Source organism: Zootoca vivipara, chromosome 12 (assembly GCF_963506605.1).
Source record: "Zootoca vivipara chromosome 12, rZooViv1.1, whole genome shotgun sequence".
Lineage (NCBI taxonomy): Eukaryota > Metazoa > Chordata > Lepidosauria > Squamata > Lacertidae > Zootoca > Zootoca vivipara.
In genome coordinates this window covers 58,189,418-58,260,992 of record NC_083287.1, presented here as the reverse complement: position 1 = coordinate 58,260,992, position 71,575 = coordinate 58,189,418, and the positions used below count along the sequence as shown (strand labels likewise).

At 47.2% G+C, this 71,575-nt stretch overlaps 1 protein-coding gene and 1 pseudogene across 1 annotated transcript; both read right to left on the bottom strand.

The window, feature by feature from the left end:
* Positions 1-1,884: 1,884 nt before the first annotated feature.
* On the bottom strand, positions 1,885-12,645 carry LOC118092326 (zinc finger protein 883-like). The gene is made up of 3 exons (XM_060280506.1): positions 12,589-12,645; positions 7,282-7,455; positions 1,885-4,720 (listed from the first exon to the last, which is right to left on the bottom strand). Exons 2-3 carry the CDS (start codon positions 7,412-7,414, stop codon positions 3,060-3,062), a joined length of 1,794 nt encoding a protein of 597 aa, XP_060136489.1. The 5' UTR covers positions 7,415-7,455; positions 12,589-12,645; the 3' UTR covers positions 1,885-3,059.
* Positions 12,646-21,162: 8,517 nt separating this feature from the next.
* On the bottom strand, positions 21,163-69,318 carry LOC132591163 (zinc finger protein 721-like; annotated as a pseudogene).
* Positions 69,319-71,575: the final 2,257 nt, after the last annotated feature.

The following is a 71,575-nucleotide window of genomic DNA, read 5'->3' as shown; positions in this document are numbered from 1 at the left end:
ACAGACACCCCAAAGAAGGGGGGCCCTTTGGAGAACGGTTTCTCTTGACAATCGGAGCTGTTTCTGTCTCACAACCTGAGTTGCTGGAGACACTACAGATGTGACAAAGCAGACGTTGGACACGACAAGCGATAATATTCCCTCAGAGGCTCCTTTCCTTGCTAGTGTTACAACTAAGCAGAAGTCGATCGTTTCCCTTGAAAGAGGGACAGATTTACAGTTGAGAGGTGACAAGCAGAAATAGCAGGTGATAGTTGAAGTTGCTTCAGGAATATGATAGAACACACCTCTGTGGGAGAAATGGCTAATTTGAATGATCAGGTAATGTATGTAACACGCATAGCTGCCAAGTCTCCCGTTTCTTGCGGGAAACCCTCATTTTTTAAAGCTGTTTCCCGCTCTTCTCACATATGGTGAAATATCCTGTAAATCCCCCGGATTTCTTACCAGCCAGGGAAGGCTCCTGACATGCGCAGAACCAATTTCAGGTGCCGCTCTGCCCATGTCTGGGCACCGGAAATCGGGCAGCGGCAGCACCGGAAGTTGCTTCTAGGCATGTCCGGACATGCGTAGAAGCGACTTCCGGTGCCGGCGCTGCTGATCCCGTATTTTTCTAATGGGAGACTTGGCAGCTATGAATACGTGGGAGTACATATCAAGGAGCAAAAGGGGAACCCTGTAAAGTGCAATTTCTTAACCAATAGGAATTGGAGGAGGGATATTTGGACGGTTTTAGGTTATAAATTATCTGTGATGTGAACTCCATTTCCAGTATGAGCTGGGGGGGGGTGGTCTTTGACCGTGCACTACTGTGGCTCCTTTCACAGATATATTTGAATCCCTCTGGGAAAGATCCCTTGGACAGTTTTTGTCTAACAGCCCCCACCCCCGTAAAAGCCCCATAGGCAGGAAATGGAAAGTCCGGGGGGGTGCATGTTGCTCAGGGCAGCCCCTCCCTTTGTGACTCTTCCCATTTCAAAGCAAGAGTGACCCCTGCCATCCTTTCCCTGCATTTCCAGCCAGAAAACCAGTTTATACTGGGATCCTAGAACCACCTGACCCCATTTCCCATCCCAGAACAGAGCTAGACCAATCAGAAGCTTCTCTATTGCACACCTGGCCAATCCGCTTTCATAGAATCATAGAGTTGGAAGAGACCACAAGGGCCATCCAGTCCACCCCCTGCCAAGCCGGAAACACCATCAAAGCATTCTTGACATATGGCTGTCAAGCCTCTGCTTAAAGACCTCCAAAGAAGGAGACTCCACCACACTCCTTGGTAGCAAATTCCACTGTCGAACAGCTCTTACTGTCAGGAAGTTCTTCCTAATGTTTAGGTGGAATCTTCTTTCTTGTAGTTTGGATCCATTGCTCCGTGTCCGCTTCTCTGGAGCAGGAGAAAACAACCTTTCACCCTCCTCTATATGACATCCTTTTATATATTTGAACATGGCTATCATATCACCCCTTAAACTTCTCTTCTCCAGGCTAAACATACCCAGATCCCTAAGCCGTTCCTCATAAGGCATTGTATCCAGGCCTTTGACCATTTGGGTTGCCCTCCTCTGGATACGTTCCAGCTTGTCAGTATCCTCCTTGAACTGTGGTGCCCAGAACTGTACACAGTTCTGGGCACCACAGAACTGTTAATTCAAGAGGGTTCTGGACGCATCTCTGTGTGAATGTTTCAGTGTATCTGAAGAATGTAAATGTTTCAGATTCCCCTTGGTGTTGTCCTCTCCTTGGCCCAACTTTCCTGAGGGAGTTTTCCTCCTGAGTTTCCCTCTTGGCTGCTCCCCCTCCCAGCTTCTCCTTCATTTTTCCTTTCTTCTCTTCCTCCCCCCCCCATTGTTTTGGGGCAGCTGGATTCCCCCTCCCCCCATGTCCAGACAGGCCCAGGAGGAGCCCAGTGAGACGACAGGGCCAGGAGATGGCATTTCCCACCCTTTTCCAAAACAGGGAGGAATGCCATGTTGTTTCTTCTGGAAGCCCCAGCTGCTCTCAGAGACGCCATGGCTCTCCTGTGGCCTCGTGGGTCCCACGCTCTCAGGGTTTCCCAAATGTGGGAATGCAGACATTCCTAAATTTCATAAGGATCCCGTGAAAAAGATGGGCTCTGAACTTCACGGTATGAAAAAAATCTGTTTTAAAATTTATCGCTGATTCGTTTTTTAAAAAAATTGGTTTTCTAATCCTTTTATTTTGATTTGAATGCCAGCTAAGGCAGTATCTACCACCATGTGTTCCGGCAATACATTCCATAAATTAAGGACATGCTGTGCAGATAAATTGCTTCTTTGGACATTGAGCAAATGTCAGCCTTTTTTTGTGCATGACTTAAAACAGGCGAACCTGCCTTGTACTGGTTTTGGGTTTTTTTTAAGTCTTTTGTTTACCTTCTTGAGAACTTTGTGAACTGGATCAACATTGTTCTCACTTTTTTAATTTTTTAATTATTTTATTTTATTTTCACACAAAATACAAAAAAAGAAAGCCAAGCATTGATTGCTTCTGTCAACTGGTGTCTTTTGTACATGTACTGTAACGAGCTGGGATTACAGGTAAGACCTCTCCCTTACAGCAGGTGCTTCTAATCTCAGCTTGTTACATACAGTGAAGATACCAGGTAGCCTGACATCTGGCTGGTTGATAAGGGATCAAATACTTATCTCACTCATCATAATGGACATCAATCTCTGACTTTTGTCTTCTGGCTTTCTGAGGGTTTCCAGGTTGTTATTCTATCTCTCACAGCTACAATAAACCTACCATTAAAATTATGGAGTGATCATTTTTCATCAGAGGGCAAACGGGCAAATATAGCAGGGGATCAAATACTCCCCCCCTCACTGTAGGTCCTTACCACTTTTGTCCTTTATTATGGTAATCTTTGCACAAAATAATCCTTTCATATCTCCAATTTTCTTGAACAGATCTCTGGTGTTTCCCATTCTATTGTTATAAGATACAGATGTGATAAAGGGTATTTTTAGTTATTCTCCTCGGCCCCTTTCTCTTTCACATACAACTGTGTTTTCTACGGGTTGCTTAATTTGGCTTTATTGCTTTTCTTTTTTGGTCTTCCCTGTGTATGAATTCTTAGGGTTCTCCCCTGTATGAATTCGTTGATGGCAAGTGAGATTGCTGGAGTTACTGAAGCTCTTTCCACATTCCAAGCACTGATAGGGTTTCCTTCCTGTATGAATTCTTTGATGCGATGTGAGACTGTGACTGATACGAAAGCTCTTCCCACATTCTAGGCACTGATAGGGTTTCTCCCCTGTATGGACACTTCTATGCAAATCGAGATTACCTTTCTGACGAAAGCTCTTTCCACATTCCAAGCACTGATAGGGTTTCTCACCTGTATGAATTCTTTGATGAGAAGTGAGACTGTGCCTGTGACTGAAGCTCTTTCCACATTCCAAGCACTGATAGGGTTTCTGACCTGTATGAGTTCTTTGATGGGAAGTGAGATTACCCTTCTGATTGAAGCTCTTTCCACATTCCAAGCACTGATAGGGTTTATTCCCGGTATGCATTCTTTGATGGGTAGTGAGAGTGACTCTGTGACGAAAGCTCTTTTCACACTCATGGCATTGAAAAGGTTTCTCCCCTGTATGAATTCTTTGATGGGAAGAGAGCTTAGTCCGATCCCGGAAGCTCTTTCCACATTCTAAGCAATGATAGGGTTTCTCCCCGGTATGAATTCTGTGATGGGTATTGAGACTCTGCCTGAGACTGAAGCTCTTTCCACATTCTAGGCATTTATAGGGTTTCTCCCCTGTATGAATTCTTTGATGGGCAGTGAGATGTGCGCTTTGACTAAAGCTCTTTCCACATTCTAAGCACTGATAGGGTTTCTCCCCTGTATGAATTCTTTGATGGAATGTGAGACTCAGCCGGTGACGAAAGCTCTTCCCACACTCAAGGCATTGAAAAGGTTTCTCCCCTTTATGAATTATTTGATGGCTCATGAGCTTAATCTCCTTCCGGAAGCTCTTTCCACATTCCAAACACTGGTATGTTTTCTCCCCTGTATGAGTTCTTTGATGGGACATGAGATTACCCTTCTGATTGAAGCTCTTTCCACATTCCAGGCATTGATATGGTTTCTCCCCGGTATGAATTCTTTGATGAGAACTGAGATAGGACCCCTCGCTGAAGCTCTTTCCACATTCGAAGCACTGATAGGGTTTCTCCCCTGTATGAATTCTTTGATGGGAAGAGAGCTTAGTCCGTTCCCGGAAGCTCTTTCCACATTCGAAGCACTGATAGGGTTTCTCCTTTGTATGAATTCTTTGATGGGAAGTGAGATGATCCTTTCGACTGAAGCTCTTTCCACACTCCATGCACTGATAGGGTTTCTCCCCTGTATGGCTTCTTTGATGGGAAGAGAGACCACTGCTGTGACGGAAGCTTTTTCCACATTCAAAGCACTGATAGGGTTTTTCCCCTGTATGAATTCTTTGATGGGAAGTGAGACTATACTTCCGATTGAAGCTCTTTCCACATTCTCTGCACTCATACAATTTCTCTCTACTGTGAGTTCTTTTGTGTGAAGTGAGGCTATCCCTCCGAACGAAGCTCTTTCGTTGACGGGAGATGGACTGGGAGCTCTGATGGATGTTCTCTCCACACTCTGAATATTCATATGGCTTCTCCACTATGTGGATTCTGTTCTGGTCCCCCTTGTTCTTCCCTTCCAATTCATCACCATCTGCAATGAAGAGAGAAGCTAATTAGAGCCGCAGGAAGAAATGGAGCTCCAGGTTATTGAACAATGTTAATGAATTCTTGTGATAGAGGAAGAACTGAAGAAAGTTAGATGTGAGGCCTTACTATAGTTTTCACTGCCTTTGTTGACTGGTATTAACTGACATTCTAAAGGAAACCTATTCATTCTGAAGGAAATCAGTCCTGAGTGCTCACTGGAAGGACAGATCCTGAAGCTGAGGCTCCAATACTTTGGCCACCTCATGAGAAGAGAAGACTCCCTGGAAAAGACCCTGATGTTGGGAAAGATTGAGGCCACTAGGAGAAGGGGACGACAAAGGATGAGATGGTGGGACAGTGTTCTCGAAGCTACCAACATGAGTCTGACCAAACTGCGGGAGGCAGTGGAAGACAGGAGTGCCTGGCGTGCTCTGGTCCAGGGGGTCACGAAGAGTCGGACACGACTAAACGACTAAACAACAACAATTAACTGACCTATTGCTTGGCTTTTATCTGGGATAGATTTTGTTTGGCTCAATCACGGAATCCACTCCATCTCAAAGGTCAGTCATCTCTTTGGTCAACCAAATGCAGGCAGAAGCAAAAGCAACAAACCTGACAAAAGTTACATCAACTTCCCTAAAAAGTCTGAAGCCGACATTTAAGAAGGCCGTAGCGGTTCAGACCAGCCTGGCCATTGTGTAAAAAGGCATGAATAGACAAAGAACATTCACAAAGAAGACTACTGATATCCCTCCATTGAGGGATCACGGTGGGGGTGTGAGAATCCCAGACGCTCTTGGTCTCCATCCATATGTGGGATGTAATCCACTGGGAGCAGTCAAGTACAACATTCCTTGTTTTGCTAGAGTGAACATGCAAGGGAATGTTTGGTCCAGCCAGTTAAAACTTCCTGTTCCTCCTGGCCTGGAGCATCCTTCCTTGCATGGGACTAGTGGGTGGGCGTGACCTTTCCAGACCTGGTAAATGGCCAGGTCAGTGGAGTTTCAGGCAGGCAGGTGCAGGCAGGCAGGCAGGTGGAGGAGCCCGAAAAGGTGCTCTCCATCTCCATCCGCCTGCCTTTTTTTTTTTAAAAAAAATATTTTATTGATTTTGCAGACAAGGACAACATACATGACAAATTCACTCCTTCCCTCCACCCACCCCCTACGGGCCCTCTCCTGCCACTAGAGACACCCATGCGCGGTGAATCGACGGAAGCAGTCCATTTTATAATTAGGTTTATCCCCTCCCCCCTCTCCACCCCTCAGAGCCCTCCCCTGCCACCAGAGAGCCCCAAGAACCTGGAGAGGAAAAAGGAGGGTGTCCACCCAACTATTTTCCATACCTGTCCTATAAAAAGAAAAAGAAAAAAAGAAAGAAAAAAGAGAACAAAGAAAAAGAAAAAGAAAAAACACATTATCAAATCTATATCCATAAACATTGTTTTAAGGGCTTCCCCTACCTCCCCGCTTCCCCGGTCCTCATTTTAATTCTCCTTTACCAGTTTTCTAATCATTATCTCCTTTCTCATCATCACATTTTTTTGTAGCCTTAATTTTACTATACTAATTTTTTTAAAATTCCTCTTAAACCTTCTATCCTTACTAATCATCTCGTAACATATCTTAATTTCACCTATTCCAATTCTAATTTCCTCCCACGCCTAATTTTCCCCTCCAAAAACCTCCATAACTTTTAAACCAATTTTCATACTAAATTTCAATTTAATCAATAACTATCTTCAATACGCCTTCCCTTCCCCTTTTCCCAGCTATCCCCCTCCGTCACAGCAAGTTTCATAGTCTTCAATCCAGTTTTCAATCCTGTTATTCAGTCCTATTAATCAAATGTCCATTTCTCCTTCAACCCACCCCCCTTTTCCAATGTTTTACAGTCCAGCCGTTCTTATACCCCCCCCCCCCGGGGTTTTCCTCTTCTTTGATTGTCCTTTTCCTTGTGGTTGTTCTGCAAATCCACCAAGTCCTGTCTTTTCCCCCACAAAAGGGGGATATTCCTCCAACTGTCTTCCAATACAGAGTCCTCTTTTCCTTCGTGTTGGGCTTTCTTTTCATTTATACTGTTTAAACTGTCACAGTCACTATCACAATCATTGTCCTTCGGTTCAATTTCCAAAATGCCTCCAACAGAAAAGTCGCTGTTTCTGTCCTCCATCTGCGGTTGCTGTATTGTCTCCTGTAATTGTATTTCTTCATGATGCATTCCAATAGTCAATTCCCACAAGATTCTCAAAACATTTTGTTGGAACCCAGCTGAGTACTCTTTTGTTGACATTTTTCAGTTCTTTCAAGGTCAAAATCCGTTTTAGGGGGCGGGAAATGATCGCTGCTTATTTTCCCAACCCCATTTTAACAAACTGGCTGCAATATCACCTCAAATTTCAAACAAATATTTTAAATATAAGTTCCAAAGAGTTCAAAATATTAATATACTTGCTGATCTGTCATCCATCCGCCTGCCTTCCTCCCCCACCCCCAAGCTGAGCAAGCCCCAATACCTCTCCGGCTCCATCCACGTCCCCATCTCCACTCCCCTGGAACTCACCAGATCTCTTGGAGGTCCCTGGGAGGGAACGCTCAGAGGTTGTGAGGAGGGATGCAGGAGACAACCTCACCAGGTCAACCGTCCATCTTCCCCCTTCCATCCTCGCTAGCTTGGCAGGATCCGTCTCTTTCATCCTTCCTGAGGAGTCAAGGAGCCAAAACAAGCTGCAGGGTCCTGGGAGAGAGGAAGAAGCAAAGGGAGCCTCAGGGGCCCTGCAGGGATTCTCCTGCCCTAGATGTTCTCCTGCCCCTGGAGAAGCACAAATGGGGCAGCCCCTTCCCAACAGAAGCCCCATTTCTAAACCTCTCCAGTGGTTTAGGTGGTGACCTGAGAGTAGATCCCATTGACAGAACTTGGTGCCAAAACCAGTCACCATCCTGTCCCTAAGCCTGAAAACTGCAACCCCAGAGCATGGGCAGAAAACAGACTAGTAGCTATTACATGTAGGTTCCTCCATGCTATGTGCTTTGTATGGAGAGCCCTGTTGACGCTCTTTGAGCTCTCTCATGGCAAGCCAGGCAGGTGTTGTGGCCATATTTGCCTCGGTCAGGGGTTGTATGGGGACCAAATTTGTATATGGAAGCAGGAGCTGGTGATGCCACATCTCTGAAGTATCATGAGACGAATACCCCACTCAGGGGCATCGCAATAGGGGGGTGGGGCGCCCTGGGCTCCACTCTGCAGGGGGCAGCGCTGCAGCCCCTCGCCACCTCCACCGATGGCCACCGCATGCGCCTGCCCCCCGCCTCACCAGAGCATACAGGGCAGCTTGATTGGCTTGCGCTTTGATACTTTCTGCTCGGGCAAGGAGAGGGGCAGACAGCTGACGCCCTCTCTGGCCTGCCCCTCGCCTCCCCCGAGCAGAAAGAAAGCGTGAGCCGAGCAAGCTGCGGCGCGGAGCGAGTCTTACAGGGCGGCCCGCCACTGCCGCTCGTGGCAGCCGCTGAGGAGCTCACAGCGTCCCCTCCACAGGCGGGAGGGAGCTGAACTCTCCTTTTGGCTCGCGCTCCTCCCGCCTATGGAGGGAAGCAAGGGGCGCATGCACACGACAGACACCGCGCCCCCGGCGGGGTGCCTTCTGGTTTGCCGGCTCCGGGCAGCCAGAAGGCTAGCGACGCCCCTGACACCACTCCTCCTTAGATACTGTCTGTGTTTATACACCATCTTTGCAAGTCTCCAGTCTCAAAATGTGGCCCCCAGCCTGGCATGGAAGCCGTCAAATTATAGATCTTCCACATGTCCTAAATCTGTCGTGTTCTTAAGAACACCAGGCATGCAGACCCTTTAAATCTCCAGAGGTGAGCTTTGTGCTCCTCTTGTGACAATATTCCCAAAGGCTTAGGGTTGCTTGATAGAACTAGCCTCTTTTGAGATTGCACCAATTTCCATTTGTTTATCAAAACCCACAGACTCTCTGCTAGATTTCTTCTAGAAGGTTTTACAAGTACCTATCAGGATGGTAAGGATTTTATTACAGTCAGCCAAAAAGGATTTTATACTTTCCATGTCCTCTGTTATTAGTACGAGCCACCCAATGACTGATAATCCCTCCTCATTTGTCCCAGAAGGTTGGGAGGAGTCTTTTATCCTTGCTTTAGCATTTCCTGAGGATAGATCTGAAATTTGCTTTCACATTACTTTGTTTACTTGCTTAGCCTGAATAGGGGAGAGACATGTGTTGTTTCATCTGGGACAGAGGAAGTGGTCCGGTTGTGCTGCTGCAGATGCAAAAGGGCTTTTCTTCACCCTGTGGTCCCCCAAGTACAAATTTTCCATCTGGCTACAGCCTGTTAACTAATGTGACTTATTCCTAAATCTGAAGGGGGTCTCTTTGCATGCCCAGTTTTTCTTGACCCAAAGCCCCCTCCCCAAAAAGGAAGGCAGCATCTGGATCCCAAGGAAGAAGAGAGCTGCAGACCTCCTGTGAACTCATCCCCTCCCTGGCTTGGCAGAGAGGACAAGGGGGGACCCTCTGCTCCCTGACTTGGGGGTCTTCCCCACCAGGCATGATCTGAACAGGGACCCCCCCCCTAGCACCACCTGGCAGTGGTGTGGCAGGTCAGGTGGTACCCGGAATGGAAAATTTCCTGTCACCTCCCCCAACATTGATTTTTGTTTTTTTGCTTGCAAAAATATTTTGACTATTTCATATTTTCTTACAAAGGAATGTGGATTCTGGTCCTCTGATAACAAGTAGGCCACTGGGGCCAGATACATAAATATACAGGATGGGTTGTGTTTTGGCTTGTGTTGTTTTATTTATATTGAAGGAAGATGTAACCCAATTCTGATTATAAGGGTTCATACAAAAGTAACCCAATATATGGTCTGTAACCCAATATATAGTTGTATATTTCTGATCACTTCTGATCAGTCAATCCTGCTTGCGCAGCTCTGTATAGCTGGCCCTTAACTGGGCCTCCTGAATTCTATAAATACCTTTCCTCTTCTCCCTTCTCCTAATAGAAACCATTAAGTGCTTCTTAGTGCCCTCTCCCCCAGAGCAGGTTATCTCTAGGTTATCAGCAGCAGAGAAGAACCAGGCAAGGCTAGTTTTATCAGAAGGAAGCAAAGATAGACTAACGGCCTTGTCAAGAGGGGAAGCCTTAACGGCTTATCAGGGGGTGCTACAATACCACTCTGACGCACTCAATCATGCCAGGCAGGAATTAAGACTCCGCTCTCGAGGCTATAGGAGCATGGCACCGAGTCACCCAGACCCTTCTATGGAGCTTTTACATTGTCAACATATATGAGAAAGATGCTGAACAGAACCTGTATATGTAACCCTTGACCCTTTACATGCACCCACTTAGAGAGGTAGATTCCTAGGGAGGGGGAAGAGCCCTCATTCAAAGTGCCTGTCTTTTGTACTTGCTTATGACTCGATTCACAGCAGTGCCTTCTGCTAGCAGAAAATAAACTTCTTTCTCAGAGAGCAAACCTCGGTGTCCGATTGACTCCTTTCTCCCTCTCACGGGAGCAACGCAGATGAACCCCAGCTAAAGAGCGGAAAAGGCTACAATATTATTGTTTATTTATTTAATAAAATTTATTTTTAAAAAATCTGCCAAACAAAAAATTAAAACAGTTGAAAATTATTTCAACTTTGTAAGCATCTGGGTATGCTTGCCTAAACAAGAATGCTTTTAGCAGGTGCCTGAAAAGAGTCTAGCAAAGGCACGTGCTTTATTGCAAGAGGCTGGGAGTTCCAAAGTGCAGGTGCTGCCACACTAAACAATGCAGTACAGATATTATGTGGAATCTGTAGTAGTGCTTGAAACTACTGAAGGGAGGTTTTATTTATTGGGATTTCATCAAGCTCTGTATATCTGGAAAAAAAAACATTTATTTAAAAAGCAGGACTGCACAGCAGCAATCTACTCGCCTGAGAGTCTCACCATGATCAGTGGGACTTATTCCCAAGCCAACGGTGCATAAGATGGGCTACAATCCTATGCACCCCTTGCACTCAACCTGTGCCTAAAAATCTTCACAAACCTGCCTCAGAGAAGTGTAGAGTAGGAAGGCCTCGGTCCAGTAAACCTGAAGGAGCGTCTCCTCCCCCATCGTTCTGCCCGGACACTGAGATTCAGCGCCGAGGGCCTTCTGGCGGTTCCCTCGCTACGAGAAGCCAAGTTACAGGGAACCAGGCAGAGGGCATTCTCGGTAGTGGCGCCCACCCTGTGGAATGCCCTCCCACCAGAGGTCAAAGAGAATAACAATTACCAGACCTTTAGAAGGCATCTTAAGGCAGCCCTGTTTAGGGAAGCTTTTAATGTTTGATGGATTTCTGTATTTTAATGTTTTGTTGGAAGCCACCCAGAGTGGCTGGGGGAACCCGGCCAGATGGGCGGGGTATAAATAATAAATTATTATTAAATTACGGTATTAAGGGACCCCTGAGGGCCATCTAGCCAACCCCCTGGGGCAATGCAGGATTCTCAACTAGACCATCCCTGACTGATGGCCATCCAGCCTCTGTTCTAAGGCCCTTCTTTGCGTGTCTTCTCCACGAAAGGTCTGGATGGTGGCAACACAAAAACGGACCTTTTCTGCAGTGGTTTCCCATTTGTGGGATGCTCTCCCAAGGGAGGCTCGCCTGGCACCTTCCTTACATCTTGAGGTGCCAGGCAAATACGTGTTTCTATAACTGGGCCTTTGGCTGGTTAACATTCTATGGCCTTTTAAATATGTTTGTGGGAGGAGAGATAATTGGTTTGCCTTTATCCTTGTTTTATTATGCATTTAGTTTTATAAATTTGCATTTTTATGTTGTGAATCACCCTGTGAACTTTGAATGAGGGGCAGGATACAAATTTAATATAACAACAACAGCAGCAGCAGCAGCAGTAGTGAAGAGCTACAGTCAATCAGGGGTGCCAACTTAAATAAAATATTAGGGGGGAGCAGGCATTGGGCATAGCCAGGATTTATGTGTAGGGGCAGAATCTCAATTAATAAAGGATTTAATTCTCCCCATTGGAGGCCCATGGACCCAAGTAAGCCCCGCCCTGCAAAACTGATCACTAGATGCAGCGTGCACACACCATTTGAATGGCAATGCCCATTAACTGGGGGGGGGGGTGCTCAAATATTTCATGGGAGACGCAAAGGGACCTTGGTGCCCTGGGGTTATGTGAATCTGTGAGGAAGAGAAGCAGAATTTGTTGCTCTCTCTCCCACCTCCCCCCCTTTTTTGGCTGGGTTTCTACATCCTTCTGGCAGGCAGAAATCCAGCAGGTGGGGAGGATTTCCTGTCAATATTGATGCTGGGATGTTTGCAGTGACTGTGAGCTTCCATTGAATCCATTGCTTTGAAGTGATTTCTGCACCAGGCGCTTCCCTCCACCACCGGGCGCCCCCCTTCCTTCCTTCCCCGGCTTGTTTTGGCCTCCTTGATCCCTCCGTGTTATCCCGAATTACGCTCCCGTTTTTCTCCCCCCTTTCCAGCCTCCTCCTCGACGCCTCCAATTTCTCCCCTTCGCTGCTGCCTCTCCTTCGCCCTCCGCCCTGACTCTCCGCTCCTTGACTTATGGGTCTCCCCCCACGAGGCATTATCTGAACAGGGACCCCCATAAATACACCCTCCCTCCACCCCTGGGACCCCCTTCTCCCCACTGCACCCTCAGGGGGAAGAGAGAGGAGCCTTGGCAGAGAGGAATTGGGGGCAGGACCCTCTGCTCCCTGACTTGGGGTTCTCACCCCAATGCATAATCTGAACAGGGACCCCCATGCACCCTCCCTGCACCCCTGGGACCCCCTTCTCCCCATTGCACCCTCAGAGGGAAGAGAGAGGAGACTCACCGAGGAAGCTTTTGCAAAGGAAAGAGAAGAAAGCAGCCGGAAGGGAGGTGGGAGGGAGGGAATTTGGCCAGGGAGGACCTTCACCCCACCTTCACTTCCTCTCCTCTCTAGGAATCCAGCACTGCTCCTTTTAACCCTTCCAAAGCCGAGGGCAATGAGCCCGCCCCGCCCTCCGTGCCGTTTTTCCTGCTTCTGCGCCTGCGCTCAAGGGGCTGCCCATGCACTACTGTGGCTCCTTCTTTCACAGATATATTTGAATCCCTCTGGGAAAGATCCCTTGGACAGCTTTGTCTAGCAGCCCCCCACCCCCGTAAAAGCCCCATAGGCAGGAAATGGAAAGCCCAGAAGGGAGGAGGGGGGCGCATGTTGCTCAGGGCAGCCCCTGGCTCTGGGACTCTTCCCAGTTCAAAGCAAGAGGGACACCTGCCATCCTTTCCCTGCGTTTCCTGCCACTAAACCAGTTTATACTGGGCTCCTAGAACCATCTGTCCCCATTTCCCACCCCAGAGCAGAGCTGGACCAATCAGAAACCTCTTCATTGGACAGCTGGCCAATCCGGTTTCAGATTCCCCTTGGCCTCGACCTCATCCTCTCATTGGCCCCACTTTCCTGAAGGAGTTTTCCTCCTTCATTTCTCTCTTGGCTGCTCCCCCTCCCAGCTTCTCCTTCATTTCTCTTCTTCTTCCTTCTCTTCCTCTTCCTCCCTCCCCCCCCACATTGTTTGGGGACAGCTGTATTTCCCACCCCCATGGTCACAAAGGCCCAGGAGGAGCCCAGTGAGGCAACAGGGCCAAGAGATGGCATTTTCCCCGCCCCTTTCCACAAAAGGTGGGAACCCCGTGTTGTTTCCTCCGGAAGCCCCAGCTGTTCCCAGAGACCATGGGCTTGTTTTCTACCCTATTTCTCAGAAAATAAGCCATAGGCATAAAATAAGTCGTAGCAGGATTTTTAAGCATTCAAGGAATATAATCCATACCCTGAAAATAAGACATAGTGATAGGCACAGCAGCAATGCCGGCCGCGGCAGGAGGGGGAGGGAAAAAATAAGACATCCCCTTATTTAAGCCATAGTGTGGTTTTTTGAGGAAAAATAAATATAAGACGCTGTCTTATTTTCTGAGAAACACGGGTAGTAGCAGCAGCTGCAGAGAAACTCCAGGATGGGGACCATCCTTGAAAGCTCACTCTGGGATCTGAGAGAGAAGTTTGCAGACCCGCCACCCAAAACCCTCTCCTTCTCCTCCTTGCATTGCCTCATCCCCTTCAGGACAAGATCTTGGGGTCCTTAAAGCAGCTTTGCATCCTCTCCTCTCGCTCAGCAACCCAGAAGGAGACCCAGGCGATGCACCTGCCCAGAGAGGCTTCCCTTGAGGCCTGGGCTGGAGACCTGAGCTGATCTGGAGGAGGATCTGGCAGGGGGGGAATGAGGGCCTGGCAGGGGCTCCCCCATTGCAAGGGGGATCTGGGCATTCCTCCCCCCCCCAGACCCAAAGAGGAAGCAGCGCCTGGATGCAAAGGAAGAGCAGAGCTGCAGAGAGGAATGGGGGGGGCAGCATGACCCTCTGCTCCCAGACTTGGGGGTCTCCCCCTGCCATTCAGAAGCAGAACTGCCCCCTGCAGCCCTGGGACACCCTTCCCCCCCAGGCACCCCAAGGGGGAAGAGAGAGGAGACTTCTTCCCAGGAGGGAAACCGAGGCAGCACGTGGAGGAGACAAGAGATGCCAGAAGGGGCTGGGCGTGGGGGGGGGGGCGTTCTGCTCTGGAGGACCTGCCCCGGCTCGGATGGTCCAGGGCATGTGCAGAGTTCTCTGTGATTCTTGGCTTAGAGGCCATCAAGGTAGCAGCCTCGTACCCTGCCCCCAGATGGGTGGGATATAAAGAATAAACTCCTCCTCCTCCTCCTCCTCCTCAGCAGACTGAAAGTCTGTTGCCATATTAGGAGGGGACTTGAGAGAGACCCCAGTCCCTTTGGAGCAAATGGCTCCAGTGGTTAAGCAGGAGACTCTCAATCTCAGGGTCGTGGGTCCGAGCGTCCACATGAGGCAAAAGATTCCTGTCTTGCAGAGGGTTGGACTGGATGACCCTTGGGGTCTCTTCCAACTTGGCAATCCGAGGAGGAGGCGGCGTCCAACAGGAGGTGCGGACAATAGGCGTCAACTCCCGGTAAGAAAAATACAGGATCAGCAGCGCCGGCACCGGAAGTCGCTTCTACGCATGTCTAGACATGCCTAGAAGCAACTTCTGGTGTCGCTCTGCCCAATTTCCGGTGCCCAAACATGGGCAGAGTGGCACCTGAAATCGGTTCTGCGCATGTCTGTTGGAAGCTGCCCAGAGTGGCTGGGGAAACCCAGCCAGATGGGTGGGGTATAAATAAAAATTATTATTATTATTATTATTATTATTATTATTATTATTATTATCTCCTGCTTGGACTACTGCAATGCGCTCTATATGGGGCTACCTTTCAAGGTGACCAGGAAACTGCAATTAATCCAGAATGCAGCAGCTAGACTGGTGACTGGGAGTGGCTGCCGAGACCATATAACACCAGTCCTGAAAGACCAACATTGGCTCTCAGTATGTTTCCAAGCAAAATTCAAAGTGTTGATGTTGACATTTAAAGCCCTAAACGGCCTCGACACAGTATACCTGAAGGAGCGTCTCTACCCCCATCGTTCAGCTCAGACACTGAGGACCAGATCCAAAGGCCTTCTGGCGGTTCCCTCATGGCGAGAAGTAAGGTTACAGGGAACCAGACAGAGGGCCTTCTCGGTGGTGGCACCCACCCTGTGGAACGCCTTGCCGTCAGATGTCAAAGAGATAAATAACTACCTGACATTCAGAAGACATCTGAAGGCAGCCCTGTTCAGGGAAGTTTTTAATGTGTGACACTTAATAATAATTAATTCTGGGTGGCTTGCAACAGAAAAATAAAATACAGTAATCTATTAAACATTAAAAGCCTCCCTATACAGGGATGTCTTCTAAAAGTCTGGTACCATATATTCCGGCGTATAAGACGACTGGGCATACAAGATGACCCCCAACTTTTCCAGTTAAAATATAGAGTTTGGGATATACTCGCCATATAAGAAATACGACCTGGCGTATAAGACAACCCCCGACATTTGAGAAGATTTTCCTGGGTTAAAAAGTAGTCTTATACGCAGGAATATACAGTAGTTGTTTTTCTCTTTGACAGTGTCGGCATTTTCTGGCGAGGGCTAGCGGTGAGCCTGCCCCCAGCCATGCTGGTATTGTGATATGCAACCCTGCTCGCCTTGAGCAGAGCACACACAGATAAAGAGCCATAAAGCAGATTTATTAGTACTTTATTTAGGGAAATGTACAAAGTAAAATCCAGAGCTCAGACATTTCTCCTTCTAGTCTCAGCGAGGAAAGAAGTGAAAGTAAGGAAATACAATAACATCACGTGGGGAGAAAGGTAGGTCAACAAGCACTTCCTTTCTCACGGTGAATACAGAACACTCATGTGATATACACCAGTCTTAATATTTTCTCCTGCTTTGCAGCATGAAGTACAAGAATCATAACAGCCAGATGGGCGGGGTACAAATAAAAAATTATTATTATTATTATTATTATTATTATTATTATTATTATTATTATTATTATTATATCTGGGACTCGGGTGACCGCTGCTGGAAAGCGCCCTGGGAAGGCTGCAAATTTCCCAAGTCTCCAGAGCGTTCCCGATGGCTCTCTCTGGCTATAAATCTACTTCAGTCCAGAGCAGCTGGTGATAAGCAACTCTTCTCCCCTAAAAAGAGCACACCAGTCTTCTGGCATATCATAGCAGAAGAAAGACCCATTTGTAGTTCTAAAACTACTTTATTTACAGTCTTATATACAGAGGCTCCATCAGTATGTCTGTGCTCTCTGAACACCAGTACAGAACTGCGACACACACACACACACACACACACACACACACACACACACACAGAAGTGCAACCAACTTCCAACAGTAATCAGAAGGAAGAGATAACACAGACAAGATATGATAAGAAGATGATAAGATAAGATAAATATTTCGGCTATAAGCCCACACAACAAAAATAAATCAAACATAAAAACACAGATACATATTTCCAGCATTTAACACAGACTTTCTTTTCTCACGCTCTCAGACACTCACATGATGCACACAAATCATAGTACCACTAGCTGGAGCAGCTCAGATAGATAAAAATCCCAACAACTGCCAGGCCCCCGATGGCACCTTCAGCTTCACCTGCCTGCTGCCCGAGGACCATGGGGTCTCCTACGTCTGTCACGTGGGCCACACCGGGGTGGGTGAGGCAGGGGTCAAGAAGGTGGTCGTGCTCCATGTGGCAGGTAGGGGCCTCCGTGTGCATGTCTGAGAGATTTAGGAAACTAAAAAAATTAAAGAAGTGTGCATGCCGACGAAAGCTCATACCAATGACAAACTTAGTTGGTCTCTAAGGTGCTACTGGAAGGAATTTTTTAAATTTTGTTTTAAAAAAATTAAGTTCAAAATGTTACAATGGGTATAGTCGGAAGGCTTTTCTTGATTGTAAACTAGCTGTACCCAGCCACATGTTGCTGTGGCGGAGTCCGTGGCATTGAAAGGAAGGGAAAGTGGAAAGTGGAAGTTCCCCCGGCTGTCGCCATGTTTCCACGAGCCTCGAGAAGCACTGGGACCCCCTATCTGCCCCTCCCCCTCCTATCTCGTTGTCGAGGTCCCCTGTCCTTGCCTGTCCACTGTGTCATTCCTGTGTCGTCAGTGGCAGTAGTTTTGGGGTCAACCTGCCTCTCGTGTCGTCGTTGGGTCTGGTGGAGGAGGTGGCTGTGGGTCTGACCTGTTTCTGGAGGCTGGGGGGTCGGGGTCTGTGGTGGCTATGGGGCCCGGGCCCGGTCTGGCTCTGGAGGCGGTGGCGGCGGACACAGGATCGGACACTGGAGACGGGTGTGGGGCAGCAGTGGGACCGGGCCTGCCTCTCCTGCTGTCAGTGGAGTGGGCGGAGGGGACTTGCGGGCCCGGCCTGGAGGCAATGTCCATCACGGCAGACATGGGATCAGGGCCCAGCCTGGCTCTCGAGGCAGCGGCTGGAGCGGCGGCGGGGCCCAGCGTGGTGAGGTAGGAGGAGTAGGAGTAGGTGGTGCCGAGGTAGGAGGAGGGGGTGGGTGGGATGTGGGGTGGGTAGCGTCTGTTGGTTTGGCGTCCACTGGAGGGTGCTATATTTTGTAACACAAAATCACGTTTATACCTGTCTCATGTATGAAATATATAGACTCTGAGTTTATGCAAACACTTGCATATTGGAATGGAACAGTGTGTCCAAATTTCAATGGAATCGGTCAGGCGGTTTTGGAGAAAGGTCACGAGCTACAAACATGGAACTTTTACATTTATATATATACAGATATATATATATATGGTATGTACAAAACATGGAAAAAGGGGGAAATCACCAGAGAGGAATTCAAACAAATAGCCAGCACGTGTAGAGACAAAGTCAGAAAAGCTAAAGCACAGAATGAACTCAGGCTTGCTAGAGAGGTTAAAAGCAACAAAAAGGGCTTTTATGGGTATGTCCGTAGCAAAAGGAAGAACAAGGAAACAGTGGGGTCAAGATGGTGAAGAGGAGAAGATGGTGAAAAGCAAACAGGGAATAGAGAAAGGGCAGAACTCGCTCAATGCCTTCTTTGCCTCAGTCTTCTCCAAAAAAGAAAACAATGCCCGACCTGAAGAATATGGAGCAGATGATTCAGCAGGGGAAACACAGCCAAAAATAAGTAAGGAGGTAGTACAAGAATACTTGGCTAGTTTAGATGTATTCAAGTCTCCAGAGCCAGATGAACTACATCCAAGAGTATTAAAAGAACTGGCAGAGGTGATTTCAGAACCACTGGCAATAATCTTTGAAAATTCCTGGAGAATAGGCGAAGTTCCAGCAGACTGGAGGAGGGCAAATGTTGTCCCTATTTTCAAAAAGGGGAAAAGAGAGGACCCAAACAATTACCACCCAGTCAGCCTGACATCAATACCAGGAAAGATTCTAGAGCAGATCATTAAGCAAACAGTCTGTGAGCACCTAGGAAGAAACACTGTGATCACTAAAAGTCAGCATGGAATTCTGAAAAATAAGTAATGTCAGACTAATCTGATCTCATTTTTTGACAGAATTACAAGCCTGGTAGATTGAAGGGAACGCTGTGGATGTAGCCTATCTTGATTTCAGCAAGGCCTTTGACAAGGTGCCCCATGATATTCTTGTAAAGAAGCTAGTAAAATGCAGGCTAGACAACGCTACCATTCAGTGGATTTGTAACTGGCTGACTGACCGAACCCAAAGGGTGCTCATCAATGGCTCCTCCTCATACTGGAGAGTAGTGACTAGTGGGGTGCCATAGGGTTCTGTCTTGGGCCCAGTCTTATTCAACATCTTTATCAATGACTTGGATATTGGGCTTGAGGGCATCCTGAGCAAGTTTGCAGATGACACCAAATTGCGAGGGGTGGCTAATACCCCAGAGGACAGGATCACACTTCAAAATGACCTTAACAGATTAGACAACTGGGCCAAAGCAAACAAGATGAATTTTAACAAGGAGAAATGTAAAGTACGGGACTTCCTGTCTGGCGCCATTAGCGCTCGGCACGGTTTTCTCGGTCTCCGAGAAACCTGGCCCCGCCGAGGAGGGGTGAGCCGCTTGGGCGAAGCGGCCACCCGGAAAACCCCCCGATTTGGCTTTCGGGGGTCGTGGAGATCCAGCTGTGCCCCTTAAGTCCCGGCTGATGCCCGGTAAGCTCGAGGTTTGAGCCCCGAGAGCAGTCAGTCCGGGACGGAGCCTTGGACCCATTCGCTACCTCGGCGGAGTGAAGCCCTAAGCCATCGCTTCAGAGCACCAGATACCTTCAAATTAAGAAGAATCGGGCCATGAGTAATTAAGATCTTTTGAAAATCTGGAAAGAATTTGGACTTGGGAGGGGAATTTAAAAATTAACGGAGGTCGTTCCCCTCCCTTACCGAGGAAATAAGACGCAATTGCCGAGCCTGCAGCCATAACGCTGGAAAGTGGTTATGAACTTTGCTAAAAATGAAAAACTGAATCCCTCCCCGGGGTAGCAGAGCCTAGGGGCGGGGTGAATTATTACGTGGATTTCTGCAAAATTGGGAATGGACCTTCAACGAGCCCACCGGTAGCCCGGCGACGGGAACCTGGAGGAACTGGCCAACTCAGCTTTGATTCCGTCTCTGAAACAACAGCCTATTCGCCATTTTGTAACCCGAGAAGACAAAGGACTTAGACAGACAAAACAATTTGACAAGATGTGGGAGAGCAAGTTACAATGTCTCTGGGAAAAAATTCAAGAAGTTTCGATGGCAGTAAAGGAGTACCGAAGAGTTACAAAGTTAATGACTGAATCCCTGCACCAACTCTCTCCAACTGACAGCTTAGAGACACAGCAGGAAATTTTAGAGGACAAAAATTCGAACTTATCAGAAGAAGAGGACCAAGACGAATTCTGTATTATGAACGAAGTGCAACCGGTGGGAGAGGTTGCACGGGACCTATGTTACAACAAAAGAGCTGCACTGGATTTAGACTCCCAGGGGCTGCTTCTCTCAGTGAGAGAGGGAGAATGTGCCCCTGGTAACAACAACCAAGCTGTGATGAAGAAAAAAGAGGTGGCCTGGACCCGAACCTTCTTAGTGAGAGAAGGGAGGCGAGATCCAGGCGAAGGACTTGTTAAATGGGGGGACAAGAAAAAGAAGAATTTAAAGGGGGGTTGGCAGAGGGGGTGCTGGGTGGAGGAATCTGGGCTGGAGTGGGTGAGAGATGGTGTGGGTTGAGATGTAATGTAAATGAGGGACTGATAAAACGGTTTGGAATTGGATTGTACACAGGAGTTGATCTGGGACTTCCAGGGACTGGAAGAGATGGAGGGGGGATTCTAGAATAGAGACTAAGTGAGATGTTAGAATGTAAATTGTTTAAGTTAGAATAATTTTAGTAAATAAATAAGAGGTTAAAGGGAATATTTAGAGTAATAAGAAATTTGTTAAGTGGTAGAAATGGAGAAGTTTGTAATTGAAATAATGGAAAATGGAAAATTGCCAAACAAAGGTTGAATTAGACTCGGAAAGGGAGGAGCGAGGAAGTCAAAGTTATGATAGAGTTAATAATATTACATTGATTTTTTCTTTTTTTCTTTTATTCTGTATTGTCTATGATGTAAGATGATGATGTGAATGGAAATTTTAAGTTGAAAATGTCAATAAATATAATTTTTTTTAAAAAAGAAATGTAAAGTACTACACTTGGGCAAAAAAAATGAAAGGCACAAATACAGGATGGGAGACACCTGGCTTGAGAGCAGTACATGTGAAAAGGATCTAGGAGTCTTGGTAGACCACAAACTTGACATAGGTCAGCAGTGTGATGCAGCAGCTCAAAAAGCCAATGCAATTCTGGGCTGTATCAATAGGAGTATAGCATCTAGATCAAGGGAAGTAATAGTACCACTGTATTCTGCTCTGGTCAGATCTCACCTGGAGTACTGTGTCCAGTTCTGGGCACCACAGTTCAAGAAGGATACTGACAAGCTGGAACGTGTCCAGAAGAGGGCAACCAAAATGGCCAAAGGCCTGGAAACGATGCCTTATGAGGAACGGCTTAGGGAGCTGGGTATGTTTAGCCTGGAGAAGAGAAGGTTAAGGGGTGATATGATAGCCATGTTCAAACATATAAAAGGATGTAATATAGAGGAGGGAGAAAGGTTGTTTTCTGCTGCTCCACGGACACGGAGCAATGGATTCAAACTACATGAAAGAAGATTCCACCTAAACATTAGGAAGATCTTCCTGACAGTAAGAGCTGTTCAGCAGTGGAATTTGCTACCAATGAGTGTGGTGGAGTCTCCTACTTTGGAGGTCTTTAAGCAGAGGCTTGATAGGCATATGTCAAGAATGCTTTGATGGTGTTTCCTGCTTGGCAGGGGATTAGACTGGATGGCCCTTGTGGTCTCTTCCAACTCTATGATTCTATGATTTCTTATTCTTTCTTCTACTTCTTTTTTCTCTGTTTTCTTTCATTTATCCTTTTTGTATATATCAATAATCTGTAATGGTTGAATGTAATGTTTTATATTGTATGTATTTTTAAGATTTTGGTATAATAAAGGTTTTTAAATTATATAGTAAAGGAAGAGGACAGTTGGAGGTGGGAGGGACATGCAAGGAACGCAGGGAAGGAAGGATCTCTCAGGGTGGGAGATGGGGAGAAGAGGGGGGTACCCAGGGGAGAGCTGGGGGAGCCTGCCTTTCTATGGGTTGATAAATTATATGATATATAGGATACAAAGGTAATAAATGGTATTTTAGTTATACTCCCTCTTCCTTTTCTTATAAAATAGTTTTTGTAAGGTTTGTTTAATAATTTTTTATTTTCTCTTTTTTGGTTTCCCCTCTGTATGAACCCTTTGATGGGAAGTGAGATGGCTAGTTTGACTGAAGCTCTTTCCACATTCCAAGCACTGATATGGTTTCTCCTCTGTATGAGTTCTTTGATGGGACATGAGATTACCCTTCTGATTGAAGCTCTTTCCACATTCCAGGCATTTATATGGTTTCTCCCCTGTATGAATTCTTTGATGAGAACTGAGATAGGACCCGCCGCTGAAGCTCTTTCCACATTCGAAGCACTGATAGGGTTTCTCCCTTGTATGAATTCTTTGATGTGAAGTGAGACTCTGCCCAAAACTGAAGCTCTTTCCACATTCCAAGCACTGATATGGTTTCTCCCCTGTATGAATTTTGTGATGGGAAGTGAGACTCTGCCCAGAACTGAAGCTCCTTCCACATTCCAGGCACTGATATGGTTTCTCCCCTGTATGAATTCTTTTATGGGTATTGAGATGGGTACGTTGACTGAAGCTCTTTCCACATTCCAAGCACTGATATGGTTTCTCCCCTGTATGAATTCTGTGATGGGAAGTGAGACTATCCTCGCGACTGAAGCTCTTTCCACATTCCAAGCACTGATAGGGTGTCTCCCCTGTATGAATTTTGTGATGGGAAGTGAGATGGCTACTTCTACTGAAGCTCTTTCCACATTCCAGGCACTGATATGGTTTCTCCCCTGTATGAATTCTGTGATGGGAAGTTAGATGGGAGCTTTTTCTAAAGCTCTTCCCACATTCCAGGCACTGATATGGTTTATCCCCTGTATGAATTCTGTGATGGGAAGTGAGATGGCCACTTTGCCTGAAGCTCTTTCCACACTCCAAGCACTTATAAGGTTTCTCCCCTGTATGAACTTTTTGATGCAAATTAAGACTCTGCTTGTGGCTTAAGCTCTTTCCACATTCCAAGCACTGATACAATTTCTCCCTACTCTTTGTTCTTTCATGTGAAGTGAGGCTATCCCTCTCTACGAAGCTCTTTGTATGAATTCTTTGATGGGAAGTGAGCTGATCCTTTCGATTGAAGCTCTTTCCACACTCAATGCACTGATAGGCCCTCTCCCCTGTATGAATTCTGTGATGGGAAGTGAGATGGCTACTTCTACTGAAGCTCTTTCCACACTCCATGCACTGATAGGCTTTCTCCCCTGTATGAATTCTTTGATGGGAAGTGAGACCACTGCTGTGACTGAAGCTTTTTCCACATTCAACGCACTGATAGGGTTTTTCCCCCGTATGAATTCTTTGATGGGAAGTGAGACAATACTTCCGATTGAAGCTCTTTCCACATTCTCTGCACTCATACAATTTCTCTCTACTGTGAGTTGTTTTGTGTGAAGTGAGGCTATCCCTCCGAACGAAGCTCTTTCTTTGACGGGAGGTGGACTGGGAGCTCTGATGGATGTTCTCTCCACACTCTGAATATTCATATGGCTTCTCCACTATGTGGATTCTGTTTTGGTCCCCCTTGTTCTTCCCTTTCAATTCATCACCATCTGCAATGAAGAGAGAAGCTAATTAGAGCCTCAGAAATAAATGGAGCTTCATATATTGAACAATGTTAATGAATTCTGGTGATAGAGGAAGAACTGAAGAAAGTTAGATGTGAGGCCTTTCACTGCCTTTGTTGGCTGGTATTAACTGACATTCTGAAGGAAATCAGCCCTGAGTGCTCACTGGAAGGACAGATCCTGAAGCTGAGGCTCTAATACTTTGGCCACATCATGAGAAGAGAAGACTCCCTGGAAAAGACCCTGATGTTGGGAAAGATGGAGGGCACAAGGAGAAGGGGACGACAGAGGATGAGATGGTGGGACAGTGTTCTTGAAGCTACCAACATGAGTCTGACCAAACTGCGAGAGGCAGTGGAAGACAGGAGTGCCTGGCATGCTCTGGTCCATGGGGTCATGAACACGACAAAATGACTAAAAAACAACAATTAACTGACTTACTGCTTGGCTTTTATCTGGGATAGATTTTGTTTGGCTCAATCATGGAATCCCCTCCATCTCCAAAGTCAGTCATCTCTTTGGTCAACCAAATGCAGGCAGAGGCAAAAGCAAAAGCAACAAACCTGACAAAATTTACATCAACTTCCCTAAAACTCTGAAGCCTACATTTAAGAAGGCCTTAGCGGTTCAGACCAGTCTGTGTAAAAAGGCATGAATAGACAAAGAACATTCACAGAGAAGACTATTGATATCCCTCCATTCAGGGATCGTGGTGGGGATGTGAGAATCCCAGATGCTGTTGGTCTCCATCCATATGTGGGATGTAATCCACTGGGAGCAGTCAAGTACAGCATTCCTTGTTTTGCTAGAGTGGACATGCAAGGGAATGTTTGGTCCAGGGAGTCTATGAAACAAACAACAACATCTTCACCTGCACATTCCCCATCAGCAGTTACTTCAATCTGGTTGGTCTAAATTTAAATTTATACGTAAATCACTTTGAACCCCCCTCCCATGTTCATGAGGAGACCAACTCTGTATTGTTTCATTCGTAACACAAGAGGAAAAATGACACTTAATCAGTGGTGGAGCTTCATGCTCTGGCACCGGGGGCGGGGCTGGCGCCCGTTCTTGGAGCGGGTTGCGCCTTCTGGAGGGGCGAAGCATGCCTCCCGGAGGAGTGTGGCATGCATTCCGGGGGCGGGGCACGCGTTTTGGGGACGGGGTGGGCAGCCAGGATGGTGCCCCTGGGATCGCGCTGCTTGGGGCGGCCCGTCCCCAATGCCCCTATCTTCCTACGCCCCTGCACTTAATCTAAGCACAATGGCCACAAGAGCTCCTGACTAGGCATTCGGCTATACAATGTTGAATGTTGAATGTTGTAGACTGTTCTCTCCTGTTTCCCCCTTTTTTGTTTCAGTTTAAACCAAATCCTGAACCCAATAATGATGAGCCATATATTATAGATCAGGGGTCAGCAAACTGTTTCAGCACAGGGCTGGTCCACTGACCCTCAGACCTTGTGGGGAGCCAGACTATATTTCGGGCGGGGGGGGGGTAAACAAATTCCTATGCCCCAAAAATAACCCAGAGATGCATTTTATTTTTATTTTATTTATTTATTTAAATTATTCATTTTATAATAATAAAAGAAAAATTGAACATAAAACCACAAACAACAAATTAAAACACAAAACAAATAAATTCTTATCATATCATAACTTTTTCTAAACATTGTTATGTGGACTTCCCCGAACCTCCCCCCAACTGATTTTCATTTTAGCGTTTTCATATTTCATAACTTTAACCTCCTTTCATATTCTGACTTAACCATAAATTATAACCTTAGTTACATTTATTAAACCTAAGTATTACTCTACCTTCCTCTCATATTAACCTTAACAAAACTACCTAATTTTATACCCCAATATCCTCTACCTCTACTCCTAAGCCTAAAAAACCTCTTCCAAGATTTTATATAATTTCAAATTCACATAAGATCATATTTTACCTATTATATATTGTTTTTAAAAACAAATAAAAGTTATACAAGAAGGAAAAAAATGGGCAGCACATGGAGACCTTATCTGCGTTCAATCTGCAAAGCAGGATCAGGTTACTTTAAAGAGCCGTGGCTTCTAGTGCTGCGCGATTGATCGGTAAGTTGCCCGACATTGTTAGGGCATTCAGATCACAGCACTGGTTTTAGACATTTTGAGCTGCCAATACATTGCGGTGGCCGGGGAGCTGTGATGTATTCCTAGCTCAAATTGCCTGCAGATGACAAAGGCACAGGCAGGCAGGCAGGCAGGTGGAGGAGCCCATAAAGGTGCTCTCCTTCTCCATCTCCATCTGCCTGCCTCCCCCCACCCCAAATCTGAGCAAGCCCCAATACCTCTCCGGCTCCATCCATCCATTTCCCCATCTCCACTCCCCTGGAACTCACCAGAACTCTCGGAGGTCCCTGGGAGGGAAAGCTCAGAGGTTGTGGGGAGGGATGCAGGAGACAACCTGACCAGGTCAACCGTCCATCTTCCCCCTTCCATCCTTGCTAGCTTGGCAGGATCCGTCTCTTTCATCCTTCCTGAGGAGTCAAGGAGCCAAAACAAGCTGCAGGGTCCTGGGAGAGAGGAAGAAGCAAAGGGAGCCTCAGAGGTCCTGCAGGGATTATCCTGCCCTAGATGTTCTCCTGCCCCTGGAGAAGCACAAATGGGGCAGCCCCTTCCCAAGAGAAACCCTATTTCTAAACATCTCCAGTGGTTCCAATTTCACCCGTTTGCTCCTCACCCTACTTTATAAGGCTGGCATGGTCTGCACAGTAGTGACCTGAGCGCAGATCCCATTGAACTCAGTGGGGCTTATGGACAGAACTTGGTGCCCAAACCAGTCACCATTCTGTCCCCAGGCCTGAAAACTGCAGCCCCAGAGCATGGGCAGAAAACAGACTAGTAGTTATTACATGCTAGGTGCTTTATATGGAGAGCCCTGTTGACACTCTTTGAGCTCTCTCATGGCAAGCCAGGCAGATGTTGTGGCCCTATTTGCCTCTGTCTGGGGTTCCATGGGGACCAAATCTGTATGTGGAAGCAGAGGAGCTGGTGATGCCATGTTTCTGAAATATCATGAGATGAATACACCACTCCTCCTTAGATATTGTCTGTGTTTATACACTATCTTCGCGAGTCTCCAGTCTCAAAATGTGGCCCCCACCCTGTCATGGAAACCATCAAAGTATAGATCAGAGGTCCCCAAACAGAAGCAGAGGAAGCCAGCAGCTTCTCAGAAGGTTTAACCCAGGGGTCCCCAGACTACGACCCGGGGGCCGGATGTGGCCCAATTGGCCTGCCAATCCGGCCCGCGCCGACCCCCGCCGCCTGCCCCCGCCGCCCGCTCTTACGGCGCGCAGCGCGGCAGCGCTCTTCCGGCTCGGGAAAAAAGCGCCGAAAATCCTTTGTGCACATGCGTATGGACCTCTCCCGACCCGGAAGAGATAATTTCTGGTGCACTTCCGGGTCAGGGGAGGCCCATATGCATGCGCACAACGGATTTTCGGCGCTTTTTCCACCCTGGAAGCGCGCCGCCGCGCCAGTAAGCACCTGTGCGCATGCGCACGGGCGCACACTCCCCCGCCCACCGGCCCGCACAGGCGTGCGCTCCCCTGTCCTCCGGCCCGCCGCGCGATCGGCGCAGTGGGAACCGGCCCAAACGCCGGTAAGTCTGGGGACCCCTGGTATAGATCAACCACATGTCCTAAATCTGTAGTGTTCTTAACAACACCAGGCATGCAGACCTTTATAATCTCCAGAGGTGAGCTTTGCGCTCCTCTTGTGACAAGATTCCCAAATGCTTAGGGCAGCTTGATAGAATTAGCCTCTTTTGAGATTGCACCAATTTCCATTTATTGTTTATCAAATCCCACAGACTCTCTGCCAGATTTTTTCCAGAAGGTTTTACAAGTACCTATCAGGATGGGAAGGATTTTCTCACAGTCAGCCAGAAAGGATTTTATGCATTCCATGTCCTCTAGTACAAGCCACCCAATGAATGATAATCCCTCCTCATTGCAAATGTTCCCATCTGGCTGCAGCTTCTCCTAACAAATGTGACTTATCCCCAGATCTGAAGGGGTTTATTTGCATGCCCAGTTTTCCTTGACCCAAAGCCCCCTCCCCAAAAGGAAGGCAGCATCTGGATCCAAAAGAAGAATAAAGCTGCAGACCTCCTGCAGAGTGGACAAGGGGGGACCCTCTGCTCCATGACCTGGGGGTCTTTCCCCACCAGGCATGATCTAAACAGGGACCCCCCCATGCACCCTCCCTGCACCACCTGGCAGTGGCATAGCAAGGTCTGGTGGTAGCCGGTGCCAGGCAAAAACGTTTCTCTATAACTGAGCCTTTGGCTGGTTAATATATTATGGCCTTTTAAAAATGTTTGTGGGAGGCGAGATCATTGGTTTGCCTTTGTCTTATTATGCATTTAGAGTTCTAATTTTGCACTTTTGTGTTGTGAATTGCCCTGTAAACTTTGGATGAAGGGCAGGATACAAATATGATAATAATAATAATAATAATAATAATAATAATAATAATAATAATAGCAGCAGTGAACAGCTACAGTCAATGGGGGTACCATCTTGAGTAAAATATTAGGGGGGAGCAGGTGTCATGGAAAAAGCAACATCATGTATATAACATAACATAAACGTTGGTTTATTGTGGTGCATCCTGGGAGTACCACAGAGGGCTGCTGGGAAATATCTAAAAACCTGTATTCATGAAAAAGTGTCCTTTTGCCCTTTAAGAGGAATTTCTCTGCTCTGTGTGAAAGGATGCTTATTTTGGGAAGTGCTGGGGCCATAACAGGCTATCACTTAATTGGCTTGCTGACTCCAACCTGTGTGAGAACTAAGAGAGGGAGTTGCTTAACTCCTGACCAGTTGAAATAAAAGTGCCTTTCTAAAACCCCTATAGGGTAATCCACAAACTCGGAGTTTGAATTGATTGGCTTAAGGCTAAGATACACATGTGTGCTAAATCCTTAAGACCTGTAGGTTTTGAAATGCTTAATCACTTGAGCTTGAGTAGTACCTTGTTGAATGCCATTGTCTGTGCTCTATCTTGGAGTGGATGCCGTGCTGGAGAAGGCTTGGACTCGTTTTTCTCTTAGCTTTCTATATGTATGTATAAGTTAGTGAGTTTATACCTTTGTTATTTTATTGTAACCTTTCTTGAGAACTGTATAACCATTCTTCTTTAATCTTACTTCTGAATAAATAGTTAAAGGACAATTGTCTGAGTTTTGTTCCTTTGGCTGCTCTGCTGAATCCAGTCCTAGACTGTTCCCACCCTAACAGGCCAACCTTCTGTCTGAATTTCCCTAAGGGGAATTCAGTGGTGGCAGCTAAACCGTAAGATTTGTGTTTAAAGTATAAAAGCGGGAGAGCGCACTTCGTTTCTGCCTTACGGGGTCCAGCGACGCCTTGGATAAGGGACTGGACAAAGGAGGAACAAGGGAGGTGGCTCCCCAAATCTCATGACAGCAGCCATTGGGCATAGCCAGGATTTATGTGAAGGGGCAGAATCTCAATTAATTAAGGATTTGATTCCCCCCATTGGAGGCCCATGGACCCGAATAAGCCCCGCCCTGCAAAACTGATCACAAGATGCAGCGTGCACACACCATTTGAATGGCAATGCCCATTAACATGGGGGGGGCTCAAATATTTCATGGGGGAACCAAAGGGACCTCGGTGCCCTGGGGTTATGCGAATCTGAGAGGATGAGAAGCAGAATTTGTTGCTCTCTCTTCCACTGCCCCCCCCTTTTTGGCTGGGTTTCTACATCCTTCTGGGAGGCAGAAATCCATCAGGTGGGGATGATTTCTTATATATGAAAGGATGTCATATGGAGGAAGGAGGATTGTTTTCTGCTGCGGACACGGAGCAATGGATTAAAACTTCAAGAAAGAAGATTCCACCTAAACATTAGGAAGAACTTCCTGACAGTAAGAGCTGTTCAGCAGTGGAATTTGCTACCAAGGAGTGTGGTGGAGTCTCCTTCTTTGGAGGTCTTTAAGCAGAGGCTTGACAGCCATATGTCAAGAATGCTTTGATGGTGTTTCCTGCTTGGCAGGGGGTTGGACTGGATGGCCCTCGTGGTCTCTTCCAACTCTATGATTCTATGATTTCATGGGGGAACCAAAGGGACCTCGGTGCCCTGGGGTTATGCGAATCTGTGAGGAAGAGAAGCAGAATTTTTTGCTCTCTCTTCCACCATCCCCCCTTTTGGCTGGGTTTCTACATCCTTCTGGGAGGCAGAAATCCATCAGGTGGGGATGATTTCTTGTCAATATTGTTGCTGGAATGTTTGCAGTGACTGTGAGCTTCCATTGGATCATTGTAATGGATTGATTTGAAGTGATTTCTGCACCAGGCAAATGAATTTTTATCCCCCCAATTACCCCCCCCCCCCGGCACACACCTGTATATTTTGCCCAACCTAAGGTGGCAGCCCTACCTAAAGCACAGGAAGGAAGCAGCAAAAGGCGCTTTATGAGCTCCAGGGTAGGACGGAGCGAGGCGGGGAGCGCTTCCCTCCACCACCGGGCGCCCCCCTTCCTTCCCCAGCTTGTTTTGGCCTCCTTGATCCCTCTGTGTTATCCCGAATTACGCTTCCTTTTCTCCCCCCTTTCCAGCCTCCTCCTCTCCGCCCCTTTCGCCCAAACTCCTCAGGCGGCGCCTCCAATTTCTCCCCTTCGCTGCTGATCTGAACAGGGACCCCCATACATACACCCTCCCTCCACCCCTGGGACCCCCTTCTTTCTCCCCCATTGCACCCCCAGGGGGAAGAGAGAGGAGGCTTGGCAGAGAGGAATTGGGGGCAGGACCCTCTGCTTCCTCACTTGGGGGTCTCCCCCCACCAGGCATGATCTGAACAGGGACCCCCATTCATACACCCTCCCTCCACCCCTGGGACCCCCTTCTTCCTCCCCATTGCACCCTCAGGTGGGAGAGAGAGGACCCTTGGCAGAGGGGAATTGGGGGCAGGACCCTCTGCTGCCTCACTTGGGGGTCTCCCCCCACCAGGCATGATCTGAACAGGGACCCCCATGAAGCCTCTCTTGCAGCCCTGGGACCCCCTTCTTTCTCCCCATTGCACCCTTAGGGGGGAGAGAGAGGAGACTCACCGAGGAGAGAGAAGAAAGCAGCCGGAAGAGAGGGAGGGAATTTGGCCAGGGAGGACCTTCACTTCCTGTCCTCTCTAGGAATCCAGCTCTGCTCCTTTTAACCCTTGCAAAGCCGAGGGTAATGAGCCCGCCCTTCCCTCCCTGCAGATTTCCTGCTTCTACGCCTGCGCTCAAGGGGCTGCCCACCCCCGTTTCTCCCTCTGTGCCAAGGACTCTGCCCCAAGGAGCCCACATCTAAGCAGACTAACAGCAAGGGTGACGAGGGTGGCCATGGGGGAGTTACTTGGCTTTCTCCCTTCCCCAAAATAGAGGCTGCTGGATCCCAAGGAAAGGCTGGAGTACTGTGTCCAGTTCTGGGCACCTCAGTTCAAGAAGGATACTGACAAGCTGGAACGTGTCCAGAGGAGGGCAACCAAAATGGTCAAAGGCCTGGAAACGATGCCTTATGAGGAACGGCTTAGGGAGCTGGGTATGTTTAGCCTGGAGAAGAGAAGGTTAAGGGGTGATATGATAGCCATGTTCAAATATATAAAAGGATGTCATATGGAGGAGGGAGAAAGGTTGTTTTCTGCTACTCCAGATAAGCGGACACGGAGCAATGGATCCAAATTACAAGAAAGAAGATTCCACCTAAACATTAAGAAGAACTTCCTGACAGTAAGAGCTGTTCAGCAGTGGAATTTGCTGCCAAGGAGTGTGGTGGAGTCTCCTTCTTTGGAGGTCTTTAAGCAGAGGCTTGACAGGCATATGTCAGGAATGCTTTGATGGTGTTTCCTGCTTGGCAGGGGGTTGGACTGGGTGGCCCTTGTGGTCTCTTCCAACTCTGTGACTCTGTGAGAAGAGGCCAAAGTCTGCCTAGTGGCAGGAGGTGTCTTGGCCTCAGAAATGGCTCCATCAAGACACCCCCTGGGGACAAACCCTCCAGCTCAGCAAGTGGGAGGGGGAAGAATGGGGGGGGCCTTCCCAGCCAGGAGATCCCCCCCCCATTTCCCACCCTGAGCGGGGCTGGACCAATCAGAAGCTTCTCCATTGCACGGCTGGCCAATCCCCTTTCAGATTCCCCTTGGCCTCGTCCTCTCCTTGGCCCCACTTTCCTGAGGGAGTTTTCCTCCTGAGTTTCCCTCTTGGCTGCTCCCCCTCCCAGCTTCTCTTTCATTTCTCTTCATTTCTTCTTCCTTCTCTTCCTCTTCCTCCCCCCCACATTGTTTGGGGGCAGCTGGATTTCCCACCCCCATGGTCAGGCAGGCCCAGGAGGAGCCCAGTGAGGCGTCAGGGCCACGAGATGGCATTTCCCCCGCCCCTTTCCCAAAAAAGGCAGGAACGCTGTGTTGTTTCTTCTGGAAGCCCCAGCCGTTCCCAGAGACTATGGGCTTGTTTTCTAGTAGCAGCAGTTGCAGAGAAACTCCAGGATGGAGACCATCCTTGAAAGCTCACTCTGGGATCTGAGAGAGAGACGTTTGCAGACCTGCCACCCAGAGCCCTCTCCTTCTCCTCCTTGCATTGCCTCATCCCCTTCAGGACAAGATCTTAAAGCGGCTTCCCATCCTCTCCTCTCCAGGAATGCAGCTCAGGCCCCCTGGCTCTCGCCTTTTCTCCGCGGAGAGTCCTTGTAGTCCGGTTAATATACACACTGACCTGGGGAAAATTGCAACAAAAGCGCTACAACTGGCATTTTGATGAGAATTGGGTGTAGAATAACATATAAAAATTTAGACAAAATTAGCTAACAGGAACACTGAGAAATCGTGATTTCAAAATGGCCAACCTGCTGTATCTATTTTATTGTATTTCGATTAGTTTTCTAAACTTGATTGTGTATATCCTATGTTTTTTCATTGTTACCAAACATCAGGGAAAATAATACAAAGTTGTCATTGATCTAATTATTAGGCTAAATAATTTCTGTATTTAAATGTTTGCTAAGAAACAACAAAGTGAAAGCAATGTTACATTGAAACAAGATCACAATAAGGCGCTTGAACCAGAACTTTTAATATGTATTCACAAATAACGAGAGCAGACATCAGTCATCCATATCATCTTCTATATCAGAACAATGTTCAATCAACAACACATTTTCACAACCAATGGTCTGGCACTGACCACAAGCTGTTGAACATGGAAAACTATTTTTTGTGTGCATTGGATGCAAAGAAGAGCAAACTGAAAGCAAAGTCGGAAACAAGTAAACTATGGCTTGAGTATCAAAATATGGTTGATCTTGCTAGAAAACTCATCACAGGCGTAACTGACTGCTTTTAACAAGTCATTCAAGAATTTATAAAGACAATGTAAAGTAACATAAATAGCACAACCACGTGTTGCAAAGTATCAGAAAAGGACTTAGTCCAACATAAATGCAATGTCCACAGTCATAAGTCGTAGTTCATATGTCATAGTTCAGATAGGGTATCCATATGGAAATGAATCAATTCAAAAGTATTTGCAAAATAGATGTAAATGCTTGAGTTCCACAGAATGAGGTGTTCACCAACGTTTAGGTAGGTGGCAGCGAAGCGTCCGAATGATCGGGCGGGGCATGGGAATATCCACAGGTGAAGACAAGGTTCCTAGGCTACGTAGGGATAAGAACAGGGGTCCCCAGACTGCGGGCCAGATGTGGCCCAATTGGCCTCCCAATCCGGCCCGCGGCGACCCCCGCTGCCCGCTCTTGCGCAGCGCGGCAGCGAACTAGCGAACTTCCAGATCGAAAAAAATCGCCGAAAATCGTTTGTGCGCATGCGTATGGGCCTCTCCCGACCCAGAAGAGGTCATTTCCGGTGCACTTCCGGGTCGGGGGAGGCCCATACGCATGCGCACAAATGATTTTCGGTGATTTTTTCCAGACCTGGAAGCGCGCCACCACGCCAGTAAGTGTGTGTGTGCATGCGCACAGGCGCGCACTCCCCCGCCTTCCGGCCCGCCGCGCAATCGGCCCGGCGGGCACCGGCCCAAAGTCCGGTAAGTCTGGGGACCCCTGGATAAGAACGATTATTCCACAGGAAAAGTTTACTCATGGCTGAGTACTGCGGGTTTAGTTCAAAAACAGACTAGACAATCAGCATACACAGCAACCCCACAGATCATGACACTTTTGAGTCTTCTAGCACAAGCTGAACAAACAAGAAAAGTTCTATTTGCCAAGAAAAAGTTGGTGTCAGTGTATCAGGGGCCCAAAGGGCCACAATTAAGGTGATAGTGTAAATCCTTATAAATCTTGGAATATGCTATATTAGAAGAGTTATAGTAACCTGTTGCTTTAAAGAAAGTGATGATTCAGCAAGAAGCCATCCCTACTGGGATAGAAGGTCAGCTAATACGTCAATCACAAAGAAGCAATTCATAAACTAGAACATAAATTGTTACATCCACACGTAACACAGGTTCCCATGCATGTAAACTAACAATATGTAACAGATCACGGTGAGAATCAAAGTTTAGTTAGTGATGCTAATTGTGCATGCGTATTAAATATGAAATGAGGTAATGGTGAATATTAAATATACAATGATGTGATGATTCATGTGATTGGTTAAATCAAAAACCTTTGTCTGAAATGTTATAAATTCCTCTGCCCAACGTTGGGCGGGGTTGCAGTTTTGCGAAAAGATTTGACTGTAACCTTATTGTTTTGCAATAAACATAATTGACTCCTAACTCCTCTTGTCTCTGAGTTTTATTGGCTAACTCAGAAGATAAGCCATTTTTTTTGGCTTGCAACATCAGGAGACGGGTTCTTTCAGGCAGAAGTCAAGTTAATACAGTACTTTAACTTTGAGGAAGTCACAGCATTAAAGCCAGCAGGACATGCAAAGCTTGTATTCAATTCATTGTCTTATATATGGTGTTAGCCTCCCTGAGCCTGGTCTTGGCTGGGGAGGGCGGGATATAAATATAATTTTTTATTATTATGGTTCTTTTATATATTTGTACATGGCTATCATATCACCCCTTAACCTTCTCTTCTCCAGGCTAAACAAACCCAGCTCCCTAAGCCGTTCCTCATAAGGCATCGTTTCCAGGCCTTTGACCATTTTGGTTGCCCTCTTCCGGACACGTTCCAGCTTGTCAGTATCCTTCTTGAACTGTGGTGCCCAGAACTGGACACAGTACTCCAGGGTTATGTTCAAATATATAAAAGGATGTCATATAGAGGAGAGAGAAAGGTTGTTTTTTGCTGCTCCAGAGAAGCAGACACGGAGCAATGGATTCAAACTACAAGAAAGAAGATTCCACCTAAACATTAGGAAGAACTTCCTGACAGTAAGAGCTGTTCGGCAGTGGAATTTGCTACCAAGGAGTGTGGTGGAGTCTCCTTCTTTGGAGGTCTTTAAGCAGAGGCTTGACAGCCATATATCAAGAATGCTTTGATGGTGTTTCCTGCTCGGCAGGGGGTTGGACTGGATGGCCCTTGTGGTCTCTTCCAATTCTATGATTGGAATATATGTGGAATATGATTCTATGATTCTATGATTTCCTATTCTTTCTTCTACTTCTTTTTTTCTCTTTTTCCCTTTCATTTATACTTTTTGTATATTAATAATCTGTAATGTTTGAATGTAATGGTTTATATTGTATGTATTTTTAAGATTTCGGTATAATAAAGGTTTAAAAATTATATAGCAAAGGAAGAGGACAGTTGGAGGTGGGAGGGACCTGCAAGGAACGCAGGGAAGGAAGGATCTCTCAGGGTCGGAGATGGGGAGAAGAGGGGGGGGTACCCAGGGGAGAGCTGGGGGAGCCTGCCTTTCTATGGGTTGATAAATGATATAATATACAGGAGGCACGTCCAACAGGTAAATTGTGATATACCAGTAGATCACTAGATGTCTGTGGTAGATCACCGCTAGATCACTGGCACCCCTAAAAAAAGCTCACCCAAAATGTTCCTCCTCCCTAAAAAAAGCCCTAAACAAAAATGGGCCTCCCTCCCTCCTAAAAGAAGCTCAACAAGTTTGACCTAAACAGCAAAAAAACAGGGCTTCCCTTCCTTAAAAAAACTCAACAGCTTTGACCTGAACCCCCCAAAAGGGGGTAGATCACCCCCAGTTTTTAACTCTGTGAGTAGATCAGAGTCTCTTGGAAGGTGGCCACCCCTGATATATAGGATACAAATGTGATAAAGGGTATTTTTACTTATTTCCCCCCCTTCTCTTTTTCATACAATTGTGTTTTGTAAGATTTGTTTAATATTTTTTTCTTTTTTGGTTTTCCCTGTGTATGAATTCTTTGATGGGAAGCGAGAGTATGCCTGTGACTGAAGCTCTTCCCACATTCCAAGCACTGATATGGTTTTTCCCCTGTATGAGTTCTTTGATGGGACATGAGACTATCCTTCCGATTGAAGCTCTTTCCACATTCCAGGCATTGATATGGTTTCTCCCCTGTATGAGTTCTTTGATGAGAACTGAGATAGGACCCGTCGCTGAAGCTCTTTCCACATTCGAAGCACTGATAGGGTTTCTCCCCTGTATGAATTCTTTGATGGGAAGTGAGACTCTGCCCGAAACTGAAGCTCTTCCCACATTCCAAGCACTGATATGGTTTCTCCCCTGTATGAATTTTGTGATGGGAAGTGAGAGAGGCACTCTGACTGAAGCTCTTTCCACATTCCAGGCACTGATATGGTTTCTCCCCTGTATGAATTCTTTGGTGAATAGTGAGCACAGCCCTCTCCCGGAAGCTCTTTCCACATTCCAGGCATTGATATGGTTTCTCCCCTGTATGAATTCTTTTATGGGTATTGAGATGGGTACGTTGGCTGAAGCTCTTTCCACATTCCAAGCACTGATATGGTTTCTCCCCTGTATGAATTCTGTGATGGGAAGTGAGACTACCCTCCCGACTGAAGCTCTTTCCACATTCCAAGCACTGATAAGGTGTCTCCCCTGTATGAATTGTGCGATGGGAAGTGAGATGGCTACTTCTACTGAAGCTCTTTCCACATTCCAAGCACTGATAAGGTTTCTCCCCTGTATGAATTGTGCGATGGGAAGTGAGATGGCTACTTCTTCTGAAGCTCTTTCCACACTCCAAGCACTGATAAGGTTTCTCCCCTGTATGAATTGTGCGATGGGAAGTGAGATGGCCACTTTGCCTGAAGCTCTTTCCACACTCCAAGCACTTATAAGGTTTCTCCCCTGTATGAACTTTTTGATGCAAATTGAGACTCTGCATGTAACTAAAGCTCTTTCCACATTCCAAGCACTGATACAATTTCTCCCCACTCTTTGTTCTTTCCTGTGAAGTGAGGCTATCCCTCTCTACGAAGCTCTTTCTTTGACGGGAGGTGGACTGGGAGCTCTGGCGGATGTTCTCTCCGCACTCTGAATATTCATATGGCTTCTCCACTATGTGGATTCTGTTTTGGTCTCCCTTGTTCTTCCCTTCCAATTCATCACCATCTGCAATGAAGAGAGAAGCTAATTAGAGCCACAGGAAGAAATGGAGCTTCAGATTCTTGAACAATGTGTTTTTTTAAATTCGATTCTTGAACAATGTTAATGAATTCTTGTGATAGAGGAAGAACTGAAGAAAGTTAGATGTGAGGCCTTCCTATAGTTTTCCCTGCCTTTGTTGGCTGGTATTAACTGACATTCTAAAGGAAACCTATTCATTCTGAAGGAAATCAGCCCTGAGTGCTCACTGGAAGGACAGATCCTGAAGCTGAGGCTCCAATACATTGGCCACCTCATGAGAAGAGAAGACTCCCTGGAAAAGACCCTGATGTTGGGAAAGATGGAGGGCACAAGGAGAAGGGGACGACAGAGGATGAGATGGTGGGACAGTGTTCTTGAAGCTACCAACATGAGTCTGACCAAACTGCGGGAGGCAGTGGAAGACAGGAGTGCCTGGCGTGCTCTGGTCCATGGGGTCATGAAGAGCCGCACACGACTAAATGACCAAAAAACAACAATTAACTGACTTATTGCTTGGCTTTTATCTGGGATAGATTTTGTTTGGCTCTATCATGGAATCCACTCCATCTCCAAAGTCAGTCATCTCTTTGGTCAACCAAATGCACGCAGAAGGAAAAGCAAAAGCAAAAGCAAAAACAACAAACCTGCCAGAAGTTACATCAACTTCCCTAAAAACTCTGAAGCCGACATTTAAGAAGGCCGTAGCGGTTCAGACCAGCCTGGCCATTGTGTAAAAAGGCATGAATAGACAAAGAACATTCACAGAGAAGACTATTGATATCCCTCCATTCAGGGATCATTGTGGGGGTGTGAGAATCCCAGACACTGTTGGTCTCCATCCATATGTGGGATGTAATCCACTGGGAGCAGTCAAGTACAACATTCCTTGTTTTGCTAGAGTGGACATGCAAGGGAATCTTTGGTCCAGCCAGTTGAAACTTCCTTTTCCTCCTGGCCTGGAGCATCCTTCCTTGCATGGGACTAGTGGGTGGGCGTGACCTTTCCAGACCTGGTAAAAGGCCAAGTCACACTGGCCCCTTTCTCTTTCCTCCCCTTTTTGTCCTGCCTGCTTCCTGCATCACCTGGACTGGACTGCTGGCTGCCACAGCAGTTCCCCAGGTCATCTCCCATATGGGGTAAACCTGTTTCTACATGTTTGTAACTTTAAGCCTCAAGCCTGCCTTCAGGGATCACACTGTGCTCGGCCTGATCAGAAGTAAAACTATGGTTTTGTTACTTATGAATAAGACTGTGGTGTCTTTATTCTTTTAGGAGGGATTCAAAGGGGTCTTACCAGGAATATTAGAACATATCTCAATCTGGACAAGCCAGACCAAATTGCTAGTTGTCTTAAGAAACTCACACAAGTTTGCAACCAGCTTTCTCTGCTGCGTCAGAAGCGGAATGAACTCTGCTAAGTGCAGAAACTTGCTAGCGCAAGTTAGGGAGGATATTAATAAAAAAAAATATTTGTTGGGGTTTTTCGTCTACATGAAACCAGATTCAGCTCATTTCACTCTAGCAATTAAGAGTTGGCTGAACGCCCAGAACCAATAAGGAAGGTTGAGAGATCTGCCTGCAGATATGGGGCTAGCAACTCACCGGTGATTAATGTATATGCCTATACAAGGCAGTGTTACTTGTAAAGATGGTGTGGTGGTGTATGGAGTTGAAGCTGAATAGAACTGTTGTCATGAGAAAGCTTAGAGAGAGGGAAAGTGTTTGTTTTGTTTTGTTTCCTTTAACTGTATATATGCTAGTTATAGGTAGGTAGCCATGTTGGTCTGAGTCGAAGCAAAAAATAAAAAAAATTCCTTCAGTAGCACCTTAAAGACCAACTAAGTTTTTATTTTGGTATGAGCTTTCGTGTGCATGCACACCCATTCCCACCCACCCCCACCACCCTCTGTATATATATATATGGGTCTGACACTTCTGTTTCCAGTGTATATATGCTGTACATAATAAACTTTGTTTAGTTAAGTCAGCTGTTAGTGGCAGTGACTACACTACTTCATTTTGTTTCATCGGAGTTTGCAGCCAAGCTTTCAGGAAGTCTGCACATGCTCTGCAGTGGTTACTACAAGAACTCTGCACATGTACTGTGGTCTTTAAAATAGACTTCAACAATATTCTCCTGCCACCCTCAACATTCCCACACCAAATGGTGGAGGTTCATCACATAGAGGTATATATCGAATTTCAAAACGGATCTTATGCAGAGCTCTTTGGTCAAGATCCAGCAACGTCCACGCCTCATCTATGAAACAAACAGCAACATCTTCAACTTCACTCTCCCCATCAGCTGTTGCCTCAATCTAAATTTGGTCTCAATTTAAATATATACGTAAATCACCTTCTTCACTTTAAAACCCCCTCCCATTTTCTCTATTGTTTCATTGTTGACAAAAGAGGGGAAATGACTATTACTCACACAACAGCCCTAAGAACTCCTGACTAGGCATTCGGCTATGCAATGTTGAAGGTTCTCTGTTCTCTCCTGTTTACCGTTTTTTGTTTCAATTTAAACCAATTCATGAACCCAGAACTCACACACTGACCACTAATGAGGAACGACATGTTATTCCTGCAAATTTATTCTGCTATTTTTGAGATATACAAATGACATGAGAAGACTGGGTATTTGTATCATTTTTAGTAAAATAAATAAATCAATTACATGATTCTGCTCTCATGGACAAGAATTGGCTTAAAGCAGGGGTCCCCAAACTAAGGCCCGGGGTCCAGATGTGGCCCAATTGCCTTTTAAATCCGGCCCGCGGACGGTCCGGGAATCAGCATGTTTTTACATGAGTAGAATGTGTCCTTTTATTTAAAAGGCATCTCTGGGTTATTTGTGGGGCATAGGAATTCGTTCATTCCCCCCCCCAAATATAGTCCGGCCCCCCACAAGGTCTGAGGGACAGTGGACCAGCCCCCTGCTGAAAAAGTTTGCTGACCCCTGGCTTAAAGTGTTTGCTAAATGCCTGTATCGACTATTTGTCCAGTATGAAAATGAAAATGAACTTCGATAAAAGCAAAATAATGGTTTTCGGGAACTCTCGCAAGACCTATACCGTGTTTCTCCAAAAATAAGACACTGTCTTATATTTTCTTTTTCCTAAAAACAACAACACTATGGCTTATTTTCAGGGGATGTCTTATTTTTCCCTCCTTCTCCTGCCGCGGCCGGCATTGCTGCTGCGCCTATCACTATGTCTTATTTTCGGGGTATGGCTTATATTCCTTGAATGCATAAAAATCCTGCTACGGCTTATTTTATGGCTAAGTCTTATTTTCGGAGAAACAGGGTAGTTGGGTTTTTGGTGGGAAACACATCCAACACGTACCCAAATTCAACTATCTGGCGATCACTCTCCATCACAGGCTCCGGTGGTCTTCGCCCTGTGCAGCGGCGGTAAAGGCCAGCAAGCTGTCTATGCAGGCCATAACGCGCTTCTTTGTAACCAGAGGTAACCAACACATCCCTTCTGCCCTCAAGGCCTTTAATGCTAAAGTCAGAGCTCAACTGCTCTATGGAATTCCCATCTGGATTCACCCAGTCAGTGGAGGAAGTGCAGGCAGCCTTTCTATTTCAGACTTTCGCTGTCCCATGCTGTGTACCTTACGCTGCCTTGTGTCTAGAGGGAGGCCAACATAAGCTTGAGGCAGTTGCCTGGATTAGTTTTCTTTTATGTTGGCTAAACATTTGCTTCTCAGCAGATAAAGCCACTTTATTTAGCGAAGTTCTGTCAGACTCCTTGCCTTCCCCAGGGTTACAACTGTTTTGTACAAGGATATGACAACTTGGGCTTCCAGAGGATCTCCTAGGTGCCGTGGCTTTCCCAATTGCCAAAGCCATGTTAAAGACTAGGTCAGTGTTTCTCAACCAGTGTGCCTCCAGATGTTTTGGGACTACAACTCCCATCATCCCTGACCACTGGTCTTGTGAGCTAGGCATGATGGGAGTTGTAGTCCCAAGACATCTGGAGGCCCACTGGTTGGGAAAGACTGGACTAGGTTATGGGACACAGAGCGTCAGGAACTAATTCTAGCTGCAGAAAAAACATGTTCCCCTCTTCATTTTCAACTCTCTCGGGTGTAGGAATCTAATCCCATTTATCTACATTTTCTGTTTAACCTGAAAGAAAGAAGAGCTTTTTCACTGGCTAGGCTTAACGCTAATCCCTCTAACCTCCTCTGGTGTAGGTTTGCGGGGATGGCAGAAGGAGATAGGATCTGCCCATGTGATGCTCACATGGTCCTCAAATGCAAAATGTATGATGATCTCTGCCAAAAATACCTAGATCAATTATGTATCCCAACCATAGCTGCCAAGTTTTCCCTTTTCTCGCGAGGAAGCCTATTCAGCATAATGGAAAATCCCTGAAAAAAAGGGATAACTTGGCAGCTATGATCCCAACATGGAAACTGGAGATAGAGATTATACGCTTCCTATTACAGGGGAGAGACCGGGAGCTCACCAAGACAGAAGCTAAGTTCCTCTGTTTGATCTTTTGCCACCGAAGTACATTACAGGACCCTGGCCTTGTTGGAGCCCCACAGAGGGAAGCAGATTGCTGGCCTCCTCTCCCCTTTGGCAAGTGACTGTACTGATGATATGGCGACGATATCGTACTGGCTTATTTATTTGTTTTGAATGTTTGTAAGTGATGCCAATAAAGGTTTGATTGATTGATCATTATAAGTCCTATGATCCTTGTTTTAAAAGCAATAAAAAGTTATTCCAAAAAGAAAAGAAAATGGCAACACACGGAGGCCCCATCTGCATTCAATCCTGAAATTAGGATCAGGTTACTTTAAAGCAGGCATCCCCAGACTTCGGCCCTCCAGATGTTTTTGTGAGGAGTAACAAGTAACCAAGGGGTTAACTGTGTACTGTCCACCTGACCACTGAGGAAGATATCATGTTACAGAATATACTGGAAGCATTTCTTTGTGTAACAGTTGGTTTCGATTCTGCCTGGGAGACGGTCGCAAAATGTCTGCGAGCTCACCAGGTCGTTTGTTGTTTTCTCTGTAAAATAAACTTCAGTAGTTATTAGAACACCTCGGACTCTGTGTGTTCTTAAGAGGCTTTTTATCCAAAGGCTATACAAGCTACCGCTGTGCGTGAGAAAGGAAAAAGGAGAACTCTGCTGTTTTACTGCCAAGCCCGGGTCTACGGAGCAGAGACGCTAGAGAAAGTGTGCCAGGCGGCATTTAGTGGCTCCTAATTGAGTCGTAAATCGCTCAAAGGAGTCCTATACTCGTCACAGGTTATGGGTAACAGGTCATGAGAGATAAAAGGTCCTGAACCTAATCAATCACCAAAGCAATAAAAGGTGATTGCAGCTGTAAAAGCCTTGGAGAAAGCCGGAGTAAAAAGCCAGCTCGAGAAACCTGTTTTTTGCAGTCGGCAATTAACAGATGCACTCGCTGGCAGAATGTCGCTGGACTGGAGGCTGGGATCCGCAGTCTACCCGGAGGAGCAACGTCAGCTATTCTGAGTGAGTACAGTACATTGCTGGACACGGAGCCCGGGGGTAGACAAGATGGCAGAGCAGCTCCAGGAGACGTTTGTCGTGCCGTTCCAGAGGCTGAATGGCGACAACTATGCAGAGTGGAGAGAAAGGGCCAGAATGTGGTTGCTGGGAAAGGATTTATGGACTTGTGTGTCAAATCCCCCAACCCCTGCCGCTGATAACTCAGCAGCTGAAGCGCAGAGATTTGCGGCAGAAACCAGGAAAGACAATAAAGCTCTGTGTGCCATTGCCATGAGCTGTGATACTACGCAACTGCCCTATGTGCAGAATGCTGCAAATGCTAAGGAAGCCTGGGACAGTTTGGAAAGGGTCCATCAGAGAAAAACAGCTTGAGCTAAGCTGCATACTATGAGGCATCTTTTTGAGTTGTGACTGAGGCCAGGACAACCCATAAAGGAGCACATTGCCAATGTGATTGATGCATTCCATAGGCTGCAGCGGCATGAGCTTGTGTTCAAGGAGAAGGAAAAAGTTTATATCTTGCTGTCTAGTCTGGGAAACGTCTATGAGCATTTGTGCCTAACGTTTGAGGCCATGCCTGATGATGAGCTTACGCTAGCTTACGTTTCTGGTCGTTTGGCGGATGAGGAACAGCGACGCCAGAGAGAATTGGCAGAGAAGGGGGGCTGTGGGCGCAGAGAAGCCAGTGGGGGTGCAGGAAAAAGCACTGAGGAATCCACTGTGAGAGCGTACACAACAAGGCTTTGCTTTCGGTGCCAGCAACCGGGGCACGTAGTGAGATTCTGCCCAGCTCCGGAAGCAGTCAAGGTCACTCAGCCAGGTGCCAGGCAACCCAGCGGACGTGGTCGTGGGACCAGCCAGCAACGCCAAGGCAGAGGGCGTGGGAAGACTACAGATAAGCCTGTCAGCCAACATCTTTCTGCTGCCTTAGCAACGGTTAGAAACAAAAGACAGGACAGTTTCACTTTTATTGTCGACAGTGGTAGCAGCCATCATCTTATGCTGCCTTCAGGACAGATCCTGAACTGCAGGCCACTTGAAGATGAAAAAAGCCTGCAGCTTGCTGATGGTTCTTGTGGAACAATTAAAAGCAAGGGTGTTTTTTATATGCAATGCTTAGACACTAACCTTGATGTTTATGTTGTACCAGGCATGAAGAATTGTCTCTTAAGTGTGTCTTGCTTATTACGTGAGGGCTTTGAAATAAGTTTTGCCAATGATGTTTGCAAAATTGCCAGAGATGGGGCTGAGCTGGTAAGTGTTACTGTTGGGTCTGATGGTCTGTTTGTCCTAGATGGGAGGGGGCAAGCAGGTGGAAGTAACACTGGTGATGCTCAGGCTAAAAGCGCTAATACCCCTAAGGGCACAGAGGGCGCTATCCATAAGGATTGTATTCATGCTTGGCACAGGAAATATTGTCACATGTCTTTTCCTTATGTGAAAAAAGCCCCTGACTTTGTCAAAGGTTGCAGGTTCAAGCCATGCGATAAACACCTGCAGTGCCGCGCATGTGCGAAAGCGAAGACGAAGAGATGCTCTTATCCTAGGTCTGAGAGGAAGAGCACACAACCATTTCAGTTAGTGCACTTGGATATTTCTGGGCCTATGTCTACGTCAAGTTTAGGTGGTTCAAAATACGTTTTGTGTCTTCTGGATGATTTCAGTCATTTCTCTTGGGTCATAACATTGAAAGAGAAGGGGGAGGCTGCCAGAGTGATACAAGAGTGGGTAGCCGAAGTAGAACTACAGTTCTCCTTCACTGTCCAGTGTTTCCAGAGTGACAGGGGGGGAGAGTTTTTGAGTGCAGAACTACAAGGGTTCTTCCGCAGCAAGGGAATCAGACACAGGAAGACCGCCCCTTTTAGTCCACAAGAGAATGGTTTAGCTGAAAGAAAATTTAGAACACTGTCTGAACTGGTAGAGGCAACGTTGTTTGATGCAGGCCTACACCAGAAGTTTTGGGCAGAATGTTATAAATTTGTGAATTTCTGTTCGAACCGCGCTTTTAATTCAGTTGTGGAAAACACACCCTACTACATGTTGTATGGCAAAGTTCCGAAGGTGCACTAGTTCAGAACTTTTGGGTGTGAGGCGTGGGTTCTAATTCCAAAGCAGAAGCGCAGAAAGGGAGGATCAAGATCCAGGAAAATGATCTTCTGTGGTTACGAACCAAACTCAAAGGCTTGGAGGTTTGTGCCAGCAGAGGGGGACCAAACCCGCATTCACATTAGCAGGAGTGCTACGTTCTGTGAACAGGAGGGCTGGAGACGCATTCATGCTAACCCTGAAGTTCTTCTTGACTGGTCTTCAGGTATTGACCAGGAAGAGGAAACTGAGGTGGCTGATGCTGGAGTTCCAGGTGCTGCAGGACCAGATCCAGGTCAGGCAGCTGGTCCAAGTGGTGTAGCTCCTAAGGAAGTGAAGCAAGTAGTCAGAAGCGCACCGACTTCTCCTCAGGTCAAGCCTGGGAAGTACAGCAAATGTGGTAGGTCACCCACATCACCCAAAGCAAGCCCAGAGGGGGCTGCAAAGCGTAGTAAGTCTCTTGACAGTGTTGCTAGTCCAAGAGAGCCACAGTCAGAGACAAGCAGTTCGGATTTAGAGGGGGAGGATGTGGGACCAAGACGTTCAAAACGCACCACGAAAGGTATACCACCTGAAAGGTTTTCAGCTGTCAGTGTATGGGCGAACCTAGCAGTGTGTGAGCCTGAAAGCTTTGAAGAGGTGCAACAGTTGTCAGTAGAGGAAGCTAGTAAGTGGAAAGTTGCAATGGAGAAAGAGTTGAACTCCATGCAATCTCTTTGTGTGTATAGTCTAACACAGTTGCCAGAAGGTAAGAAAGCAGTCAGTTGTCGGTGGGTCTACAGGTTGAAACCCACAGTGACTGGAGAGCCTCAGTACAAGGCTAGATTAGTAGCTAGAGGTTTTACTCAGAAGAAAGGAATACACTACACAGATGTCTTTAGTCCGACTTCGAGATCGGAATCTTTCAGGATGCTTTTAGCGACTGCAGCGCAGAGAGGCCTAGTGGTCAACCACTTTGATGTGGACACTGCTTATTTGAACTCTGACCTCCAGGAGGAGCTGTACATGTTGCCTCCTCCAGGGTTTGAGAGTGAAGTGCCAGGTCAGGTGTGGAAGCTGCATAAGTCGATCTACGGTCTGAAGCAATCCGCTAGAAACTGGAATTCATGTCTTCATTCTGTTTTGGAGAGCCTAGGTTTCAAGAAGAGTCTAGCTGACAGTTGTCTGTATCTCAGAGGTGAAGGAGAACAGCAGGAACTGTTGCTGGTCTATGTAGATGACCTGATCTGCTTAGCAAAAAGCCAGATGCAAGTGCAGAAGTTTGCAAAAGAGCTAGGCAAGAGGTTCAAACTCAAGAACCTAGGTGCAGTGAAAGTTTATCTAGGTGTGCAGATAGACAGGACTGAGGATGGAAGTTTTTTTGCTCAGTCAGAAAGGGAAGATTGAACATTTGCTTGAGAAGTTCAGAATGTCTGACTGTAAAGGAGTCAGAACACCCATGGAGACAAACTTTGTGAAAGAGTCACAAGTGAAGGACAAAGTAGTGTTTGAGAGTCCTGAAGTGTTCCAGTCAGCGCTAGGAAGTCTGTTGTATTTGTCACAATGGAGCAGACCAGATATTGCTTTTGCAGTCAATTTGCTCAGTAGAGAAGCATCGAAACCTAGCGTACATGCTTGGAACAGTATTAAGAGAGTGCTTAGGTATTTGCAGGAAACCAAAGAGTACTGTTTGAAGATGTCAGCGCAAGGTGAGCCACAACTCACTTGTTTTGCAGATGCTGATTGGGCCAATCAGGAGGACAGGAAGTCAGTGACTGGTTTGGTAGTCAAGTTTGGAAATGCCCTGATTGGTTGGTGGTCGCGCAGGCAAAGCCTAATAGCTATGTCATCCACGGAAGCTGAATTCTGCGCGTTGTCTGCGACATGCACTGAGTTGGAGTACTACAGATGTTTGGTCCAGGAAATCTGGGGTGATTGTAGCCAGCCCATCACTGTTTGGGGCGACAATCAACCATCTTTGAGACTGGCGGAGTCTGGACAGTTCAAGGCCAGAACCAAACACTTAGACATCCGCTTCCGAAACGTATGTCAGAGCATACAGGTAGGCTTGGTAAAGTTAAGTTATTGTCCAAGCCAGGAGAACCTAGCAGATGGGTTCACAAAACCCTTGAGTTTCCAACGGCATGGGGAATTCTGTGAAGGGTTGTTTTTGGGGTAAGTTTGGATACCCGCTATCCCCAGTGTTCAGGTGAGAGGGGGTGTGAGGAGTAACAAGTAACCAAGGGGTTAACTGTGTACTGTCCACCTGACCACTGAGGAAGATATCATGTTACAGAATATACTGGAAGCATTTCTTTGTGTAACAGTTGGTTTCGATTCTGCCTGGGAGACGGTCGCAAAATGTCTGCGAGCTCACCAGGTTGTTTGTTGTTTTCTCTGTAAAATAAACTTCAGTAGTTATTAGAACACCTCGGACTCTGTGTGTTCTTAAGAGGCTTTTTATCCAAAGGCTATACAAGCTACCGCTGTGTGTGAGAAAGGAAAAAGGAGAACTCTGCTGTTTTACTGCCAAGCCCGGGTCTACGGAGCAGAGGCGCTAGAGAAAGCATGCCGGGCGGCATTTAGTGGCTCCTAATTGAGTCGTAAATCGCTCAAAGGAGTCCTATACTCGTCACAGTTTTGGACTACAATTCCCATCTTCCCTGACCACTGGTCCTGTTAGCTAGGGATCATGGGAGTTGTAGGCCAAAACATCTGGAGGGCTGCAGTTTGGGGATGCCTCCTTTAAAGGTTACTGTGGAATGGATTGGTAAGTAGTCAGACATGGGTAGTGCATTCAGATGGTGGTATTGTTTTTATATTATTATTATTATTATTATTATTATTATTATTATTATTATTATTTCAATTTATACACCGCCCTATACCTGGAGGTCTCAGGGCAGTTCACAAACAAGATCGCAGCATATAAAAGCAAACAAAACACAATAACCCAATATAACACACACACCCCCCACACACACAAAAGCCACATTTTAAAGGGCTGTTGGTGTTGGATGTTTTAATGAAAGGCCTGGTTAAAAGAGAATATTGGGCCCGGAACTAATTGGTAGCCAGTGCAGTTGGACCAGGATCGGTGTAATATGCTCAACCTGTCTTGCTCCAGTGAGCAACCTGGCCGCTGAATTCCGCACCAGCTGAAGTTTCCAAACCGTCTTCAGAGGCAGCCTTACATATAACACATTGCAGTAATCTAACCTTGAGGTTTCCAGAGCATAGACAACAGTAGTTCGGCTATCCTTGTCCAGATAGGGGCATAGCTGGGCCACCAGGCGAAGGTGATGGAAGGCACTCCTGGCCACTTAGGCCACCTGAGCCTTGAGTGACAGCAAAGGATCCAGGGGGACCCCCAAGCTACGAACCTGCTCCTTCAGAGGAAACGTAACCCCATCAAGAGCAGCCATCTGGTCTAGGGAACAACCCACTAACAGAGCCTCAGTCGTATCTGGATTGAGCTTCCGTTTGTTGGCTCTCATCCAGTCCATTACCAAGGCAGAAGACTGGTCCAGCACTTCCACTGCCTCACCTGCAGATGTCAAGGAGAAATGGAGCTGAGTGTCATCAGCATACTGCTGACAACCTCTGCCAATACATTGCGATGGCCGGGGAGCTGTGATGTATTCCTAGCTCAAACTGCCTGCAGATGACAAAGGCACAGGCAGGTAGGCAGGCAGGTGGAGGAGCCCAAAAAGGTGCTCCCCTTCTCCATCTCCATCCACCTGCCTGCCTCCCCCCACCCCAAATCTGAGCAAGCCCCAATACCTCTCTGGCTCCATCCATCCAGGTCCCCATCTCCACTCCCCTGGAACTCACCTGATCTCTCGGAGGTCCCTGGGAGGGAAAGCTCAGAGGTTGAGAGGAGGGATGCAGGAGACAACCTGACCAGGTCAACTGTCCATCTTCCCCCTTCCATCCTTGCTAGCTTTGCGGGATCCGTCTCTTTCATCCTTCCTGAGGAGTCGAGGAGCCAAAACAAGCTGCAGGGTCCTGGGAGAGAGGAAGAAGCAAAGGGAGCCTCAGAGGCCCTGCAGGGATTCTCCGGCCCTAGATATTCTCCTGCCCCTGGAGAAGCACAAATGGGGCAGCCCCTTCCCAAGAGAAACCCTATTTCTAAACATCTCCAGTGGTTCCAATTTCACCCGTTTGCTCCTCACCCTACTTTGTAAGGCTGGCATGGTCTGCACAGTAGTGACCTGAGCGCAGATCCCATTGAACTCAGTGGGATTATGGACAGAACTTGGTGCCCAAACCAGTCACCATTCTGTCCCCAGGCCTGAAAACTGCAGCCCCAGAGCATGGGCAGAAAACAGACTAGTAGTTATTACATGCTAGGTGCTTTATATGGAGAGCTCTGTTGACTGACGCTCTTTGAGCTCTCTCATGGCAAGCCAGGCAGATGTTGTGGCCCCATTTGCCTCTGTCTGGGGTTCCATGGGGACCAAATCTGTATGTGGAAGCAGAGGAGCTGGTGATGCCATGTTTCTGAAATATCATGAGATGAATACACCACTCCTCCTTAGATATTGTCTGTGTTTATACACTATCTTCGCGAGTCTCCAGTCTCAAAATGTGGCCCCCACCCTGTCATGGAAACCATCAAAGTATAGATCAGAGGTCCCCAAACAGAAGCAGAGGAAGCCAGCAGCTTCTCAGAAGGTTTAACCCAGGGGTCCCCAGACTACGACCCGGGGGCCGGATGCGGCCCAATTGGCCTGCCAATCCGGCCCGCGCCGACCCCCGCTGCCCGCCCTTACGGCGCGCAGCGCGGCAGCACTCTTCCGGCTCGGGAAAAAATCGCCGAAAATCCTTTGTGCACATGCGTATGGACCTCTCCCGACCCGGAAGAGATAATTTCTGGTGCACTTCCGGGTCAGGGGAGGCCCATATGCATGCGCACAACGGATTTTCGGCGCTTTTTCCACCCTGGAAGCGCGCCGCCGCGCCAGTAAGCACCTGTGCGCATGCGCACGGGCGCGCACTCCCCCGCCCGTCGGCCCGCACAGGCGTGCGCTCCCCTGTCCTCCGGCCCGCCGCGCGATCGGCGCGGTGGGAACCGGCCCAAACGCCGGTAAGTCTGGGGACCCCTGGTATAGATCGACCACATGTCCTAAATCTGTAGTGTTCTTAACAACACCAGGCATGCAGACCTTTATAATCTCCAGAGGTGAGCTTTGCGCTCCTCGTGACAAGATTCCCAAATGCTTAGGGCAGCTTGATAGAATTAGCCTCTTTTGAGATTGCACCAATTTCCATTTATTGTTTATCAAATCCCACAGACTCTCTGCCAGATTTTTTCCAGAAGGTTTTACAAGTACCTATCAGGATGGGAAGGATTTTCTCACAGTCAGCCAGAAAGGATTTTATGCATTCCATGTCCTCTAGTACAAGCCACCCAATGAATGATAATCCCTCCTCATTGCAAATGTTCCCATCTGGCTGCAGCTTCTCCTAACAAATGTGACTTATCCCCAGATCTGAAGGGGTTTATTTGCATGCCCAGTTTTCCTTGACCCAAAGCCCCCTCCCCAAAAGGAAGGCAGCATCTGGATCCAAAAGAAGAACAGAGCTGCAGACCTCCTGCAGAGTGGACAAGGGGGGACTCTCTGCTCCATGACCTGGGGGTCTTTCCCCACCAGGCATGATCTGAACAGGGACCCCCCCCCCCATGCACCCTCCCTGCACCACCTGGCAGTGGCATAGCAAGGTCTGGCGGTAGCCGGTGCCAGGCAAAAACGTTTCTCTATAACTGAGCCTTTGGCTGGTTAATATATTATGGCCTTTTAAAAATGTTTGTGGGAGGCGAGATCATTGGTTTGCCTTTGTCTTATTATGCATTTAGAGTTCTAATTTTGCACTTTTGTGTTGTGAATTGCCCTGTAAACTTTGGATGAAGGGCAGGATACAAATATGATGATAATAATAATAATAATAATAATAATAATAATAATAATAATAATAATAATAGCAGCAGTGAACAGCTACAGTCAATGGGGGTACCATCTTGAGTAAAATATTAGGGGGGAGCAGGTGTCATGGAAAAAACAACATCATGTATATAACATAACATAAACGTTGGTTTATTGTGGTGCATCCTGGGAGTACCACAGAGGGCTGCTGGGAAATATCTAAAAACCTGTATTCATGAAAAAGTGTCCTTTTGCCCTTTAAGAGGAATTTCTCTGCTCTGTGTGAAAGGATGCTTATTTTGGGAAGTGCTGGGGCCATAACAGGCTATCACTTAATTGGCTTGCTGACTCCAACCTGTGTGAGAACTAAGAGAGGGAGTGAGGCTTTGATGTGTAAACTCATCTGGCCATCTGACTTAACTCCTGACCAGTTGAAAGAAAAGTGCCTTTCTAAAACCTCTATAGGTTAATCCACAAACTAGAAGTTTGAATTGATTTGCTTAAGGCTAAGATACACATGTGTGCTAAATCCTTAAGACCTGTAGGTTTTGAAATGCTTAATCACTTGAGCTTGAGTAGTACCTTGTTGAATGCAGGGTGGATAAAAATCAATGATTTTTTAAAAAAAATCAAAAAAATCGGATTTTTTTGATTTAAATCGATTTTTTTGATTTAAATAGGATTTTTTTAAATAAAATGCTTTTTGAGGGAAATATATTACCATCCAAAGGTTATTCCATCATGAAATAAAGATTAGTTTTTTATTTATGTAGAATAAGTTTGTATATGTTTAATTTTGGGGGTAAATAAATTCCATTAATCCATTCACAATGTCATGCTCTTCCAGAGGTTTTTGTAAGATTATTGGGCAGTTTCTCTGCCTACAAGATATTATCACAGGTGCTTGGTTTACTTTTGTAGTTCTCAAAACTGAATTTGACTCAACAGAGATCACATGCCTCTTCTTCACAGCAAAAATGTTATAACACGAACAGAGTTGAGAAAAATACCTTAATCCTATTGTTCTACAAACCTATGAATACAGAAACAACCCCTTCAGGGCTAAGTTTCAAGAAGTTCAGTGAATAGAATAGAAACAATATTTTTCTGATTGTTTGGAGTGGACAGTATTTAAGTTTTTCATGTGTAGGCTGGGCTGACAGTCTAAGTTTCTTAAAATATATATATTTTGTTTTTGTTTAGCCAAATTAGTTAACAAACATGGATGTTTGTTTAAGCATATAACATATGTTGTAATGTTATTGTTTCAGTTGAATAAATCTATTTAAATTGTTATTATTAAGGTAATGATTATTTTTCTCCTTCCTAAGTACAACAGTAAAGTTGTCCAAATATGAATGATTAACCTATTAAACTGGGGATAAAAAACTAATATGAAAAGTTGTTATTCTAAAAATCTTCATCTACTTGCATATTAAAGTTATACCAGCAAGAATTAGTCTTTATGTAGAAACTATGATTTAAATCAAGCCTTACTGACTAGTGATTTAAATCGTGATTTAAATCATGATTTAAATCAGTTTGATTTAAATCAAATCCACCCTGGTTGAATGCCATTGTCTGTGCTCTATCTTGGAGTGGATGCCGTGCTGGAGAAGGCTTGGACTCGTTTTTCTCTTAGCTTTCTATATGTATGTATAAGTTAGTGAGTTTATACCTTTGTTATTTTATTGTAACCTTTCTTGAGAACTGTATAACCATTCTTCTTTAATCTTACTTCTGAATAAATAGTTAAAGGACAATTGTCTGAGTTTTGTTCCTTTGGCTGCTCTGCTGAATCCAGTCCTAGACTGTTCCCACCCTACCAGGCCAACCTTCTGTCTGAATTACCCTAAGGGGAATTCAGTGGTGGCAGCTAAACCGTAAGATTTGAGTTTAAAGTATAAAAGCGGGAGAGCGCACTTCGTTTCTGCCTTACGGGGTCCAGCGGCGCCTTGGATAAGGGACTGGACAAAGGAGGAACAAGGGAGGTGGCTCCCCAAATCTCATGACAGCAGCCATTGGGCATAGCCAGGATTTATGTGAAGGGGCAGAATCTCAATTAATTAAGGATTTGATTCCCCCCATTGGAGGCCCATGGACCCGAATAAGCCCCGCCCTGCAAAACTGATCACAAGATGCAGCGTGCACACACCATTTGAATGGCAATGCCCATTAACATGGGGGGGGGCCTCAAATATTTCATGGGGGAACCAAAGGGACCTCGGTGCCCTGGGGTTATGCGAATCTGAGAGGATGAGAAGCAGAATTTGTTGCTCTCTCTTCCACTGCCCCCCCTTTTTGGCTGGGTTTCTACATCCTTCTGGGAGGCAGAAATCCATCAGGTGGGGATGATTTCTTATATATGAAAGGATGTCATATGGAGGAAGGAGGATTGTTTTCTGCTGCAGACACGGAGCAATGGATTAAAACTTCAAGAAAGAAGATTCCACCTAAACATTAGGAAGAACTTCCTGACAGTAAGAGCTATACAGCAGTGGAATTTGCTACCAAGGAGTGTGGTGGAGTCTCCTTCTTTGGAGGTCTTTAAGCAGAGGCTTGACAGCCATATGTCAAGAATGCTTTGATGGTGTTTCCTGCTTGGCAGGGGGTTGGACTGGATGGCCCTCGTGGTCTCTTCCAACTCTATGATTCTATGATTTCATGGGGGAACCAAAGGGACCTCGGTGCCCTGGGGTTATGCGAATCTGTGAGGAAGAGAAGCAGAATTTTTTGCTCTCTCTTCCACCATCCCCCCTTTTGGCTGGGTTTCTACATCCTTCTGGGAGGCAGAAATCCATCAGGTGGGGATGATTTCTTGTCAATATTGTTGCTGGAATGTTTGCAGTGACTGTGAGCTTCCATTGGATCATTGTAATGGATTGATTTGAAGTGATTTCTGCACCAGGCAAATGAATTTTTATCCCCCCAATTACCCCCCCCCCCCGCACACACCTGTATATTTTGCCCAACCAAAGGTGGCAGCCCTACCTAAAGCACAGGAAGGAAGCAGCAAAAGGCGCTTTATGACCTCCAGGCTAGGACGGAGCGAGGCGGGGAGCGCTTCCCTCCACCACCGGGCGCCCCCCTTCCTTCCTTCCCCGGCTTGTTTTGGCCTCCTTGATCCCTCTGTGTTATCCCGAATTACGCTTCCTTTTCTCCCCCCTTTCCAGCCTCCTCCTCTCCGCCCCTTTCGCCCAAACTCCTCAGGCGGCGCCTCCAATTTCTCCCCTTCGCTGCTGATCTGAACAGGGACCCCCATACATACACCCTCCCTCCACCCCTGGGACCCCCTTCTTTCTCCCCCATTGCACCCCCAGGGGGAAGAGAGAGGAGGCTTGGCAGAGAGGAATTGGGGGCAGGACCCTCTGCTTCCTCACTTGGGGGTCTCCCCCCACCAGGCATGATCTGAACAGGGACCCCCATTCATACACCCTCCCTCCACCCCTGGGACCCCCTTCTTCCTCCCCATTGCACCCTCAGGTGGGAGAGAGAGGACCCTTGGCAGAGGGGAATTGGGGGCAGGACCCTCTGCTGCCTCACTTGGGGGTCTCCCCCCACCAGGCATGATCTGAACAGGGACCCCCATGAAGCCTCTCTTGCAGCCCTGGGACCCCCTTCTTTCTCCCCATTGCACCCTTAGGGGGGAGAGAGAGGAGACTCACCGAGGAGAGAGAAGAAAGCAGCCGGAAGAGAGGGAGGGAATTTGGCCAGGGAGGACCTTCACTTCCTGTCCTCTCTAGGAATCCAGCTCTGCTCCTTTTAACCCTTGCAAAGCCGAGGGTAATGAGCCCGCCCTTCCCTCCCTGCAGATTTCCTGCTTCTACGCCTGCGCTCAAGGGGCTGCCCACCCCCGTTTCTCCCTCTGTGCCAAGGACTCTGCCCCAAGGAGCCCACATCTAAGCAGACTAACAGCAAGGGTGACGAGGGTGGCCATGGGGGAGTTACTTGGCTTTCTCCCTTCCCCAAAATAGAGGCTGCTGGATCCCAAGGAAAGGCTGGAGTACTGTGTCCAGTTCTGGGCACCTCAGTTCAAGAAGGATACTGACAAGCTGGAACGTGTCCAGAAGAGGGCAACCAAAATGGTCAAAGGCCTGGAAACGATGCTTTATGAGGAACGGCTTAGGGAGCTGGGCATGGGCGTACCCAGGATCAAAACTAGGGGGGGGCAAGGGGAGGGGCCAAGGCACGGATGGGGAGGGGCCACAAAGTGGGCGGGAACGGCGAGCTCGCGCTCCGCCGGGCTGTGCCCCTCCCTAGAAGCAGGTCTGGTGGGCGGAGGCGGAGCCCAGCCCAGCGGAGCGCGAGTTCAGCGTTCCCGCCCGCCGCGCCACGCTCTCTGGTTCCCCGCCGCGCTTGGCCCTGCCAGAGGGCGCGACGGGGAGCTGGAGGGAGGGCGCAGCGCGGCGGGCGGGAACGGCGAACTCGCGCTCCGCCGGGCTGTGCCCCTCCCTAGAAGCAGGGCTGGTGGGCGGAGGCGGAGCCCAGCCCAGCGGAGCGCGAGTTCGGCGTTCCCGCCCACCGCGCCGCGCTCCCTGGTTCCCCGCCGTGCTTGGCCTTGCCTGAGGGTGCGCCGGGGAGCTGGAGGGAGGGTGCGGCGCGGCGGGAATGGTGAACTCGCGCTCCGCCGGGCTGTGCTCCGCCTCTGCCCACCAGCCCTGCTTCTAGAGTAGGGCAGCTGCCCTAACTTGCCCCGTGGTGGGTACGCCCTTGGAGCTGGGTATGTTTAGCCTGGAGAAGAGAAGGTTAAGGGGTGATATGACAGCCATGTTCAAATATATAAAAGGATGTCATATGGAGGAGGGAGAAAGGTTGTTTTCTGCTGCTCCAGATAAGCGGACACGGAGCAATGGATCCAAATTACAAGAAAGAAGATTCCACCTAAACATTAAGAAGAACTTCCTGACAGTAAGAGCTGTTCGGCAGTGGAATTTGCTGCCAAGGAGTGTGGTGGAGTCTCCTTCTATGGAGGTCTTTAAGCAGAGGCTTGACAGGCATATGTCAGGAATGCTTTGATGGTGTTTCCTGCTTGGCAGGGGGTTGGACTGGGTGGCCCTTGTGGTCTCTTCCAACTATGTGACTCTGTGAGAAGAGGCCAAAGTCTGCCTAGTGGCAGGAGGTGTCTTGGCCTCAGAAATGGCTCCATCAAGACACCCCCTGGGGACAAACCCTCCAGCTCAGCAAGTGGGAGGGGGAAGAATGGGGGGGGCTTCCCAGCCAGGAGATCCCCCCCCCATTTCCCACCCTCAGCGGGGCTGGACCAATCAGAAGCTTCTCCATTGCACGGCTGGCCAATCCCCTTTCAGATTCCCCTTGGCCTCGTCCTCTCCTTGGCCCCACTTTCCTGAGGGAGTTTTCCTCCTGAGTTTCCCTCTTGGCTGCTCCCCCTCCCAGCTTCTCCTTCATTTCTCTTCATTTCTTCTTCCTTCTCTTCCTCTTCCTCCCCCCCACATTGTTTGGGGGCAGCTGGATTTCCCACCCCCATGGTCAGGCAGGCCCAGGAGGAGCCCAGTGAGGCGTCAGGGCCAAGAGATGGCATTTCCCCCGCCCCTTTCCCAAAAAAGGCAGGAACGCTGTGTTGTTTCTTCTGGAAGCCCCAGCTGTTCTCAGAGACTATGGGCTTGTTTTCTAGTAGCAGCAGTTGCAGAGAAACTCCAGGATGGGGACCATCCTTGAAAGCTCACTCTGGGATCTGAGAGAGAGACGTTTGCAGACCTGCCACCCAGAGCCCTCTCCTTCTCCTCCTTGCATTGCCTCATCCCCTTCAGGACAAGATCTTAAAGCGGCTTCCCATCCTTTCCTCTCCAGGAATGCAGCTCAGCTCCTTTAAACCCTGGCAAGCCCAGTGCAGCCAGCCCAGCCCTCTTGCTCTCTCCTTTTCTCCGCGGAGAGTCCTTGTAGTCCGGTTAATACAGTATCCACACTGACCTGGGAAAAATTGCAACAAAAGCGCTACAAGTGGCATTTTGATGAGAATTGGGTGTAGAATAACATATAAAAATTTAGACAAAATTAGCTAACAGGAACACTGAGAAATCGTGATTTCAAAATTGCCGACCTGCTGTATCTATTTTATTGTATTTCGATTAGTTTTCTAAACTTGATTGTGTATATCCTATGTTTTTTCATTGTTACCAAACATCAGGGAAAATAATACAAAGTTGTCATTGATCTAATTATTAGGCTAAATAATTTCTGTATTTAAATGTTTGCTAAGAAACAACAAAGTGAAAGCAATGTTACATTGAAACAAGATCACAATAAGGCGCTTGAACCAGAACTTTTAATATGTATTCACAAATAACGAGAGCAGACATCAGTCATCCATATCATCTTCTATATCAGAACAATGTTCAATCAACAACACATTTTCACAACCAATGGTCTGGCACTGACCACAAGCTGTTGAACATGGAAAACTATTTTTTGTGTGCATTGGATGCAAAGAAGAGCAAACTGAAAGCAAAGTCGGAAACAAGTAAACTATGGCTTGAGTATCAAAATATGGTTGATCTTGCTAGAAAACTCATCACAGGCGTAACTGACTGCTTTTAACAAGTCATTCAAGAATTTATAAAGACAATGTAAAGTAACATAAATAGCACAACCACGTGTTGCAAAGTATCAGAAAAGGACTTAGTCCAACATAAATGCAATGTCCACAGTCATAAGTCGTAGTTCATATGTCATAGTTCAGATAGGGTATCCATATGGAAATAAATCAATTCAAAAGTATTTGCAAAATAGATGTAAATGCTTGAGTTCCACAGAATGAGGTGTTCACCAACGTTTAGGTAAGTGGCAGCGAAGCGTCCGAATGAAGATCGGGCGGGGCATGGGAATATCCACAGGTGAAGACAAGGTTCCTAGGCTACGTAGGGATAAGAACAGGGGTCCCCAGACTGCGGGCCAGATGTGGCCCAATTGGCCTCCCAATCCGGCCCGCGGCGACCCCCGCTGCCCGCTCTTGCGCAGCGCGGCAGCGAACTTCCAGATCGGAAAAAATCGTTTGTGCGCATGCGTATGGGCCTCTCCCGACCCAGAAGAGGTCATTTCCGGTGCACTTCCGGGTCGGGGGAGGCCCATACGCATGCGCACAAACGATTTTCGGTGATTTTCCCCGACCTGGAAGCGCGCCACCACGCCAGTAAGTGTGTGTGTGCATGCGCACAGGCGCGCACTCCCCCGCCTTCCGGCCCGCCGCGCAATCGGCACGGCGGGCACCGGCCCAAAGTCCGGTAAGTCTGGGGACCCCTGGATAAGAACGATTATTCCACAGGAAAAGTTTACTCATGGCTGAGTACTGCGGGTTTAGTTCAAAAACAGACTAGACAATCAGCATACACAGCAACCCCCACAGATCATGACACTTCTGAGTCTTCTAGCACAAGCTGAACAAACAAGAAAAGTTCTATTTGCCAAGAAAAAGTTGGTGTCAGTGTAGCAGGGGCCCAAAGGGCCACAATTAAGGTGATAGTGTAAATCCTTATAAATCTTGGAATATGCTTATATTAGAAGAGTTATGGTAACCTGTTGCTTTAAAGAAAGTGATGATTCAGCAAGAAGCCATCCCTACTGGGATAGAAGGTCAGCTAATACGTCAATCACAAAGAAGCAATTCATAAACTAGAACATAAATTGTTACATCCACACGTAACACAGGTTCCCATGCATGTAAACTAACAATATGTAACAGATCACGGTGAGAATCAAAGTTTAGTTAGTGATGCTAATTGTGCATGCGTATTAAATATGAAATGAGGTAATGGTGAATATTAAATATACAATGATGTGATGATTCATGTGATTGGTTAAATCAAAAACCTTTGTCTGAAATGTTATAAATTCCTCTGCCCAACGTTGGGCGGGGTTGCAGTTTTGCGAAAAGATTTGACTGTAACCTTATTGTTTTGCAATAAACATAATTGACTCCTAACTCCTCTTGTCTCTGAGTTTTATTGGCTAACTCAGAAGATAAGCCATTTTTTTTGGCTTGCAACATCAGGAGACGGGTTCTTTCAGGCAGAAGTCAAGTTAATACAGTACTTTAACTTTGAGGAAGTCACAGCATTAAAGGCAGCAGGACATGCAAAGCTTGTATTTAATTCATTGTCTTATATATGGTGTTAGCCTCCCTGAGCCTGGTCTTGGCTGGGGAGGGCGGGATATAAATATAATTTATTATTATTATGGTTCTTTTATATATTTGTACATGGCTATCATATCACCCCTTAACCTTCTCTTTTCCAGGCTAAACAAACCCAGCTCCCTAAGCCGTTCCTCATAAGGCATCGTTTCCAGGCCTTTGACCATTTTGGTTGCCCTCTTCCGGACACGTTCCAGCTTGTCAGTATCCTTCTTGAACTGTGGTGCCCAGAACTGGACACAGTACTCCAGGGTTGATATGATAGCCATGTTCAAATATATAAAAGGATGTCATATAGAGGAGAGAGAAAGGTTGTTTTCTGCTGCTCCAGAGAAGCGGACACGGAGCAATGGATTCAAACTTCAAGAAAGAAGATTCCACCTAAACATTAGGAAGAACTTCCTGACAGTAAGAGCTGTTCGGCAGTGGAATTTGCTACCAAGGAGTGTGGTGGAGTCTCCTTCTTTGGAGGTCTTTAAGCAGAGGCTTGACAGCCATATATCAAGAATGCTTTGATGGTGTTTCCTGCTCGGCAGGGGGTTGGACTGGATGGCCCTTGTGGTCTCTTCCAATTCTATGATTGGAATATATGTGGAATATGATTCTATGATTCTATGATTTCCTATTCTTTCTTCTACTTCTTTTTTTCTCTTTTTCCCTTTCATTTATACTTTTTGTATATTAATAATCTGTAATGTTTGAATGTAATGGTTTATATTGTATGTATTTTTAAGATTTCGGTATAATAAAGGTTTAAAAATTATATAGCAAAGGAAGAGGACAGTTGGAGGTGGGAGGGACCTGCAAGGAACGCAGGGAAGGAAGGATCTCTCAGGGTCGGAGATGGGGAGAAGAGGGGGGGGTACCCAGGGGAGAGCTGGGGGAGCCTGCCTTTCTATGGGTTGATAAATGATATAATATACAGGAGGCACGTCCAACAGGTAAATTGTGATATACCAGTAGATCACTAGATGTCTGTGGTAGATCACCGCTAGATCACTGGCACCCCTAAAAAAAGCTCACCCAAAATGTTCCTCCTCCCTAAAAAAAGCCCTAAACAAAAATGGGCCTCCCTCCCTCCTAAAAGAAGCTCAACAAGTTTGACCTAAACAGCAAAAAAACAGGGCTTCCCTTCCTTAAAAAAACTCAACAGCTTTGACCTGAACCCCCCAAAAGGGGGTAGATCACCCCCAGTTTTTAACTCTGTGAGTAGATCAGAGTCTCTTGGGAGGTGGCCACCCCTGATATATAGGATACAAATGTGATAAAGGGTATTTTTACTTATTTCCCCCCCTTCTATTTTTCATACAATTGTGTTTTGTAAGATTTGTTTAATATTTTTTTCTTTTTTGGTTTTCCCTGTGTATGAATTCTTTGATGGGAAGCGAGAGTATGCCTGTGACTGAGTTCTCTACATAAGTGCCTGGAAACTTCCATTTCACTGTATCTGAAGAAGTGTGCATGCACACGAAAGCTCATACCAAAATAAAAACTTAGTTGGTCTTTAAGGTGCTACTGAAGGAATTTTTTTATTTTACTTCGATCCAGACCAACACGACATGAGACTATCCTTCCGATTGAAGCTCTTTCCACATTCCAGGCATTGATATGGTTTCTCCCCTGTATGAGTTCTTTGATGAGAACTGAGATAGGACCCGTCGCTGAAGCTCTTTCCACATTCGAAGCACTAATAGGGTTTCTCCCCTGTATGAATTCTTTGATGGGAAGTGAGACTCTGCCCGAAACTGAAGCTCTTCCCACATTCCAAGCACTGATATGGTTTCTCCCCTGTATGAATTTTGTGATGGGAAGTGAGACTCTGCCCAGAACTGAAGCTCTTTCCACATTCCAGGCACTGATAGGGTTTCTCCCCTGTATGAATTCTTTGGTGAATAGTGAGCACAGCCCTCTCCCGGAAGCTCTTTCCACATTCCAGGCACTGATACGGTTTCTCCCCTGTATGAATTCTTTTATGGATATTGAGATGGGTACGTTGACTGAAGCTCTTTCCACATTCTAAGCACTGATATGGTTTCTCCCCTGTATGAATTCTGTGATGGGAAGTGAGACTACCCTCCCGACTGAAGCTCTTTCCACATTCCAAGCACTGATAGGGTGTCTCCCCTGTATGAATTCTGTGATGGGAAGTGAGATGGCTACTTCTACTGAAGCTCTTTCCACACTCCAAGCACTGATAAGGTTTCTCCCCTGTATGAATTGTGCGATGGGAAGTGAGATGGCTACTTCTTCTGAAGCTCTTTCCACACTCCAAGCACTGATAAGGTTTCTCCCCTGTATGAATTGTGCGATGGGAAGTGAGATGGCCACTTTGCCTGAAGCTCTTTCCACACTCCAAGCACTTATAAGGTTTCTCCCCTGTATGAACTTTTTGATGCAAATTGAGACTCTGCATGTAACTAAAGCTCTTTCCACATTCCAAGCACTGATACAATTTCTCCCCACTCTTTGTTCTTTCCTGTGAAGTGAGGCTATCCCTCTCTACGAAGCTCTTTCTTTGACGGGAGGTGGACTGGGAGCTCTGACGGATGTTCTCTCCACACTCTGAATATTTATAGGACTTATTCACTATGTGGATTCTGTTCTGGTCCCCCTTGTTCTTCCCTTCCAATTCATCACCATCTGCAATGAAGAGAGTAGCTAATTAGAGCCTCAGAAAGAAATGGAGCTTCAGATATTGAACAATGTTAATGAATTCTTGTGATAGAGGAAGAACTGAAGAAAGTTAGATGTGAGGCCTTACTATAGTTTTCCCTGCCTTTGTTGGCTGGTATTAACTGACATTCTAAAGGAAACCTATTCATTCTGAAGGAAATCAGCTCTGAGTGCTCACTGGAAGGACAGATCCTGAAGCTGAGGCTCCAATACTTTGGCCACCTCATGAGAAGAGAAGACTCCCTGGAAAAGACCCTGATGTTGGGAAAGATTGAGGGCACTAGGAGAAGGGGACGACAAAGGATGAGATGGTGGGACAGTGTTCTCGAAGCTACCAACATGAGTCTGACCAAACTGCGGGAGGCAGTGGAAGACAGGAGTGCCTGGCGTGCTGTGGTCCATGGGGTCATGAAGAGCCGCACACGACTAAACGACCAAAAAACAACAATTAACTGACTTACTGCTTGGCTTTTATCTGGGATAGATTTTGTTTGGCTCAATCATGGAATCCCCTCCATATCCGAAGTCAGTCATCTCTTTGGTCAACCAAATGCAGGCAGAAGCAGAAGCAGAAGCAGAAGCAACAAACCTGCTAGAAGTTACATCAAGTTCCCTAAAAACTCTGAAGCCGACATTTAAGAAGGCCTAGCGGTTCAGACAAGCCTGGCCACTGTGTAAAAAGGCATGAATAGACAAAGAACATTCACAGAGAAGACTATTGATATCCCTCCATTCAGGGATCACGGTGGGGGTGTGAGAATCCCAGACGCTGTTGGTCTCCATCCATATGTGGGATGTAATCCACTGGGAGCAGTCAAGTACAGCATTCCTTGTTTTGCTAGAGTGGACATGCAAGGGAATGTTTGGTCCAGCCAGTTGAAACTTCCTGTTCCTCCTGGCCTGGAGCATCCTTCCTTGCATGGGACTAGTGGGTGGGCGTGACCTTTCCAGACCTGGTAAATGGCCAAGTCACGCTGGCCCCTTTCTTTTTCCTCCCCTTTTTGTCCTGCCTGCTTCCTGCATCACCTGGACTGGACTGCTGGCGGCCACAGCAGTTCCCCAGGTCATCTCCCATATGGGGTAAACCTGTTTCTACATGTTTGTAACTTTAAGCCTTAAGCCTGCCTTCAGGGATCACACTGTGCTCGGCCTAATCAGAAGTAAAACTATGGTTTTGTTACTTATGAATAAGACTGTGGTGTCTTTATTCTTTTAGGAGGGATTCAAAGGGGTCTTACCAGGAATATTAGAACATATCTCAATCTGGAGAAGCCAGACCAAATTGCTAGTTGTCTTAAGAAACTCACACAAGTTTGCAACCAGCTTTCTCTGCTGCGTCAGAAGCAGAATGAACTCTGCTAAGTGCAGAAACTTGCTAGCGCAAGTTAGGGAGGATATTAATAAAAAAAATATTTGTTGGGGTTTTTCGTCTACATGAAACCAGATTCAGCTCATTTCACTCTAGCAATTAAGAGTTGGCTGAACGCCCAGAACCAATAAGGAAGGTTGAGAGATCTGCCTGCAGATATGGGGCTAGCAACTCACCGGTGATTAATGTATATGCCTATACAAGGCAGTGTTACTTGTAAAGATGGTGTGGTGGTGTATGGAGTTGAAGCTGAATAGAACTGTTGTCATGAGAAAGCTTAGAGAGAGGGAAAGTGTTTGTTTTGTTTTGTTTCCTTTAACTGTATATATGCTAGTTATAGGTAGGTAGCCATGTTGGTCTGAGTCGAAGCAAAAAATAAAAAAAATTCCTTCAGTAGCACCTTAAAGACCAACTAAGTTTTTATTTTGGTATGAGCTTTCGTGTGCATGCACACCCATTCCCACCCACCCCCACCACCCTCTGTATATATATATATGGGTCTGACACTTCTGTTTCCAGTGTATATATGCTGTACATAATAAACTTTGTTTAGTTAAGTCAGCTGTTAGTGGCAGTGACTACACTACTTCATTTTGTTTCATCGGAGTTTGCAGCCAAGCTTTCAGAAAGTCTGCACATGCTCTGCAGTGGTTACTACAAGAACTCTGCACATGTACTGTGGTCTTTAAAATAGACTTCAACAATATTCTCTCCTGCCACCCTCAACATTCCCACACCAAATAGCGGAGGTTCATCCCATAGAGGTATATATCGAATTTCAAAACGGATCTTATGCAGAGCTCTCTGGTCAAGATCCAGCAACGTCCACGCCTCATCTATGAAACAAACAGCAACATCTTCAACTTCACTCTCCCCATCACCTGTTTTAATTTAAACCAATTCATGAACCCAGAACTCACACGCTGACCACTAATGAGGAACGACATGTTATTCCTGCAAATTTATTCTGCTATTTTTGAGATATACAAATGACATGAGAAGACTGGGTATTTGTATCATTTTTAGTAAAATAAATAAATCAATTACATGATTCTGCTCTCATGGGCAAGAATTGGCTTAAAGCAGGGGTCCCCAAACTAAGGCCCGGGGTCCAGATGTGGCCCAATTGCCTTTTAAATCCGGCCCGCGGACGGTCCGGGAATCAGCATGTTTTTACATGAGTAGAATGTGTCCTTTTATTTAAAAGGCATCTCTGGGTTATTTGTGGGGCATAGGAATTTGTTCATTTCCCCCCCCCCCCAAATATAGTCCGGCCCGCCACAAGGTCTGAGGGACAGTGGACCAGCCCCCTGCTGAAAAAGTTTGCTGACCCCTGGCTTAAAGTGTTTGCTAAATGCCTGTATCGACTATTTGTCCAGTATGAAAATGAAAATGAACTTCGATAAAAGCAAAATGATGGTTTTCGGGAACTCTCGCAAGACCTATACCGCGTTTCTCCAAAAATAAGACACTGTCTTATATTTTCTTTTTCCTAAAAACAACAACACTATGGCTTATTTTCAGGGGATGTCTTATTTTTCCCTCCTTCTCCTGCCGCGGCCGGCATTGCTGCTGCGCCTATCACTATGTCTTATTTTCGGGGTATGGCTTATATTCCTTGAATGCATAAAAATCCTGCTACGGCTTATTTTATGGCTAAGTCTTATTTTCGGAGAAACAGGGTAGTTGGGTTTTTGGTGGGAAACACATCCAACAGGTGCCCAAATTCAACTATCTGGCGATCACTCTCCATCACAGGCTCCGGTGGTCTTCGCCCTGTGCAGCGGCGGTAAAGGCCAGCAAGCTGTCTATGGGGGCCATAACGCGCTTCTTTGTAACCAGAGGTAACCAACACATCCCTTCTGCCCTCAAGGCCTTTAATGCTAAAGTCAGAGCTCAACTGCTCTATTATGGAATTCCCATCTGGATTCACCCAGTCAGTGGAGGAAGTGCAGGCAGCCTTTCTATTTCAGACTTTCGCTGTCCCACGCTGTGTGCCTTACGCTGCCTTGTGTCTAGAGGGAGGCCAACATAAGCTTGAGGCAGTTGCCTGGATTAGTTTTCTTTTATGCTGGCTAAACATTTGCTTCTCAGCAGATAAAGCCACTTTATTTAGCGAAGTTCTGTCAGACTCCTTGCCTTCCCCAGGGTTACAACTGTTTTGTACAAGGATATGACAACTTGGGCTTCCAGAGGATCTCCTAGGTGCCGTGGCTTTCCCAATTACAGGGGAGAGAACGGGAGCTCACCAAGACAGAAGCTAAGTTCCTCTGTTTGATCTTTTGCCGCCGAAGTACATTACAGGATCCTGGCCTTGTTGGAGCCCCACAGAGGGAAGCAGATTGCTGGCCGCCTCTCCCTTTGGCAAGTGACTGTACTGATGATATGGCGACGATATCGTACTGGCTTATTTATTTGTTTTGAATGTTTGTAAGTGATGCCAATAAAGGTTTTATTGATTGATCATTTTAAGTCCTATGATCCTTGTTTTAAAAGCTATAAAAAGTTATTCCAAAAAGAAAAGAAAATGGCAACACACGGAGGCCCCATCTGCATTCAATCCTGAAATTAGGATCAGGTTACTTTAAAGCAGGCATCCCCAGACTTCGGCCCTCCAGATGTTTTGGACTACAATTCCCATCTTCCCTGACCACTGGTCCTGTTAGCTAGGGATCATGGGAGTTGTAGGCCAAAACATCTGGAGGGCTGCAGTTTGGGGATGCCTCCTTTAAAGGTTACCGTGGAATGGATTGGTAAGTAGTCAGACATGGGTAGCGCATTCAGATGATGGTATTGTTTTTATATTATTATTATTATTATTATTATTATTATTATTATTATTATTTCAATTTATACAACGCCCTATACCTGGAGGTCTCAGGGCAGTTCACAAACAAGATCGCAGCATATAAAAGCAAAGAAAACACAATAACCCAATATAACACCCCCACACACACACACACACAAAAAAGCCACATTTTAAAAGGCTGTTGGTGTTGGATGTTTTAATGAAAGGCCTGGTTAAAAGAGAATATTGGGCCCGGAACTAATTGGTAGCCAGTGCAGTTGGACCAGGATCGGTGTAATATGCTCAAACTGTCTTGCTCCGTTGAGCAACCTGGTCACTGAATTCTGCACCAGCTGAAGTTTCCGAACCGTCTTCAGAGGCAGCCTTACATATAACGCATTGCAATAATCTAACCTTGAGGTTTCCAGAGCATAGACAACAGTACCGTGTTTCTCACATTTTAAGACATGTCTTATATTTATTTTTACTCAAGAAAATAAGCCTATAGCTTATTTTCGGGGGGTGTCTTATTTTATTTCTTTTACTAACCGGTAAGTTGCTGCTGCTGCTCAAGCACCGACAAAGCGCCCAGCAGCGTGCGCCGCATGGAGCCCCGAGCCAGCGGGACCCGCTGAAGCGCCGACAAAGCTCCCGGCAGCGCTGCGCAGAGCGCCCTGAGCCGCAGGAGGAGCACCGTGGCTCTCGGCCTCTCCGCCGTCCCGTTCCTGTTTCCGCCGCAGGCGCCGCCGCCTCCTGCTCCCTCCCGGGGCGTCCCAGGCTTCGCCCGCTCGGCAGTGCTCCATGCAAAGCCAGGGGCGAGCGCAATTCCACCAGGAGGTTCCTCCGCGGCACCCGTAGAGACCATAGAGGAAAGGCGCGCGGCAGACACACCACTTCGGACTTCCGTTACCCTCACCCACTCCTGCTGCGGCTCGGGGCGCTCTGCGCAGCGCTGCCGGGAGCTTTGTCGGCACTTCAGCGGGTCCCGTGCCAAGGGGAAAGGAAGGGAGGAGGGGAGAGAGAGCAGGCAGAAAGGGAGGAGGGGAATAATCGCTGACGCTACACGGCGAAAGAGAAAGGCAAGTTATGGCTTCAGGTGGAGCGACTGTCCCGAGATAATTGGAAAACAATCCTGCACTGTGTGAGCGTTTCTGCAGACCACGAGGCGCTGCTTGGCCCTTCCAGTTTGCTGCTGCTGCACGCCACAAACAGCGGAGGGTGAAAGGAGCAGCGCCGGGTAGCCAGAGTAACCTCCACAACCCCACAGCCACAACGTTTCCCAGCACAGGATGATTGAGGCTTTGTCGGCGCTTCAACTGGGTCCCGCTGGCTCGGGGCTCCACACGGCGCGCGCTGCTGGGTATTTTGGCGAGGCCCTCCAGAACTGCACTTACGGTAGCACTACGGCTTATTTTCGGGGTATGTCTTATATTTTTTCAAAGCATGAAAATCGTGCCATGGCTTATTTTATAGGGACGCCTTAAAATATGAGAAACACGGTAGTTAGGCTATCCTTGTCCAGATAGGGGCGTAGCTGGGCCACCAGACAAAGCTGATGGAAGGCACTCCGAGTCTCGAGCGACAGCAAATGATCCAGGGGGACCCCCAAGCTACGAACCTGCTCCTTCAAAGGAAACGAAACCCCATTAAGAGCAGCCATCTGGTCTAGGGAACAGCCCACTAACAGAGCCTCTGTCTAATCTGGATTGAGCTTCCGTTTGTTGGCTCTCATCCAGTCCATTACCAAGGCAGGAGACTGGTCCAGCACTTCCACCGCCTCACCTGCAGATGTCAAGGAGAAATGGAGCTGACTGCTGACAACTGCTGCCAATACATTGCGGTGGCCGGGGAGCTGTGATGTATTCCTAGCTCAAACTGCCTGCAGATGACAAAGGCACAGGCAGGCAGACAGGTGGAAGAGCCCGAATAGGTACTCTCCTTCTCCATCTCCATCCGCCTGCCTTTCTCCCCCACCCCCAAGCTGAGCAAGCCCCAATACCTCTCTGGCTCCATCCATCCATGTCCCCATCTCCACTCCCCTGGAACTCACCTGATCTCTCGGAGGTCCCTGGGAGGGAAAGCTCAGAGGTTGTGGGGAGGGATGCAGGAGACAACCTGACCAGGTCAACCGTCCATCTTCCCCCTTCCATCCTTGCTAGCTTGGCAGGATCCGTCTCTTTCATCCTTCCTGAGGAGTCGAGGAGCCAAAACAAGCTGCAGGGTCCTAGGAGAGAGGAAGAAGCAAAGGGAGCCTCAGAGGCCCTGCAGGGATTCTCCTGCCCTAGATATTCTCCTGCCCCTGGAGAAGCACAAATGGGGCAGCCCCTTCCCAACAGAAGCCCTATTTCTAAACATCTCCAGTGGTTCCAATTTCACCCGTTTGCTCATCACCCCACTTCGTAAGACTGGCATGGACTGCACAGTAGTGACCAGAGAGTGGATCCCATTGAACTCAGTGGGATTATGGACAGAACTTGGTGCTAAAACCAGTCACCATTCTGTCCCCAGGCCTGAAAACTGCAGCCCCAGAGCATGGGCAGAAAACAGACTAGTAGCTATTATATGTAGGTGCCCCCATGCTATGTGCTTTGTATGGAGAGCCCTGTTGACGCTCTTTGAGTTCTCTCATGGCAAGCCAGACAGATGTTGTGGCTCTATTTGCCTCTGTCTGGGGTTCCATGAGGACCAAATCTGTATGTGGAAGCAGAGGAGCTGGAGATGGCACATTTTTGAAATATCATGAGACGAATACACCACTCCTCCTTAGATATTGTCTGTGTTTATACACCATCTTTGCAAGTCTCCAGTCTCAAAATGTGGCCCCCACACTGGCATGGAAGCCGTCAAAGTATAGATCAAAGTATAGATCGTCCACATGTCCTAAATCTGTCGTGTTCTTAAGAAAACCAGGCATGCATACCCTTTAAATCTCCAGAGGTGAGCTTTGTGCTCCCCTTGTGCCAATATTCCCAAAGGCTTAGGGTAGCTTGATAGAACTAGCCTCTTTTGCGATTACACCAATTTCCATTTCTTGTTTACCAAATCGCACAGACTCTCTGCTAATTTTTTCTAGAAGGTTTTACAAGTACCTATCAGGATGGGAAGGATTTTCTCACAGTCAGCCAAAAAGGATTTTATGCGTTCCATGTCCTCTGTTAATAGTACAAGCCACCCAATGACTGATAATCCCTCATTTGTCCCAGAAGGTTGGGTGAAAGGTTGTTTTCTGCTGCTCCAGAGAAGCGGACACGGAGCAATGGATTCAAACTTCAAGAAAGAAGATTCCACCTAAACATTAGGAAGAACTTCCTGACAGTAAGAGCTGTTCGGCAGTGGAATTTGCTACCAAGGAGTGTGGTGGAGTCTCCTTCTTTGGAGGTCTTTAAGCAGAGGCTTGACAGCCATATGTCAAGAATGCTTTGATGGTGTTTCCTGCTTGGCAGGGGGTTGGACTGGATGGCCCTCGTGGTCTCTTCCAACTCTATGATTCTATGATTTCATGGGGGAACCAAAGGGACCTCGGTGCCCTGGGGTTATGCGAATCTGTGAGGAAGAGAAGCAGAATTTTTTGCTCTCTCTTCCACCATCCCCCCTTTTGGCTGGGTTTCTACATCCTCCTGGGAGGCAGAAATTCATCAGGTGGGGAGGATTTCTTGTCAATATTGTTGCTGGAATGTTTGCAGTGACTGTGAGCTTCCATTGGATCCATTGCTTTGAACTGATTTCTGCACCAGGCAAATGAATTTTTATCCCCCCAATTACCCCCCCCCCGCACACACCTGTATATTTTGCCCAACCAAAGGTGGCAGCCCTACCTAAAGCACAGGAAGGAAGCAGCAAAAGGTACTTTATGACCTCCAGGCTAGGACGGAGCGAGGCGGGGAGCGCTTCCCTCCACCACCGGGCGCCCCCCTTCCTTCCTTCCCCGGCTTGTTTTGGCCTCCTTGATCCCTCCGTGTTATCCCGAATTTCGCTTCCTTTTCTCCCCCCTTTCCAGCCTCCTCCTCTCCGCCCCTTTCGCCCAATTTCTCCCCTTCGCTGCTGATCTGAACAGGGACCCCCATGCAGCCTCCCTCCACCCCCTTCTCCCCATTGCACCCTCAGGGGAAAGAGAGAGGAGACTCACCGAGAGAGAAGAAAGCAGCCGGAAGGGGATTTGGCCAGGGAGGACCTTCGCCCCCTTTACTTCCTGTCCTCTCTAGGAATCCAGCTCTGCTCCTTTTAACCCTTGGCAAGCCGAGGGCACCGAGCCCTGCCCTCCCTCTCCCTCCGTGCCGTTTTTTCCTGCTTCTGCGCCTGCGCTCCAGGGGCTGCCCCCCTTTCCTCCCTCTGTGCCAAGGACTCTGCCCCAAAGAGCCCACATCTAAGCAGACCAACGTTAAGGGAGACGGGGGTGGCCATGGGGGGGGGGGGGTGTTGTGTCGTGGGTATTCAGTGGTGTCCGCTCGGTGTAGATAAAGAACTGGAGGCGAGGATCTGGCGCAACATCTCTTTATTCCAAGAACAGGGGAGAGCCAGCTACAGGAATGGGGGAAACTGGAGCTTATATATTCCCGGAGGACTAGCAAGGACAAGATACATTTTGGCGGGAACCAATGGCACGGATTCCCCCCCCCCCCCCCTGGAAACCAATCCGGCAGAGGATCCAAATCCTGCACCCTGAACCAGCAAATGATAGACGTTCCCGCTGTAACTTGTACGTTCAAATAAAGTCTGTAATACAATACAACAACTCTAAACAGTATTACAATACAACTTGGCTGTGCTATTGCTTAAATACACAACACCGGGGTGACCTTGGCTCTCCCCCTTCCCACAAAATAGAGGCTGCTGGATCCCAAGGAAAGGCTGGGATGGAGAAGAGGCCAAAGTCTGCCTAGTGGCAGGAGGTGTCTTGGGCTCAGAAATGGCTCCAACAAGACACCCCCTGGGGAAAACTCTCCAGCTCAGCTGGGGGGGGGGGATGGAGGGGGCGGCTTTCCAGACAGGAGATCCCTCCCCTTCCGAAAATAACCCCCCCCAAGTGGATTTCCCTGCTTCTGTAGCCGCTTTTCATCCCAGGAAGAGACAGATGTGGAAGTGTGTGTCCCATGCAAGGAATGAAACGTACACAGGATCCGGGGGGGGGGGTCAGATATGGAAGCCCCCCCAATCCCCACAGGCAGGAAAGTGGAAGCCCAGGATGGGGGGGCATGTTGCTCAGGACAGCCTCTCCCTCTGGGACTCTTCCCAGTTCAAAGCAAGAGGGACACCTGTCGTCCTTTCCCTGCGTTTCTTGCCAGAAAACCAGTTTATACTGGGCTCCTTGAACTATCTGACCCCATTTCCCACCCCAGAGCAGGGCTGGGCCAATCAGAAGCCTCTCCATTGGACAGCTGGTCAATCCACTTTCAGATTCCCCTTGGATTCGTCCTCTCCTTCGTCCACTTTCCTGAGGGAGTTTTCCTCCTGAGTTTCCCTCTTGGCTGCTCCCCCTCCCAGATTCTCCTTCATTTCTCCTTTTTTCTCTTCCTGTTCCTCTCCCCCCCCCCACAATGTTTTGGGGCAACTGGATTCCCCCCCCCATGGCCACGCAGGCCCAGGAGGAGCCCAGGGAGGCGGCACGGCCAGGATATTGCGTTTACCGCCCTTTTCCAAAAAAGGCAGGAACGCCATGTTGTTTCTTCTGGAAGCCCCAGCCACTCCCAGAGACGCCATGGCTCCCCTGTGGGCCTCGTGGGTCCCACACTCTCGGTGTCTCTCCTCCCAGCTGAAGGAGGGCGGCACCTTCGGGTGTTTAATGTCTGGATTAGATACAAAGACTTCTTAGAAAGAAAACACCTTTATGGATTTCACCGTTGGAGGCTAAGGCCCATAAAAGGTTAAATATGGAAGCCGAGTGGCTGAAATACAGTGGTACCTCTACTTAAGAATTTAATGTGTTCCGAATGCACATTTGTAAGTCGAATCCCATAGGAATGCATTGGGAGAAAAAAACCGCAAGTCGAACCAACCCTATCTAAAA

Excerpts from the sequence above, each read along its gene's own strand:
- LOC118092326 (XM_060280506.1), bottom strand. The coding sequence starts at position 7,414 with ATGAAAGAGACGGATCCTGCCAAGCTAGCGAGGATGGAAGGGGGAAGA. Across the intron at positions 4,721-7,281 it reads AGGGACCTCCAAGAGATCTG|ATGGTGATGAATTGGAAGGG; the intron begins GTGAGTTCCAGG and ends TCTTCATTGCAG.